Source organism: Archocentrus centrarchus, chromosome 13, assembly GCF_007364275.1.
Source record: "Archocentrus centrarchus isolate MPI-CPG fArcCen1 chromosome 13, fArcCen1, whole genome shotgun sequence".
Lineage (NCBI taxonomy): Eukaryota > Metazoa > Chordata > Actinopteri > Cichliformes > Cichlidae > Archocentrus > Archocentrus centrarchus.
In genome coordinates this window covers 13355945-13427567 of record NC_044358.1, presented here as the reverse complement: position 1 = coordinate 13427567, position 71623 = coordinate 13355945, and the positions used below count along the sequence as shown (strand labels likewise).

The 71623-nt window shown below is 43.3% G+C and overlaps 3 protein-coding genes across 6 annotated transcripts; all 3 read right to left on the bottom strand.

The window, feature by feature from the left end:
* Positions 1 to 15949: 15949 nt before the first annotated feature.
* rnf168 (ring finger protein 168) lies at positions 15950 to 31977 on the bottom strand. Its single transcript, XM_030745493.1, has 8 exons — positions 31685 to 31977; positions 31115 to 31315; positions 22528 to 22726; positions 22075 to 22145; positions 17694 to 17849; positions 17053 to 17144; positions 16713 to 16782; positions 15950 to 16629 (listed from the first exon to the last, which is right to left on the bottom strand). Exons 2-8 carry the CDS (start codon positions 31268 to 31270, stop codon positions 16096 to 16098), a joined length of 1278 nt encoding a protein of 425 aa, XP_030601353.1. The 5' UTR covers positions 31271 to 31315; positions 31685 to 31977; the 3' UTR covers positions 15950 to 16095.
* Positions 31978 to 33973: 1996 nt separating this feature from the next.
* On the bottom strand, positions 33974 to 60097 carry LOC115791241 (oocyte zinc finger protein XlCOF6-like). Of its 2 annotated transcripts, none has more exons than XM_030745403.1 (6): positions 59796 to 60097; positions 58358 to 58544; positions 55520 to 55803; positions 55345 to 55414; positions 35998 to 36763; positions 33974 to 35325 (listed from the first exon to the last, which is right to left on the bottom strand). In XM_030745403.1, the coding sequence occupies exons 1-6, from the start codon at positions 59913 to 59915 to the stop codon at positions 34530 to 34532; spliced, it is 2223 nt and encodes a 740-aa protein (XP_030601263.1). In that variant the 5' UTR covers positions 59916 to 60097; the 3' UTR covers positions 33974 to 34529. The 2 variants fall into 2 exon arrangements, with proteins under 2 accessions (XP_030601263.1, XP_030601264.1); XM_030745404.1 differs by having other exon boundaries at positions 59811 to 60097.
* A 6766-nt stretch (positions 60098 to 66863) lies between these two features.
* Positions 66864 to 69423, bottom strand: LOC115790838 (piggyBac transposable element-derived protein 3-like). Of its 3 annotated transcripts, none has more exons than XM_030744804.1 (3): positions 69316 to 69386; positions 68034 to 68236; positions 66864 to 67906 (listed from the first exon to the last, which is right to left on the bottom strand). In XM_030744804.1, exons 2-3 carry the CDS (start codon positions 68209 to 68211, stop codon positions 66894 to 66896), a joined length of 1191 nt encoding a protein of 396 aa, XP_030600664.1. In that variant the 5' UTR covers positions 68212 to 68236; positions 69316 to 69386; the 3' UTR covers positions 66864 to 66893. The 3 variants fall into 3 exon arrangements, 2 of the variants coding, with proteins under 2 accessions (XP_030600664.1, XP_030600665.1); XM_030744805.1 differs by lacking the exon at positions 69316 to 69386 and adding an exon at positions 68615 to 68673; XR_004020818.1 differs by lacking the exon at positions 68034 to 68236 and having other exon boundaries at positions 69316 to 69423.
* Between the last annotated feature and the right edge of the window lie 2200 nt (positions 69424 to 71623).

The window sequence follows — 71623 nt, the reverse complement described above, 5'->3', positions numbered from 1 at the left end:
CACTAAGGCACCCGGGAGCCGACCGGATGCCAATATTTGAACCATTCAGCGGTTTTTCCACCGGGAATGCACTCAGTGCTCAGCCGAAATACGGGAAATACGGCCCCGCAAGCGAGCTGGTCTCGAACCAAGAACACGTGATACAAGCGGCAGAAGGGCGTGACTCTGCTATCTCAACGTAAAGTTTTCTAATGCTACCTCACTGCATGGTGCGTATTACATGAGATTTTCACGGCTGTGAATTAGGTTGGGCTCTAAGGCTGAACTTGCTGCTTTGTATCAGTTCATATCACAGATAAAAGGACACAAAGTGTGTACTTGTCGTCTTGCTCTAATCGCTGTCTGTGTTTCCCTCTGTGCTGCTCACAGATGCTGCAGTAGTTTGGTTTAGACCTTAAAATGTGTCTGCAGCACAAGAAAGGGGAGCGTGTTCTCCCATGTTTGTGCCGTTCAGCTTCCGTATCCAGACGAGGACCCGCCCACACTCATATGTAAAGGATCAGTTCACAAAGCGGTGGAAACACAGGCTCTTTCTTAAGTGCTTCGCCGGTTCATTGAAACCGACACCAGCACTGGTACAAGCACTGGCACCTCGGCGGTGGAAACATAGTATAACTGGGCCAAACACTCTTAACTTTGGGAACCACTGCACTATGTAATATGTCATTATCTGGATTACTCAAGCTACACAGACACAAAGTTTTCACAGATGTTTGCAAATGTTTGATTCAGAATTGAGCAGACTGAACATTTTAGTCCTAAAATCTGTTATTCTGGCTGCTTAGATTATTTTTTATCATTTCTAGACAAATAAAATGTTCTGAAGTCTCTTTAATGTCACAACGAAATGAAATAATCATGAAACCGAATTTATCCAATATGCACATTTCTTTCCTGAAAGTTACGTTAGTTTGCTAATATTTAATCAATTTAAAGACATCAACATTAATTATTTAACCTAAAAGTGAGAAAACTGTAATAAGAGAAATAAATGTGTTAATGTGAAGTTTAATGGTAATAGCTTATTGATTTTTTCAGTCTGTTCACGTGTAGAGCTGCACGAGTTATTTTAACCCTTAGGACAGTGATCCTCACTGTTTTTTTCAAAAGAGCCATATTGACTGATCAAACTCAAGGGGAGAGCCACAATATCACCCCAAGTCACTCAAATAAACTTTCTCTGCTCATCTTGTGAGCACCGTACGTTTTTACTCGAAACACCCATCACTGATGTGCTTGTCCCCTCTCCAACATCGTCATGTGGATTTTTGTTTTCTTCTTCAAATTCCTGGGACCTATTCCAGAAAGCAGATTTTGCTAATAACTCTGAGTTTGTTAACCCTAAAATGAGGGAAACTCGGGTTTTCAGTTCCTGAAAGAGCTAACTCCAACTCTCAGTCAGTTACCATGGTAACAGACTCTGTGACCCTAACCTGGCAGGTTTTATCCAGCAAACTCTGAGTATCTCTCTCTGACTCCGCCCCTCCTGCTCAGTGGCGGATCTAGGATTTTTCTGAATAAGGGGCCACAGTATTCATAGAGGGGCCAAGTATTTGTGGTAAATGTGGTGATATACGGACCAATAAAAATTAAAGCCATTACATTAAAGTTATGGTAAATCTTATCACCATGAGTTGTAAAAATTCAGTGAACTTATGTGCCATTTTACTGAATAACAATATCAGACATTTTATACATTACAGCATTAACTGTTGTTGCTCTCCCTAAATGATTTCTGACCTGATGAAACGGGACTGGAGGTGTCCTGCTCCTGACCAGCCTCTGGTCTGCTGTGTTCTGCTGCTCTCTCCCTCCTCTCACCCTGCTCATCTTCAGCTGCAGACTCACTCTTTTGCTCAAAAACTGCTGAATTCCCGCCTGAGACTGACCCTTTCTTTTCATATTCTTCTCTATCACTGCCAAACATTATAGTTATTAACACACAAATGCAAATTACAAAGAAGTACATGAATTAGTATTACATGAATTAGTGAAATGCTAACATTCATGTCCAAACACAAGTAGGGCCTCAGTTAACATTACTCTTAAATAACTTTGCTTCTTAATTTAATGTTTGTCAGACTTACGCTGTGTGACAGCTCTGAGTAAAAAGGAATTTATGACTTATCATTACCGACAAATTCCTCAAAATATACACTGGCATTGGTTGTTGGTTAAAAAACTTTCTCCGTGAGATCGTTCAAATCTTCTTTTTCTTCTGTAAGCTTTATTCATGCTGGACATTCCTATTTGGCTCATTAGCGCTAATGGTTTTTCGGCATGGAATTGCATCCACCTATAATTTGATCCTTGCTCTCGGACAAAGGACAGATGAGTGACAGGACAGGGGCACTTCAGGGGGCCAATCAGATTTCAGATGGGGCCAATGCCCCTGTGGCTCCGCCCCTAGAACCGCCCCTGCTCCTGCTGCACCTGAACCACCTGTCTGACACTCCCAGTCATTTCCTCCTTCATAAAGTTGCTGCAAAGCATTCAGAAGAGCGAATTCACCTGCAGACATTTATGTTTCTACAAGCACTGAAATCCCAGTTAGACGTTAGTTCGTTATTTTTGTAGTAACATGAAGCTTTTACAGTCGTTCACTCGTCAACAGGCTGTAAGGACGGAGACAGCGATGATGTCACGGATTTATAATGAGGCAGCAGTCAGACTGTCAGTCAGTTCCTCTGAAACATTTACTGTAGTTACTGCAGCATCACTGTTACATCACACTGATCTGGATGAAGCTGCTGACACAGAACACACTGTGGATGGAAAAATGTCCGGATCCTGGAGATGATGTGAATGAGTGAAGATGAGGCTGAAATATTTGAAGACTTGAAAACTGAACTTAATTGATTTAAAGTGACTTAAATGATGTCATTTTGAAGGTTACGTTGTCTGAAATTCAGAGTGTGAATTTCCACATATTTTCCACTGAAAATCACCAAAATCGCTGATCATAGGCTCTATAACGCATCCGCAAACTGTCCGAGTCCACCCGCGCAGCAAGAGGATCCAAATGGCTCAGGATCACAGATTCAGACGCGATCAGGTCCAGATCCAGTTCAGGCTCCAGTTTTTTTGCAGCTCATCCAGTCTAGATCTGTTTATAATGGCTTCATCTTCCCGACACGATCTGCATTCTTTAATTAAAATGCCTCATCCTCTCAAAATGTACTGAAATATTTAAAATGTATAAAGCTGAGACATTTGTCATAGCATGTTTGCCAGCTGTTCTGGAACGGGAAACTCACAGTTGCCGATCTCAGAGTTGATCAACTCAGAGTAGGTTTATAAACTCAGAGTTTGTTGAACATGCTTTCTGGAATAAGCCCCTGATCTTCACTATTTCTCACGTCTGTTTTTTGTCTGTGTTTGATTATAGATTGCTCCATTTTGCGCAGTGACTATATTGCGCTAGCTAGCTTGTAGATTTACTGCTGCCGTGTAGCGCTCTGCTGTCCCGGTGTGGCTGCGGCAGCGTGCTGTTGGAAACAGTGTCTATGTTGCCAGTTTCCACAGTATCCCCCATTTGGAACCAACTTTAATTGAGGCAAATGAGAAATAGAATGCAAGTGCGTGGAATGTAGAGTGCATTACATCTTTCTGTAGCGTGCTTTAAAAATGTATTGGTTCTGCAGTATTGCTGTAACCGGTCACGAGAGCCACCAGTAAAGCATGGCGAGCCGCATGTGGCTCGGGAGCCGCGCAATGAGTATCCCTGCCTTAGGAGATCCTTCAAAAAACTTACTTTCGTGATCTTTCGGACAAAAAGTGTCCCTTCCCAAAAACTGCTGTAAAAATATCATAAAGTAATATTTTTTTCCACTTTAAATGATCTAGTCTTTTAAAACTACTTCAGCCTGACACATACATACGAAATATCATATACTTTTTGAAAATTTTTAACCCTTTATAGGCCTGTATACTTACACAATGCCACTCAGTTTTTATGGACAAAAACAAAAAAGCTAAAATAATTTCCATAAAATGCATTTTGGGAGCATTTGATTATTATTTTTATTAGGCCCTGAGATGAGTCACTGATTGGCAGCAACATTCTTTTTCACTCATTTTTTGTTTTTCCACAGTTTCAGGTTTTGTACAAAACTTACACTCGTGATCTTTCAGACAAAATACGTCCTCTACCCAAAAACTGTTGTAAAAATATTATGAAGTAATATTTTTTCCACTTTAAATGATCCAGTCTGTTAGAACTACTTCAGCCTGAAATAAATACATCAAATATATATATATTTTGGGGTATTTTAACCCTTCAAAGGCCAGTATTCTTATATACCACCACTGCTTTTTTTTTTTTAATCAAAAATCCAAACTAAAATAATTTACATAAAATATATTTTACAGAGGACAGGAACATGTCAGTGCAAAGGTTAGCACTGTTGGCTCACACCAAGAAGGTAAGAAAGTCCTGGGTTCAAATCCACCTTTTGGCTGGGGCCTTACTGGGTGGAGTTTTCATGTTATCTACGTCTGCGTGGGTTCTCTTAGGGGACTCCAGCTTCCTACCACAGTCCAAAGACATGCAACTTGTAGGGTTAAGTCACTTGGTGATTCTAACTTGTCCATCATTGTGAATGGTTGTCTGTCTCTCTGTCTTGGCCCTGTGACAGACTGGTGACCTGTCCAGGGTGTACCCTGCCTCTCGCCCTATGGCAGCTGGGATAGGTTCTAGCCCCTCCGTGACACAGAATTGTGTAAGTGGAAGCAAATGAATGGAATATTTTGTAATGGCCGGTTACAACCAGGTGGTGGTGCATGGAAGGTGGGTGTGTGGAATAGGAAAGTAAAGAAGATTAAAAAGGTTATCAAGTTGTCTCGCATCCTGGCTGTTGTGTCCTTGAATACAAAAGAGTAGTATAGAGGAACAATACATGGTGTCAGAAGCGTACAGCCCACGACAGAGAGAGTCAAGTGGCGCAGACAACACTTTTGAACCGCTTCGGCGATGTGGAGAAGGAAAAAAGAGTGACGTGAAGCCGGAGAAAAAAAAGTGAGTCAGCGAAGGCTAACAACAAGCTCGCGGAAAGCTAACAGCAGGCAACATGGATCACATATTTACCATCACACCGCCAGGACCATTCAGCTTTGAGCCAAGCTCCTGGTCAGTGTGGATTAAGAGATTCGAACGCTTCAGACTTGCTTCCGGACTTAAGGAAAAGGATGGAGCTTACCAGGTGAATTCTCTCATCTACACCATGGGTGATAAAGCCGATGATATCCTGACCTCACTGCAGCTGGATGATGCAAAACTAAACGACTATGATGAGGTAAAAAAGGCATTTGATGGACACTTTATCGGAGTGCATAATGTCATTTATGAACGAGCTAAGTTTAATAAGCGATGTCAGGAAATCGGCGAATCAGCTGAGGACTTTATCACGGCAGTGCACAAGCTAGCTGAACATTGCAAATATGGCATTTTACGTGAAGAAATGATCCGAGACAGAATTGTTGTTGGCATACGTGATGCCAAATTGTCCGAAAAGCTACAGCTCAACCCAAATTTCGATTTGGCTACAGCCATAGCTCAAGTGAGGCAGCACGAAGAAGTAAAGAAGCAACAGGCAGTTCTGCGGTCACCAGGACAAGTAGACGCAGTATCTCGTAATAGAAAGAGACAGACCTACAGGAAAAAGTCAAATCAATACACAAGCCATTCTCAGCCTCAGCCAACTTTAACCAAGCCAAAGCAGTGTGGTAAGTGTGGCAAAACTCCAAAGCATTCATGGACTGAATGTCCAGCGATAGATGTTGAATGCAGAAAATGTCAAAAGAGGGGACATTTTGCAGCAGTTTGCAGATCAGCCCAAAAGCTGGAATCGATTGAGGATGAGGATGTGGCGGCATACCTGGGAACTATTAACCAGCCGCAGTCATCTACATGGACAGAAATACTGTGCATAAATGGCAGCCTGCTACGCTTTAAAGTGGACACAGGTGCGTCTGTGACTGCCATCCCAGAATCAGAATACACACAGGAGAAATATGGCCGTTACACACCACCAGCCAGACCTCTTTTGGGCCCAGCTGGTCAACCCCTGGATGTCAAAGGCCACATTCATGCTGTACTTCAGAGAGGAGACAGAAAGATAGAGGAGGAGGTGTTCATTGTCAAAGATTTAACCCTGCCTTTGTTGGGTCTCCCTGCTATCCGCAGACTTCAGTTGATTTCTCAGCTTCATAGCATCGAGGACGCAGAGTCACACTTTCGTTCAACATATCCAGATGTCTTCACAGGGCTAGGTAAGCTGAAAGGTGAATATAAAATCACACTTAAAGACAATGCAACGCCTTATGCCCTCTCTGCCCCACGATGTGTGGCCATTCCTCTCCGAGCTAAAGTTAAAGAGGAATTAGACCGGATGGAGAAAATGGGGGTCATAGCCCGTGTTGAAGAACCAACAGAATGGTGTGCGGGCATGGTCCCTATAGAGAAAACCTCCGGGAAAATACGCATTTGCGTTGACCTAACTCATCTGAATGAGAGTGTCGTCAGAGAAAGACACATCTTACCAGCTGTGGATGAGACACTGGCCAAGCTAGAAGGAGCCAGAGTCTTCACAAAGCTAGATGCTACATCAGGCTTCTGGCAGGTGCCACTCCATCATGACTCAATGCTGCTGACCACATTCATCACACCAGAGGGCCGCTATTACTTCAAGAGGCTCCCTTTTGGTATATCATCTGCCCCCGAACATTTTCAAAAGAGGATGTCTCAGCTGATAGATGGCATTGACGGAGTCCTGTGTCATGCTGATGATTTCCTCGTCACAGGGAAGGACCGAGCAGAGCACGATGACAGGCTGCACAGAGTGCTGCAGAAATTCAGAGAAGCTGGGCTCACTCTTAAAGAAAAATGCCAGTTTGCTCTGACTGAGATTCGTTTCCTCGGACATGTCATCAACTCGCAAGGCATCAGAGCAGACCCAGATAAAATAAAGGCAATCCTCGACATGCCAGAGCCAAAGGATGTGGCTGATGTCCGCCGTTTCATGGGCATGGTGAACTTCGTAGGCAAATTTTCACCCCGCCTGCCTGACCTGACAAAGCCCATCCGTGACCTGTTGAAAACAGAGAACAGCTGGAAGTGGGGTGCACCCCAACAGAAAGCATTCCTGGAGACAAAGAAAGAACTGGGCTCAGAGACTGTGTTAGCCCAGTACAGCCCATGTCATGAAACTATAGTGTCAGCAGACGCCTCCTCTTATGGTCTGGGAGGGGTCTTGACACAAAAACAGTCAACAGGGGAGTGGAGGCCTGTCGTCTATATCTCAAGAAGTTTAACCAAAGCTGAATCAAGATATGCCCAAATAGAAAAAGAGGCCTTAGCTACAACCTGGGCATGTGAACATTTGCATGACTATTTGAGTGGCCTGGACTTCACCATAAGAACTGATCACAAGCCACTCATAACACTCCTGAAATCCAGAGCATTGGATGATCTTCCACCGAGGATTGTCAGATTCAGACTCCGACTGCTCAGGTTCAATTTCAACATCATTTACGTTCCAGGTAAAAACCTGATAACAGCTGATGCTCTGTCCAGGGCTCCACTTCCAGCCACAGCCACAGAGGCAGAGCAGGACATGGAAAAAGAATGCAAGGCTTACCTGGACAGCATAGTTGCAAGCTTGCCAGCCACCCCGACGAGACTGGAACAGATTAAGAATGCACAAACCTCTGATGATGCCTGTAAACGTCTGAGTCGTTATATTGCAAATGGCTGGCCTGAACACAGAAGAGACGTGCATGAACTGCTGTTACCCTACTGGCCCGAAAGGTCAGTCCTGCATGAAGGAGGAGGGCTGCTCATGAAAGGTGAAAGACTCATCATACCTGAAAACATGAGGCCTGACATCCTGCAGAGACTTCACCAGGGACATCAAGGCATCAACAAATGCCTAGCTAGGGCAAGAGAATCAGTCTGGTGGCCAGGCATCACATGCGCTGTGAGACAGATGGTTGAGAGATGTGATATTTGTGCACGTGAAGCACAAATAACAGTTGAACCACTACTCATAACAGATCTTCCAAGCAGACCATGGCAGAGGGTCGCAGCAGATCTTTTTCAATGGCAAAACGGGAACTATTTAGTCATGATAGACTACTTCTCTCGTTATAGTGAAGTGTGTACCCTGCCGGCAGGCACATCTGCAAAACAGACTATTGCCAGATTTAAAGCTGTGTTTGCCAGGCATGGTTGCCCAGAAGTGTTAGTCACGGACAATGGCCCACAGTTTTCCTGTCACGAATTCTCTCAGTTTGCACAAGATTATGACTTTACTCATGTGACAAGCAGCCCCTGTTATCCCCGTAGCAATGGAGAGGCTGAAAGGGCTGTCAGGACAGTGAAGTCCCTCTTAGAAAGAGAGGGAGACTTCCACAAAGGTCTGCTGGCATACAGGGCCACTCCATTGGCACATGGGATTTCCCCAGCACAACTCCTCATGGGGAGGAGGATAAGAACACCAGTCCTAGTGTCACCAATGCAGCTTCAACCTCAGTGGCCCAATCTCAAAACATTCAGAGAAAAGGATGCTGCATTGAAACGGCAACAGCAGCAAACATACAACCAGAGACATCGCACTCAAAATCTACCACCGCTTCAGCCTGGACAGCAGGTGTGGATAAAACCTGCACGCACCAGAGGGACAATTGTGGGTTCTGCACCTACACCACGCTCATATGAGGTGGAGACCCCGGATGGAGGACGGCTGCGACGCAACCGTTCACATCTTAGAGAAGTGCCAGTACAGCCACCAGCAGGTGACATGACAATGACCAGGTCAGGGAGACTGTCAAAGGCCCCTGAAAGACTGGACCTGTGAACATTACACACACCTGCACATAGAGGGTTGGAAAGAAAAAGAATAACAATAAGAAAAAAAAGTGAAGCATCTGTTTGAAAACTCATGTTCAGTCAGGTTTGTTGAATCTAGTGAGAAGGTGGAGGGTCAAGAATGGCTGCAGTAAAGCATACGTTAATTTATAAGTTTTACAGTTTACACTTTCAAGTTTTGAGAGAGGATTTGAGTGATTTTCTGATGTTACAAAATAAATGACTGAAACTGCAATGTAGCCATACCACCAAATAGATTTAGATATGTTGAGGTTCTGCCAAAATAGTTAAACGTTCATCTAAAAGGGAGAGATGTAATGGCCGGTTACGGCCAGGTGGTGGTGCATGGAAGGTGGGTGTGTGGAATAGGAAAGTAAAGAAGATTAAAAAGGTTATCAAGTTGTCTCGCATCCTGGCTGTTGTGTCCTTGAATACAAAAGAGTAGTATAGAGGAACAATACATATTTGATTTTTATTAGGCCATGAGATGGGTAAATGATTGGGAGCAATATTTCTTTTCATGCATTTTTTTGTTTTTCTGCAGTGCCAGATTTAAAAAAATCATACTTGAGGTTCTGAGGACAATAAATGTCACCTTCTCAAAAACTGCTGTTAAAACAGAGCAAAAGGGAAAGAGGGTGAGAGACAGAGTGGGTGAGAGGGACGGAGAGGGTGGGAGATTGTGGTGCTGTTTACACGACACCGTTTTCATTTTGAAATGGTGTCGTTTTGATGCGTTTCGGCCTTGCGTTTACACGACAACGGAATGAAAATGATGTGTTTCGGAAACGGGGTCCAGAGTGGAGCGTTTCAGAAACGCACCGGCTTGCGTTCTCGTGTAAACACTTGAAACCGGGGTGATTTGAAAACGGGCGACTCGCACATGTGCACTATGGTTGCGACGGCCACAGTTTTTCGCGCACGTGCAAATTGATAAACAGTACTGCGGATTCACGAGTGCTTCTTATGCTTTTCTTGTGTTTTTACCGTTTTGTAATTCAGCGTTGTGTGTACCAGCGATCCAAACTCATTGTCAGTCCACACAAAACCTCTCACATTCGCCGTTTTGTAAGTAATGAACAATTTGCCGCACTACCTACTGTGTCACTCCACGCATGCGCGTCTTGTGTAAACAAACCTTGCAAAGAGAAAACCAATGCCAACTTGTGGCCTGGCATGGGAACTACGTTTTCATCGTTTCACATGTCATCGTGTAAACGCGGATCGTTTCTGAAACGCTATCGTGTAAACGGAAGGCTGAAACGCATCAAAACGACACCGTTTCCAGTGAAAACGGCTTCATGTAAACGGGGCCTGTATGTGTCTGTCTGAGTGTAGAGACCAGCTCAGGTAGAGCAGAGACTGCAAATGGACAGACTGTGGTGGTCTTTGCATGTCAAATTCCCATATTTGCATGTAAAAGTCATGCTGCTTCCTAATTCTACATTTACTGATGTAAACTGAGGGGCATGCAGCAGCAACTTGTAGATTTGAGTTGATTCATTTTTTGACCTGTAAACACCAGCCAAAATGAGCAGCCCCTGTAAGCCTGCAGTTCCTCTGTGTCTACATCTCGCCAGTCAGCAAGTAACCATCTCCCATGCAGATCTATCATGGCTACAATTTGCTGCAGGATTTCAGCGCAAACCTGGACATCAGGTCACTAATTTGGGCCTCAAGCTTCAAACTTAAAGTTTATAGGTCCCAGGATCAAGCCTCTGGCTGCTGGGACATAACAGAGTGAAACAATGGGAGATTGTGGGAGACCAAATCATTTTTTGAAGACCATTCTGGCATGGCTTCATCTATCTCGCCTCCACATCCATCTTCAGATGAGTCAGAATTGGACTCAAGTTGGTCTGTTTTGACCTTTGAGGGTCCTCCATGTCAACCTCAGAGTCCTTGAAGGAGAATGAGGAGCCAGAGTGCATGATCATTTCCAGAGCCCGCCATGTGCTGTAAAATCTTGTCCTCTCCAAAAGGGCAGCGCAGGTGCATAATCTACCTGAGCAAGAACCAAAACAAAGTCCAGTTTTGTTTTGGTTCTTGCTGCTGAGGCCTTTTTGAAGCACTGAAAGGTCCCTCATTGTTTTTTATTATTATTGAATTAGGTTTATAATGCAGAATGTGGCCTTCAAAGAGAAAAGACTTGAAGTTGAACATTACACACAAGCGTGCACTCACACGTGCACAGGCATGCCCGTGCACACACACACAATATTATCCATCAATAGTGACACACACTTATTTCACCTGCAAGAATCCCTTGCAGAAAACAGTAAAAAGTGTGAAATTTTTATGCATGCATTGAATGGTAAAAAGTAGCGCCACCTGGTGGACTAATATAAAAATCAAAACTTCAAAATCAGTAGTCCAAAATGAAATCTTAAAGTAAAAGAAACCATTAGTTGATGTGAAGACAAACGTGGGATCAAAAATGTAATTTTCAGTGGTTTTCAATGGCACATTTTTGTCCCAAAGATCAAATGAGTAAGTTTTTGAATTGCTACGCTATTTTAGGTTAATTTAAAAACAAGTTGACAGTTCTAAAATTTGTTAAAAATGATTACCCTCTGGCAAATTTGAGTTATGTTCAATCAGCACAGACAAAATGGCAGGCAAATAAAAAAATGAAAAAACACAAAATGACCCTCCTAAGGGTTAGCAGCATCCACACGCGCACACACAGAACTGCACATCAGTAACAAACAGTTTGGGTTTCTTTATCCCAATTAAACCTTAATGTTTACCAACATTTCATCTGAATGAAAGATTTTCAGTGTGCATTGTTTACACCTGCTAACAAATTCTAAATGTAAATATTTATTTACATTTATTTATTTTTATCCAAAAATTAGATCAGCATACTCCAAAGAATGTAAGTAAGAAAGTACAGGTTTCATATTCTATACACTTTAAACAAAGCAGATAATTGATTAAAAACTCCTGATAGATATTATTGTTGCTGTTGATAATGATAATGATACTACTACTAATAATAGTATTAAACTGATTTATCTATTATCTGGGTTAGGGTAAGGTGCTTACACCATCTGAATTCTGAGTGAGCAGCTTATTTAATTCACTAACTAATAATATATTTATCATTTAACTACTTCAGAAAACTAATCAAACTTTTTGATCATGTATGAGTTAGTTTAGATCAACCTAGTTAGCTGCAAACTGAATAAAAATCAATTTAGATCTCATGGTGCAGTTACTGTTTGCAGTATGTCAAAAATATTAAACCTGTTTACAAATATAATTTCTAAGTTTACAGGTTATTTATTATGTGTAAAATAATTTTTATCTTTAAACACGAAGACCTCATAGTAAACATCTGAGTAACAGTCATGTTTCTATTAATAAAAATAGAAGTCGACTCACCGTGAAGACTCACCGACAATCTGCTTTAGACTCTGTCTAACAACACAGATTTATCAGCACATACACCAGGACACGCCTCCTGCTGCAACTCAGACAGGAAGTACACAAATGTCTGTGTAGATTCTCAGTCATCCAGGTCATAGTAGTCTCTGGAGCTTGAAAAAAGGCGACTGGACTTCTTTTTGTTTCTTGAAGATGTTTCACCTCTCATCCGAAAGGCTTCTTCAGTTCTCAACCAAATGGTGGAGAGACCCAGGTATTTAAACCCCTGTGGGCGTAGTCCCTTGGAGGTGGTTATGACCCTCTACTGTTCATGTGCGTAAACACATGTGCCAAGGTGTGAAGGGAGGCGTGGGCCATGCCTCCCTTCACACCTTCACCCTTCACACACACGTGTGTGAAGGTTTCACACATGTGTGTGTAGGGAAGTACACAAATGGAAATGCCAACTAATGCTTAACAGGACTGGGTCAGCATCAGCACAACTAAACCCAGAAAAAACTGAATCAAACCAGGATAAAAACAACCAAACAGGGACAAAAACAGAACCATATTTGGATGTAAAAAATAGCACAGAACTGGGATAAAAATAGAACTGGGAAAAAACACAGAACCAGCTCATGACAAAAATAGAACCAAACTGAGAAGAAAACAAAACCAAACTGGGACAGAAAATCAACTAAACTGGGCCAAAAAGAGAACCAGACCAGGCAAAAAGCAGAACCAAACAGGGCAAACTCTGATCTTTTTTTTTTTCCCTAGCCTCCTAAGTGGATTTTAGTTCATCTGTGTAATAAAATGTGTCTGGGCAGATTCTTATTGGGCAGTTCTGTCAGCACTGATCATAATTGGTCAGCAGAATGGATTAAAAGTTAAAGATGAACATGATTAGTTTTAGATTAGATGTAGGCCTTGAAAACTTTTTTGTTGGATGTACCTGCTGATGAAATCAGTGAATTATTTGGAGGTTTTGGTCTATTTGTAGACCGATGTGGGTTTGCAGCTCCAAAACCTGGACAGAGAGACCATTAACATGGAGGTCAGAGGTCTTGGAAGTTTCAGAGGAGATCGAATCACTGGCTGCTCAGACCACAGCGTTTCTATCACATCCTGTTTTTCTCTATAACCAGCCGTCTTATTTTAGTTCGTGTGACTCACTGTGTTGGTACGGAGGACAGCAGAGACTCATGGGAAACCTGTCTGTTGATGACCACTGCCTCCACAAGATGACAAGCTCTCTGCAGCTGACCAGTTCTCAGAGCCTAAAATGAACCATAACTCTGTTCATACTTCCTGTTTCTACATGAAATTGTCCTTCATAGAGTGTCTGTCAGAGTCACGACTGCATGAGCAACTGTTAATATGAGCAAGTGACTAAAAAAGACACAATGAGACAACAGTTTCTGTCCCACCCACCTGTCAAAGAGGCCACACCCCTAATAATGTAAACCTTAAGCCTTAATGCAATTCAAACAGGTGAGATTTAAAAACATTCTCCTCTGACATTTTAACATGGGAGTCTGTGCGGACTGACCAGTGGACTGTGGAACAAACATTTGTCCACAGCAGTGTCTCCTTTGTAGTTTTGGGGTTACAGTCGAAATGAACTGGTCAGCTGAGATTGTCGTGTTGAAGCAGGTCAAAGCGTTCTCATCCATCAGTCCTGATGTGGTTAGGTTTCACGTTTTCTCAGCATGAAGCTCATGAAGTCACAGTGGAAACCATGACTCCTCGAGGAAGGTGGTTTGATTTGTTGAGCTTCAGACGTCGATCAGTTACCGGGTCATATGACTGCAGGAAAACCACAGGAAGCCATGTGGTGATGAAACTTCCTGTCACAGCGTTCAGTGACCCGCTTTCTGACCGAGTCGGGACATGGAGCTGTTCAGTGGTTTGAATCAGGTCTCTGACCAACTGAGTGTATCCTGTGTTCCTCACTCTGAGGTCATATGACGGTTAGTCAACTCCAACCAGAAAAATACCTTTAGTCAAAATGTTTTTAAAAATGCTGAAATGTGGGAGACCCCAATGAAGAGTTGCTTTATATTGGTCTGTCTTTCCTGCCAATCAGAAGACAGCGCCTTAGCTTTAAATGTCTATTAAGGTTTGCTGGATTCTTCGTTCTTCTACTTAAAGAGCAAATGTAGGATCAGCCACAGTCCATCCTCTTCTTAAACATGAAATAAACACTAACGTGTCTCTCAGCTTGCCGTTTTGCAGCCTTTTAAGTATAAAGTATTGACCTCTGAATTGGTTTAAATGTTATTTTAGTAATGTTTTAAATATTGTATTGGAGCCTTTTAGCTTCAGTCTTACACACACACACACCTGCTGATTGTGAATTGACCTTTCAGCCTGCTGTATGGGCAGATCTAGATAAACATGAACTGCTTTCAACACTCAGCTTATCGGAGCTTTACTTTACTCTGGGACCTGTATGATGTCATAAAGAGGCTCCATGCATCTTCAAACTTTCTGTCTGTGAGAGGCAACCAATCAGGTGTGTTAAAGGGGGAGGAACTTGTTTCAGGCAGACAATAGAGTGAGTGTATGATAAAGATTATTTTGAGCTGTGAATCATGCACAGCTGCCGAAATAAAAAGATGGAGGTGAATAAAAACATCTCCCTCCACGTATACACCAAGCATTACTATAATTTCCTTCACTCCAAGCTAGCCTGAGCTGAAAATGACCATCTGCAATGCTGTGTGTGCATGGACCTGTGGAGTTGATCATAATGGAGCTGATAGATTGAAACAGGAAGCAGGGAACAGACTGTGATCTTACAGACATTTGCACTTATCACAGCCTGTTAGCATCACTGAGCTCATCAATAGACCAATCAGCTGCTGAGGGCACGCCATGGTGTTAACACACTAATCTTAGCCAAACATCACATGTACATGCCTTCTTCTGCTCTCCAGTGTTACAATGTAAACAATGTGAACTCTGACCCAGTGAGTGTTGACTGTTTATTTCATACAACAAAACCCAAAACAACAAAAACAAAAAAACCCCACCACACACACAGACGTTGTGTGTATGACAGCGTCTATAGCCCCTCCCACCCTATGGAGTATCACACGCTAAAGTCCACCTAAATATGAATGCTGTGTTCATGTGACCGTGGGATAAAGACTCTCACATTCAAAGCACAACAAAAATATAAACCAGATGTAGCATCACATGATCACATGACCCACTGTAGTCAGTGTGAATCTGTATCCCACAATGCCTCAGGACAAATATTTTCATCATGTGACAAACGTGACATCATTAATAGTGCCAAGGCCAAAAGATGCAGAGCGAGCCATCACATGCCATCTGAATGCGTCTTCAACAGGTTTAATACAAACAGGACGTGGACTGAGCTCTGGACAGTCAGAGAGGGCAGGGCCAGAGATATGACAATCACTCAGTTTCACCTGACAAACAGGTAAAAAAATAACCTAATGGCACCAGTGACAAAGTTGTGAGTTCTCGTCAGTGTTTCCACCAATGAGAACGAAGCAGCGACAGAAAGTTGTTCGTCAGCAGCAACATTTCAAAGTAAAACACCGCACCTGGTGGGCGTCCAGTGTCACTCAGAAGTATGTGGTCCGCTGCATGTCCGCCTTCATCAGGACAATAAATCACAGGTGACAGAGGCGTGACCACATACTTTTGGTCAAAGTTTTTAAAGTAAAAATGGATTTCTGTCCGTCTGCTCACTTTATTCATGTTTCTGTGGGAAAGAAGAAGGAGGAGGAGACTCAGCTGCTGAGGGTGGAGAACATCTCAGTTAGAAGGGTCTGTTTACACCCCCTCCCTGAGGAGGAGGAGGAGGAGGGCTTCAGAGTGTTCTAAGATGGAGAGGAGGATACAGAGGTCTTGGAGGACGAGGAAGATGGGGTGGTGCAGGTCTTTGGCACTCTTCTGGAGTCTTTTCCCATTGTGATGGGGGTGTGGGCCTCCTCCTTGGCTCCTTGGAGCTGGCGGAGTTGATAAGCGTCGGCGGAGCCTTTGCGTCTGTCAGTGGCTTGCTGTCTCTCCTCCTGGTCGAGCTGCTTTTGCAGGAGCAGAGCAAGCCTCCGATCCTCCTCCTCCTGCCTCCGCCTGTCCTGTAACTCCCACTCAGCCACCTCCTGCAGGGTGGAGGAGGAGCAGAGAAGATGACAGCCTCTCTTGGTGCTTGTCTCCTCCTCCACCTCTGTGGCCTCCAGCTCTGAGCTCTTCCTCTTGGCCGATGAAGATCCTCCGTGTCTGATCACCTGATGCCCCAGTTGACGTTCCTCCCCGTCCTCATGTGGGTGGAGTGCTATCTGATGTTCATAATAATCCAGTCGAGGCAGTGGGCGCTCCACTGGTAGCTCCACCTCTGAAAGGAGGATGTTCTCCTGAAACAGGGAGTCACAGATGTGATGTCACTGCCATTGTTCACCTCCACTTCCTGTTCACTCTACATAAAGTCCAGACTCACCTTGTTGATCACACGGCTAGAAGCAGAGCTAAAGGTGGACCTGGGAGGAGCCATACGGGGACAAAGGAACCTGAAACACACAAACAGACTGAGCAGCTTTCAGAGACATCATGTCAAACTGTGATCATGTGACTGCAGGTCTCCCAGGTAAAGTTTAACAGAGGGTGATAAAAACAGTGACAGACTAAACTATTGATCAGGGTTATTGATTCTCAAAGTTAAAGGGGACAAAGCTAATCTCCTCTCTGGGCTCCAGATTTCTGATGTTTATAAAGGCACACAATAACCAGAGTCTTCCTCAGTGGAGTGACCTTCATCTCTTAAAAGTCAGTTGACTCACTTCTCAATGTGTCCCACGGAGACCTCCTTCTTCTTCTTCACTGATGTCACATCAACATGATGGAGGTTTTCCTCAGAGACGGGAGCAGAGTTCTGGAGGAGAAGGAAGAGGAGTACAGAGTCTATGTTATTAGTAACACAGAAGAAGAGAACAGGGAGCAAGAGATGACTTAAAAGAAGGTAAGACTCCTCAGAGAAACCGTATGTTTCAGCTGATATTATCGATTAGCGAGCAGTGATGTTTAAATCTTTAACACTGAGTGCATCATCGCTGACAGGTTTGGTGGTGGAAGAGACAAAGGAGTAGATTTGTGGGCTTCCTGCAACAGCGTGAGTGAAATTATCATAACTGCATGTTGGAAGTGAAGCGCAATTTCTCAGCTTTCAGAAAACGTTTGGATTTTTCTGCAGAACAAACTGTTGCGTAATTACGGCAATGCAAACGTGTCGCGATGATATGCTCAATGTTAAAGGATTAATGTCCCTGATATTGATAATACTCAAATGTTGGAGATTTTCTAAGAGACAGAAAAAAATAAAAAAATTGAAAAATTAACAGTGAAATAAACTAATTTATGATGTCAATCCATACAGGTATCTATAAACCCCTCCCACTGAAAAGTCTATGGACCAATCACTGACCAACTGGTCACTGAGCAGTCTGGCCAGCCGTTCGTCTTCCTCTGTCCTCTTGCTCTCCTCCTGCAGCAGCTGCTCTTCCTCAGCAAGTAGTCTCTGGATGTACTCCTCACTGGCCCTCCTCTGCTCCTCCTCCAGCACTTGCTTCTCCTCAGTCAGCTGGCAACAGGACAGACACACCTGAGATTTACCTGAAGGACCAACCTGTGTTTATCAGATCTGATGAAGAGTGATGATGTCTGACCCTCACACAGACAGTCCAAACAGCAATCCTCTTCAGGTCATGACATCATAGCATTAGCAGGTATCAAACATACTTTAACCAAATTCCAGTTTTTTTCCAGGACTTTAGGACTATAAACTGCTGGCCTGTACATGAGAATAAAGTCCAGGCCAGCAGTTCCTACAGTGACTGACAGCAGACCTGAGCCGTGAGTGAATCAAGGTATAAAAAATATGAAGGCAGCCTGTTTCATCTCTGTGAGCTACAGCTCCCTGACTCACAGCACACAGAGGAACACTGAGGTCAGACTTTGCCTTCAGGACACCATCAGCTCAATCTGACATCTACACCTGTACCTTCATTTCCTCTGTACCATCATATTTTAATCATCCTGGAATCTCAGCTTCTCTCACACTTAATGTAGGAAAACCTGGACTTGGACTCATGTTTACACAAACACATCTAGACCACTAGAGGGCACTGTAGTCTGGGGGCTGATAGCTTTATAACAGACCAACACTCAGAGCACCCTCACAGACAGGTAAGCACACCTTTAAAAACATTATGACCACACCCACCTGAGGATGAACTCACAGGTGTGTTTCATTATACACTTAGCTCCTTTAACACTGAGGTTGCTGCACATAGAGGGCAGTTACACATCAGGAGCAACACCTCATTATTCCAGTGGCACACATTTCACCTGAGCTGCACACATTCAGGAGTGAGTGTGTGCGTGTGTTACTGTGTGTGGGTGTTACATTATTGTGTGTGCATGCTACATTATTGTGCGCATATATGTGTGTGTGTGTGTGTGTGTGTGTGTGTGTACGTTACATTATTGTCTGTGCGTGCACGTATGCGCAAGGTTATTCTCATTAACGAAAACAAACAAAATAACGAAACCTGAAATAGAAAAATCACTTTTGTTAATTGAAATAAATAAAAAGTATAATTAAAAGGAAAAAACAATAACTAACTAAAACTGTAATGTGTGTTTATCAAACTACCTAAAATGAACTGAAATCGTAGATAAACTGCACTTTGTTTTTGTGTTAGTGAGTTTATTTAAAAGCCTTGTGGACTGATATGAAATCACTTATTCCACTTTAGCAGTTTAAGCTGGGAGCGCCATCTGGCACCTCACTGTGTGTGTGTGTGTGTGTGTGTGTGTGTGTGTGTGTGTCTGCTTACTGCACGACTCTGCAAAATAATGGCAGCAGTATTTCTTTCTTTGAGTACAATAGTGAGACAGACAGAAGTGTGTGTCATGTTGTGGATGATGGCAAAATGTGCAGAACACTTCTTAAGGAGAAAAACCACCAACCTCAAAGTCCACCTGAGAACCGCACAAGACGGCTACAGAAACCACTCTGAACCTATGCCGTGACCTACAAACTAACCTCTCGAGAAATGTAACTACACATCGGGTCCACCATAGACGCCGCATTGATCGGGACGGCCCATTGCTGTGATACGTCCGCCATACTGGATGTGGCAGATCTGCACTGTACCATACCATACCACTTTATTTATAAAACACTTTTAAAAACAACAGAGCTGACCAAATTGCTGTACAACAACATCACACTGTAACCTAATACAAGTAAATGGACTGAACTGTATAAAGCGCCTTTCTTCAAAGTTCTTTAAGTTAATGCATCTCATTCACAGATTCACACATGCACTAATATATACTGAAAAAACTGATAGGCACCAAAAATAATGTAACTTTCTCTGATAATTATAAATGTTAAATACTCCTCATATGTCAGGATACAGGCATAAAACCAGCGTATGTATTTCTAATGTTTTTATGTGTTAGTAATGCTGTTACTGTAATGTCTAAAATAACCAGATGCACCTTTATGTTTATGTTTGCCACATCCAATATGGTGGCGATGTTGATGTATGATTTAGCGCTCAATGCACTGTCTATGTATATATGTCTGTGGGGTCCACGCAGCCTGGAACGATTGTGATTGGCTTGTTCACCACTGCCGTGGCCTCCTGTGAATTTCCAGCTACTTTTCACCCCAGTTTTGGAATTAATCAGTGAGAGAATAACAATCAGGAATAATATTCAAAGCATCAACATAAGGACTCACAGATTCCTGGAGGGAGATTGCTGAAACTATCAGAATGGACTTGAAGAAATGAACAAAGTGGAAAAAAATGACAAAAAACTATTGGGACAATTATGTTTACAGCCAAAAAATAAAAAACTTGACCACAAACAGTGAGGACTCAGGAGGGGAAAAAGTCCCAGCATTTTTTGTTTTTGACAGCACCGCAGAGACTGGGACACGACCACACGGTAATAAACACACACAACAAACGTCGGCCACTCGTGTATGCAGCCCCCGGCCTAATAGTGAGTATATCTAACCAAGCAAGCATCTCTGAGTAGGTCCTCGGGCTCCAACAGACAACCAGCATCACGGCCATGCAGCAAGGTCACAACCATAATGGACCATTTTCAGACATACTAGTCAGTTAGCCTAATTGTTAAGGTTTTAATTGATACCTAGTGCTGGTAAATGTTTGTCCTAAATGTTATGCAGCCACCTGCCACCAGATGGAGCTGCATCCCCAATATCACACCGAAAAATACCATAACCCTGTTAATCTTGGCCTGATACTTTCATTAAGTCTAGTATTGTTAATTATTTTTGAAGTTTTTATATATATATATTTATATAAAAAATGTAACCTGAAGCGCACCTCTGGAGAAATACCCTTCTTTCCCTGCGTTTCCGGCTATTTCTTTCAAGTTTGTACAAAGAAACAAAAAACTAGAGGGACAAATGTGTTAGTACCTTTAAAAAAAAAAAAAAAAAAAAATTGACCACAGCAAAGAGTTGGACCCAGTAAGGAAAAAAAAACAAAACAAAACATTTTTTGTTTCTGTTGGCGACACCATATGCAAAACACCGGGACACGGCCGAAAGGTAATTAACACCCCCGCAATGCACCTGCACAGGTATAAACACGGCAACAACATCGGCTACTTACGTAGGTTACATCGTAGCTCTACAACGACCCAGCACTGAAGTCTGAATCAGGGGTAAGCTGGAAGGGAGGTCTGGGCTCCACTGCTCAGGATGCCGCCCCTGTGACCAGCCCCCGGATAACTGATGGATGGATGGATGGATGGATGGATGGATGTCTGTATTGTATTGCTTTGATGCGTGTCATGAATTGTAGAGCAACGAGCATTATTAATAATGTGCTGCACAATGCACAATTCATTTTTTGAATGTTACTTTATCATATTTAAATGATGCGTGAACATCATTTGCAGTAATGCGTTTTTATATATTTAACATTAGTTGATTTTAAGTTTTTTTCTTTGTTGTTTGGAGTGTAACTTGTTCATAATGCCCAGTGCTGTACAGTTAAGCAGCATTTAAATGGACTAGTTCTTATATAGCGCTTTTCTACTCAGATATGAGCACTCAAAGCGCTTATACAACACGTTTTTACATTTACCCATGCACACCCATTCATACAAGCACTTCCATGATTAATTAATTAAGCTAAGTGCTTTAATTATGTAACATTCACTCACATTCATACTCCGACAGAACGGTCGGAGAGCAACTTGGGGTTAAGTATCTTGCCCAAGGATACGTTGGCATGCAGCCAGCAGTAGCCAGGAATTGAACCACTGACCTTCCGATCAGTAGGTGACCTGCTCTACCTACTGAGCTACAGCCAATGAAAGTGTGATTCATTATAGAAGAACGCGATTAATGGTTTCAGATGCTTTTGTTTCGACAGTTTTTGACATTGTCCATTAAACAGGCATAAACATTAATTTGATGTCCGAGTGTTTCTCACTTTAGACTAGTCGGTTAGTTTAATTTTTTTTTCCTTGTCTAGTCGACTAATAAATTAGTCTCCAGGAACATCCCTACTAAAAATTAATTAAAATAACTGAATTAGAGGAAAAAAAGTTAAAATGAAATAAAACTAAACTATAATGTAAAATCCAAAACTATTATAACCCTACACGTGTGTTACTGTGTCTGCATGTGCTACTGTGTGCACGCGTTAATGTGTGCATGCATGTGTTTGTGTATGCTTTACTGTGTGTGTGTTACTGTGTATGTGTTACTGTCCATGTGCTGAATCAAGAGACCCTGAGGCTGAACTCACTTTAGTGATCTGGTCTTCATACTCCTGCCTCAGCTCTCCAGGCTCACTGACTCTGCGGAAACACACCAACGCTGCGCACGCCCAAACACACACACACACACACACACACACACACACACACACACACACACACACACACACACACACACACACACACACACACACACACACACACAGAGGTTAAAACCTCACACTGACCTGACACAGTTCATGAACAGTTCATAGTTAAGATAATGCTTCTTTATTGTGCCTCTGTTGAAAAATGCAGTGTTTGTTTCCCCTTTAAGACAGCTCTCTCTCTTTTGATTGGCTGCCCCTCACAAACAGCAGGTTTGAGCAGCAGACTTGTAGTTCTCAGGAATCAATGAGCATCACCTGCATGTTGAGGGTATTATGGGATGTTTCTGTGTTTGTGTATGTGATTTCATCTTGCTCACAGTGTCTGTGTGTTACCTGGATGTGGATCCTCGGCCTCATCCTGCCCGCTGAAGCGACGCTCACACTGCAGGGGGAAACAGGTCTGGATCCGCCTCCAGAGCTGATCATTCACAAGCGTGTTGGTCCTGCTGTGTAACCTGGCCCAGGTGGAGACTCTCTTTCTGCACACAGGGCAGCACAGTGTGGCTTTATCCACTGTTTCCAGGAAACACACCTGTACAGGTACACACACAGAGTCAGGATGCTGGCCACACACCTGCATAGGTACGCACAGAGAGGACTGAGAGATTTGAGCTTTTGTGAAAGATGTCAGACTTCAATTCAGTTCAAGTTTATTTATATAGCGCCAAATCATAACAAAGAGTCACCTCAAGGTGCTTTATATTGTAGGTAAAGACCCTACAATAATACATAGAAAACCCAACAATCAAAATGACCCCCTATGAGCAGCACTTGGTGACAGTGGGAAGGAAAAACTCCCTTTTAACAGGAAGAAACCTCCACCAGAACCAGGCTCATGGAGGGGCAGTCATCTGCTGTGACCGGTTGGGGCTGAGGGGAGAGAGACAGGACAAGACATGCTGTGGAAGCAAGACAGAGATTAATACACTGCTCAGAAAAATAAAGGGAACACTCAAATAACACATCCTAGATCTGAATGAATGAAATATTCTCATTGAATACTTTGTTCTGTACAAAGTTGAATGTGCTGACAACAAAAATAACACAAAAATCATCAACGGAAATCAAATTTATTAACCAATGGAGGCCTGGATTTTGAGTCACACCCAAAATTAAAGTGGAAAAACACACTACAGGCTGATCCAACTGTCATGTCCTTAAAACAAGTCAAAATGAGGCTCAGTATTGTGTGTGGCCTCCACGTGCCTGTACGACCTCCGTACAATGCCTGGGCATGCTCCTGATGAGGTGGCGGATGGTCTCCTGAGGGATCTCCTCCCAGACCTGGGCTAAATCATCCGCCAACTCTTGGACAGTCTGTGTGCAACGTGACGTTGGTGGATAGAGCCAGACATGATGTCCCAGATGTGCTCAATCGGGTTCAGGTCTGGGGAATGGGCGGGCCAGTCCATAGCTTCAATGCCTTCATCTTGCAGGAACTGCTGACACACTCCAGCCACATGAGGTCTAGCATTGTCCTGCATTAGGAGGAACCCAGGGCCAACCGCACCAGCATATGGTCTCACAAGGGGTCTGAGGATCTCATCTCGGTACCTAATGGCAGTCATGCTACCTCTGGCGAGCACATGGAGGGCTGTGCGGCCCTCCAAAGAAATGCCACCCCACACCATTACTGAGCCACTGCCAAACCGGTCATGCTGAAGGATGTTGCAGGCAGCAGATCGCTCTCCACGGCATCTCCAGACTCTGTCACGTCTGTCACATGTGCTCAGTGTGAACCTGCTTTCATCTGTGAAGAGCACAGGGTGCCAGTGGCCAATTTGCCAATCCTGGTGTTCTCTGGCAAATGCCAAGCGTCCTGCACGGTGTTGGGCTGTGAGCACAACCCCCATCTGTGGACATCGGGCCCTCATACCATCCTCATGGAGTCGGTTTCTAACCGTTTGTGCAGACACATGCACATTTGTGGCCTGCTGGAGGTCATTTTGCAGGGCTCTGGCAGTGCTCCTCCTGTTCCTCTTTGCACAAAGGTGGAGGTAGCGGTCCTGCTGCTGGGTTGTTGCCCTCCTAAGGCCTCCTCCACGTTTCCTGGTGTACTGGCCTGTCTCCTGGTAGCACCTCCAGCCTCTGGACACTACGCTGACAGACACAGCAAACCTTCTTGACACAGCTCGCATTGATGTGCCATCCTGGATGAGCTGCACTACCTGAGCCACTTGTGTGGGTTGTAGAGTCCGTCTCATGCTACCACGAGTGTGAAAGCACCACCAACATTCAAAAGTGACCAAAACATCAGCCAGACAGCATAGGTACGGAGAAGTGGTCTGTGGTCCCCACTTGCAGAACCACTCCTTTATTGAGTGTGTCTTGCTAAGTGCCAATAATTTCCACCTGTTGTCTATTCCATTTGCACAACAGCATGAGAAATTGATTGTCAATCGGTGTTGCTTCCTAAGTGGATAGTTTGATTTCACAGAAGTTTGATTTACCTCGAGTTATATTGTGTTGTTTAAGTGTTCCCTTTATTTATTTGAGCAGTGTAATAACTAGGGATGCGCCGATCCGATATTCAGTATCGGTCCGATACTGGCCTAAATTACTGGATCGGATATCGGAAAGAAATAAAAAAATGTAATCCGATACATTAAATAACGTTTCGCTCACATTAGCTGCATTACAGGGCTCGGTCGTCTTCTTCTTCTTGTGGGTTTGCGATTGACCAAACCAGCTTAGAGCTGCATTACCACCACCTACTGGAATGGAGTGGGGGATCAGGAGTTAGAAAACAACCCCCTCAGATCCTCCGTCGCTGCGACGGATTCCTTTTGACATCGCTGACATATTTTTCAGCCTTCACTGCTCCTCTGCCTTGTTTGTGTGTTGTGCTCGCTGTGCTGAGAATCAGCTGTTATTTTTTTCTCTACTTCAGCTCCCGGACATACTGCTAGCGAGCGCAGCTATTAGCACTGGTGACCGTCCGGTACCGGAAGAACCCCTTCCCCGTCAAAATATTTTTGATACTTTAATCCCTGATTTGTGACTAAATATAGACCTGCAGTAGAAACGTATTTAGGAGAATGCTTGTAAATATAAAGCATTACAAGATTGCGCTCACGCAGCCCCTAGTTTTTCACGCCAACACTGATGACGCAACAGCAGCAGTCAGCTGATTTACGTGCAGTCTGTCTGCACAAGCGGAAAGAGGCGGAGCCGGCGCGCTCAGATGGAGCAGAAGGAAATGTTTTTCTAGTGTCCAAAAAAAGCCTTTTTGTCCCTGTAACCTCCATTAAACCTTTACTGGGAAACAGCTGGTGGTCCTTCATCAACCACCTGATCAGTAAGTGAAGAAAAGAGAACTTTGTAGCTGCTCCATCCACCCTGTTTGTTTCAGATAGGGAAAAACTGCAGTACAGAAGTTAAAAGATGAACTGTTAATATGAAAAAAAGTATTTCTTATGCAGTTACTTGGGTAATCAATATAAATAGAATACACAATTGCTAAAATAATCGATAGTTGCAGCCCTACTGAAATTTGCAACATGCCATAAGCATCACCTTCTCGCACAGAAGCAACAGGATTCAGGTGATAGTTATTGTTGTAAGTAAAGTTTATTTATATAGCGTTTTTCACAGACAGAAAAGCGCTGTACAGTAATTAAAACACAATACCACCCCCCCCCCCCCCCCCCAGAAAACACTATGTTAAAAACATAATAACATTACCATATTAAAAGAAAAAGAATAAAAGTCAGAAACCAGAAAGCCTGGTTAAACAGAAAAGTTTTCAACTATTTTTTAAATGATGCCACAGAGTCAGCTAAATGGAGCTGGAGTGGTAAACAGTTCCAGAGCTTTGGTGCCACTGCCTAAAAAGCTCTGCCCTGGTCCTTAGTCTTGTATGTGGGACAACTAAAAGACTTTGATTTTGTTGTGTGAGAGACTGTTGACTTCTTTAAAAAAAAATTTTTTTTTTATGTTTTTAAATGCCTGGATCAATTTTAAATATCGGATTTATATCGGTATCGGCCGATATCCAAATGTAAAATATCGGTATCAGACATAAAAAAGTGGTATCGTGCCATCCCTAGTAATAACTAATGATTAAATGCAGAATGAAGTATAAACAGAGTGAGGTGAATGAAACAGGTGAAAGAAAAGAAACACTCATGGGAATCCCCCCCCAGGAGCCTTGGCCTATTGCAGCATAACTAATGGAGGGTTCAGGGTCACCTGATCCAGCCCTAACTATGATCAACTAGGGCTGCAAAGATTCATTGACATAATCGATGATGTCGACTACAAAAATTTGCCGACGTGGAATTTCATCATTGAAGCATCGTACTTTTAAACCCATCCATCTATTTTGTTCTGCTTATCGTGTGATTTTGTAATTGCAATACACTAAGGAAGATATGGGGGCAGTATTGCCTCCATTGTCTGCCAATAACAACAATACCAACGAAGAATAAAGTAACCTGAACAAAGATATTGGAACAGAGAGGAGGGTGGAGAAAATGAAAGAAAATGGAGACAGACTGCCAAAGGTGTGGGACCATTTGAGAGAAAACAAAATAAAGCTGAATGCAGACTGTGCAAAGCAGAGCTTTACTTCCACGGCAGTGTTTCTGTTAGTTTACCTGTCAGAAACAAGCTCTAATGGATGATGTTTGCTGAGTGCCACCATTTCAGTTATGTTAGCTAACCAGTGAAGGATAACAGGAACAGCTACACTGGCTCCTATTTTTTCCACATATTAATATCAGTGTTCATTCTGAATAGTAAACCTCTGTATGAACTAAATCATCTGTAAACTTTTCACCTCTTTGGAGAGAAAAAACTTTCTGATTTAATTTAAAGCTAAAATCAGCAAAAAACTATTTAAGCATAAAAATTCAAAAACAATAAATAATACAGCTTCATCAACTGCACCAAAGAATAAAACAATTAAATGTGGATTATTAAACATTAGGTCTCTCTCTTCCAAGTCCCTTTTAGTAAATGATTTAATAATTGATCAACATATAGATTTATTCTGCCTTACAGAAACCTGGTTACAGCAGGATGAATATGTTAGTTTAAATGAATCAACACCCCCGAGTCACAGTAACTGTCAGAATGCTCGAAGCACAGGTCGAGGAGGAGGAGTAGCTGCAATCTTCAATTCCAGCTTACTAATTAATCAAAGACCCAGACAAAGTTTTCATTCTTTTGAAAGCCTGACTCTTAGTCTTGTCCATCCTAATTGGGAAAATCAAAAAGCTGTTTTATTTGTTATTATCTATCGTCCACCTGGTCCCTACTCAGAGTTTCTGTCTGATTTCTCAGACTTTTTATCTGATTTAGTGCTCAGTTCAGATAAAATCATTATAGTGGGTGATTTTAACATCCATGTAGATGCTGAAAATGACAGCCTGAACACTGCAATTAATCTATTGTTAGATTCAATTGGCTTCTCTCAAAATGTAAAGGAGCCCACCCACCACTTTAATCATACTCTGGATCTTGTCCTGACATATGGCATAGAAACTGAAGACTTAACAGTATTCCCTGAAAGCCCCCTCCTGTCTGATCATTTCTTAGTAACATTTACATTTATTTTAATGGATTACACAGCAGTGGGGAATAAGTTTTATTACAGTAGAAGTCTTTCTGAAAGTGCTGTAACTAAGTTTAAGGATCTAATTCCTTCATTATTATGCTCTTCAGTGCCAACACAGTGCAGAGCAGCTACCTAAACTCTGCTCCCAGTGAGGTAGATTATCTCGTCAATAGTTTTACATCCTCACTGCGTACGACTTTGGATACTGTGGCTCTTCTGAAAAGGAAAGCCTCAAATCAGAAGTGCCTGACTCCGTGGTATAATTTGCAAACCCACAGCTTAAAGCAGATAACCTGAAAGCTGGAGAGGGAATGGCGTCTCACTAAATTAGAAGATGCTCATTTAGGAGAGATGCGTCACTGCTGAGATCACGCGAGAGCTGTGCGTAAGTAATATGGCGGTATAACAAACCGGTCAAACTCAGGTAAATCAAACCAATATATTTATACCAAAATAGAATTATTCCTAATACTAACCTCTGCCTATTAATTTTTTCAATATAACAAACTGGACGAGGAAACATTGAACAGCCTGGAGAGCTACGTCGACGAGTGTTTTGTCAACTTCGTGATGGGCAAACCACAAAAAAATCCCGCTACCACGGCCACACCAACATCTAAACGCACTCGCTCTGAGTGCTCAACAAGCACATCCACATTATCCCCAGAGAAAAGCTTCACTGATGTCCTGGACTCCATCGACAAGAAGCTAACTAGCCTAGATGCCCGACTTGCCTTGGTGGAGGTTCTCCACAAGGAATTCCAACAGCTCATTTAGCATGGAAAAAGAGTTTGTTGCTCTATAAAAAAGCCCTCCGTAAAGCTAGGACATCTTACTACTCATCATTAATTGAAGAAAATAAGAACAACCCCAGGTTTCTTTTCAGCACTGTAGCCAGGCTGACAAAGAGTCAGAGCTCTGTAGAGCCGAGTATTCCTTTCACTTTGACTAGTAGTGACTTCATGGATTTCTTTACAAATAAAATTTTAGACATTCGAGAAAAAATTATTCATAACCATCTAAAAGATTTATCTTCATGTTCGGCTGCTTTCAGCACTGCTGGTATTTGTTTAGACTCTTTCGCTCCAGTTGATCTTTCAGAGTTAACTTCAAACGTTATTTCCTCCAAACCAGCAACATGTTTGTTAGATCCCATTCCTACTAGACTGTTCAAAAAAGTCCTTCAGATGTCCTGCAGTCCTGCAGATGATCAGTTAGCTGTTTTACAACTACTCTTTCAAGAATCTTTGAGAGAAAAGGATGGTTGGAGATTGGCCTATAATTAGCTAAGACAGCTGGGTCAGTGATGGCTTTTTAAGTAGTGGTTTAATTACAGCCACCTTGAAGGCCTGTGGTGTATAGTATAGTCAACTAATAAAGACAGATTGATCATATTTAAGATTGAAGCATTAATTAATGGAAGGACTTTTTTGAGCAGTCTAGTAGGAATGGGATCTAATAGGCCTCTTTCCCACCAACAGGGTCCTGGAGCCCGTGCCGTAATTTGAACCGTTAGGCGGGTTTTCCACTGCCGAAACACTCGGTGCTCGGCCGAAAAACGGGTTCAATTCTGGCCCCGCAAACTAGCTGGTCTCGAAACACCAACGCGTGACGAAGGCGGCAGAAGGGCGTGACTCTGCCGTCTCAACATCAAGTTTTCTACCATATTACATGTGTATTACGTGAGAAAAGCGAAGCGATTTTCAGGGCTGTGAATTAGGTTGGGCTCTAAGGCTGAACTTGCTGCTTTGTATCAGTTCATATCACAGATAAAAGGACACAAAGTGCGTACTTGTCATCTTGCTCTAATCGCTGTCTGTGTTTCCCTCTGTGCTGCACACAGATGCTGCAGTAGTTTGGTTTGGACCGTAAAACATATTTGCAGCACAAAAACGGGGAGCGTGTTCTCCCACGTTTGTGCACTTCGGCTTCCGTGTCCAGACGAGGACCCGCCCACACTCATACGTAAAGGAGCAGTTCACAGAAACGCGGTGGGAACACGGGCCCATTCTTAAGCATTTCGCCGGTTCATTGGGAACAGCACAGGCACTGGCACGCAAACCGGTTCCTTGGTGGTGGGAAAGTAGCAACAGACATGTTGATGGTATGGAGGAAGTAACTATTGAGGTTAACTCAGAAAGCTCAATCAGAGAGAGTCTAAACAAATACCAGCAGTGCTGAAAGCAGCCGAACATGAAGATAAGTCTTTGAGATGGTTATAAATAATTTTTCTCTAATGGTTAAATTTTTATTTGTGAAGACATTCACAAAGTCACTACTAGTTAAAGGTAAAGGAATACTTGGCTCTACAGAGATCTGACTCTTTGTCAGCCTGGCTACGGTGCTGAAAACAAACCTGGGGTTGTTCTTATTTTCTTCAATTAATGATGAATAGTAAAATGTCCTAGCTTTATGGAGGGCTCTTCAGGAGGCGACACCTGTGACACCTTCTACTGTGAGGTTAGGCAGGTGAGAAGTTGTCAAACTAATGTGAGGTCAGAATGATTCTGCTGGAATCACAGTGAAGTTGAGTCAGACAAAACAGAGTTTCACGGTTAAGGTGAAGATGAGAAGAGCTCTGAGAACACGACAGCAGGAACTTCACTGTAACGTAAACAGCTTCAGGGCTCTGACATGAAGAACAGTGATCAGTGATTTGTGACAGAAGGAGAGCAACAAGCGTGAAAGGGAAGGTGTACAAGGTGGTAGTGAGACCTGCTGTGATGGATGGTTTGGACGTGTGCAGAGGAGGGAGAGTGGTTTTTTACTGTACAAAGGTTGCTGAAGATGGAGCTGGCAGGCAGGATGAGAAGAGGAAGACCTCAGAGGAGGTTCATAGCATGCAAAAATAATAATAAGTATTAAAATTCTACTGCACACAATTCCCAGTACCCCCCCCCCCCCTCTCTGAGCTTTTTAAAAATTATTCATTTTTAGCAGCTGAGTGAAGTTGTTGGTTCTGTTTATGCTCTCCTTTGTTTCCAAACTGAGGACAGATACACAATGTCTTTGTCTGTTTACGTGTGGGGTTGTTTCCTAAGAACTTCACACGGTTTGAATCTGTACCAAAGACAGTATACAATCTAGCCTTTCAGATCTGATTCTGTATTAATATCCACGTTTTTATTATGAACTGATCAAAAAATGTATCCTCCATGTTTCTTTTCTTCTTGAACTCTGCGTTCATCATGCTCTCCTTCTGACAAGAAAGGTCTTCACTCAGGAGGAACCATGTTATACGGGTCATGTATGTCCCCCACAGAACGACAACCAAGGAGCTGCTTCATTTACCTGAGCTGCACACTGAGAATGGACCACACACTCATTGGGTGTGTGTGTTACCTGGCAGATGTGTGTTACCTTGCAGAAGGTGTGGGTGCAGGGCAGTGTCACAGGCTCCATGAAGATCTCCAGGCAGACAGGACACAGGCAGTCCTCTCGGGACAGCGCTGCCTCTTGGGCCTGCTCTCCTCTGCCCAGCACCGAGTTCACCTCCGGGTCTGACACCGGAGACATCTTCCTCTTCCTCCTCTCTGACGTCACAGCTCAGCAGGGAGCAGCCTAAAACACATGAAAAGGAGCTCAGTGAGACCCATAGACAGGTAGAAAAAGGTCTGTGCACACTTGACCCCGCTGAATGGCTGCACCTCCTGTCTAAATAAATAAATACTAATCGACACTAAAATTACTATCAGATTAGTTACTCATTTTCAACAGTCTCTGCCTCCTCTAGCTCTCACACACCTTCAAACAGCCCATCCCCTCACTGACAGCTGGAGCCCGCTGCTGACCTTTGACCACCAGGGTCCGAGAGGCCGCTGCGGTCCATTTCTATCAGAGCACGTAACGGAGTCAAAGTTCAGCTAAATACTAACGCTAGCTCAGGTCTCCCTGTTCCACAGTTGAGCTGTCATGGTTACTTGGACTCACCTGAGCTGCTCACCGGGTCGTTTAGAGCTTCCTTTAGCTTCGGCTAATGTCCGAGCTAGCAGCTGTTTGTAGGTGGTTTAAACGGTGACAGAAACGGCGCCAAGCTTCATGTTTCACACCGAAAACGAACCATTTATCGGAGAAAAGCGGCCTTACAGAGACTGTCTGAGTTTACCGACGTTAAACCAACTTTACTGACGCAAACAGGCAAGCACTAGACACCCGCGCGAACGGACTGTTGGCCCAGTGCGCATGCGCGTCAGACCAAAACCGTTATTCTTCGTGGATTGAAGGACCGTAACCCAATTTTCACGAAGCGCCCCCTGCTGTTTGGTGCTCTACAAGATCATAGGTGTACTGCAGTTAAAGTACGTAAACCATACATATATTGCAGTAAAAATACAAAAGCCTGTCTGGTCTGTCAAGACAACCTGCTTAAGTTCAAACTGAGCATCAGAATGGTGAAGAAAGGACTCTGAACGTGCCATGGTTGTTGGTCTGAGTGTTTCAGAGATCTGATGTGCTGAGATCTTCCTCACAGCATCTCTGGATTTTACAGAGAAGCTCTGAAACAGGAAAAACCCAGTGAGTCGCAGCTTTCTGGGAGAAAATGCCTTAACCATTGAATACAACCAAGGTCTGTAGAAGAGTATCTGTGAACCTTGTAGCTGATGGGCTACAAAAGCAGAAGAGCACACTGGGTGTCACTGCTGTCAGCTGAAAATGGGAAACTTGAGGCTGCAGGTCACAGACTCACCAACCTGGACAACAGGAGACTGTCTTCTATTGTCTGATGAATCTCAATTTCTGCTACAAGATTCAGATGGTAGGGTCAGAATTTAATGTTAATATGAAAGCATGGATCCATCCTGCCTTGAATCAACAGTTCAGGTTACTGGTGGTGTAATAATGTGGGGGATATTTTTTTGGCACACTTTGGGGTCCTTAGTACCAATTGAGCATCATTTAAACTTTACAGCCTACCTGAATGTTGTTGCTGACCATGCCCTTCCTTTTATGACCACAGTGTACCATCTTCTGATGGCTGCTTCCAGCAGGACAAAGCTCAGATCATCTCAGACGGGTTTCTTGAACATGACAGTGCGTTAACTGCACTCAGATGGCCTCCAGTCACAGATCTCAGTCCAGCAGAGCACCTTTGGGATGTGGTGGAACAGGAGAGTTTCATCATGGATGCAGCCGACACATCTGCAACAACGTGGACCAAAATCTCTGAGGAACGTTTCCAGCAGCTTGTGAAGAATTAAGGTAGTTCTGAAGGCAAAAGGAGGTCCAACTGGCTAGTAGCCAGGTGTACCTAATAAAGTGTCTGATGAATGTGCTTTTTTCTGCAATCTAGGCAAATATTTTCTTCAGGTAACTGCTCACCATCATGTCTGCGTAAGCACTATAGCATCAGATGTGATTTATGAAACAGATGAAAACACTTTCCCAAATCCCTCCAAAGACTTTAAGGTGTCTTCTTCAGTGTTCCCGTACCCTCTGATGTTTGTGATGTCTCTGTCGCCACATCCCTGCTAAACAGACCAAAATTAAAGCTTCACAGAGCTCAGACTCAGGGCCCTAAGACCAGAAACTATACCTTCTGATATCAGATTGCTAAATGGACATAAAGGTTTTCAGTTGTATTTACTGGCCTGTTTATACCGGAGTCTGTTATTGTTTAAGCAGTGACCTGACAGTTTATTCTCTTCCAGATAAAAAGGGCTCATAGTAAAGGTCTCATGTATTTTCAGTACCTGGGAGTACTCGGTGGACTAAGTGTAACTGAACATTTTTAAGTGCAGTCTCCAGAGACTGAACAGGTTCCAATTATATTTAATGTTCAAACATGTTCACATGTTGAAATTCAGCCATTAAATGATGCAGAGAAACATTTTGAAGTCTGAACCTCAAAATATTTTCCACTGAAAATCATCTAAATCAGTCCAACAGGTCCAAACTGATGTTTCTCCACATTTTTAGGTTTCTGTCGCCTGCATTTTGTTACAGCTCAATCATTCGATTTAAGAATCAAATGTAAAATCAGGTCAAATCCGAGCCTCATCATCTATTAATGAAAATTCAAGCTGGGTAAATGATGACTTATTAAATAAACTCCTTTTTTTTTTTTAACCCTAACCCTTTTTGCTTAACTCACTCTGAGCAGGCTTTATGGAACTGCAAACCTGCTCTGCGTGAAGTCTCAGAGGATGGGGGCTACATCTCCAATAAAAACCCATCAGTCACAGAAGGATGAGTTTATTTAACAAACAAAAATAAAACAGCTAAAACAGCAAAACCAAATTTTATTAAAGCAGCACCTGCTTCTCTTCTTCTGTCACTGAAAATGAACCCGTGGTCTGATTCTGGCAGGTGAACTTATATAAATCAGACTTTTCTTGCAATGAGACACCAGGTTAAAACCCCATCTTGCTTTCAGCTCAGGCTGGAGATGGTTTCAGTCACACTTTCCTTTAATTTCACAGATTTTGACCCAGAGGTTTGAGCTGTGTGCTTGGTTGTCAGTCCAGAGACAGGCGAGGGTGTCTGGTGGTGTTTTTGCAAAGAAATCAAATTCTACATCACCATTTTCTAAACTTTAAAAAGAAGCACTCTGAAGGAACAGACCAGCCAATCAGTAAAGGCTTCAGGATGTGGAAGGATACACCGGCAGGAAATAGTTTTCCCTAAACACAAACTCATGTTTGCTTTTTAGTTTGTGTGGAAATTGTACACAAAATAAAACACGATGTGCTGGACAACATCGTGGAGGACGGAGTCAGCTGTTCCTAGAAATCGTCCTCCGCCTCCTTCTGAGTTTTGCTGACGGCCTGTTCCCGTGTCACTGTGCTGTGAACTCATGCGTCCACTGGAATATGTCCGCCTGTTTTCTGTGCTTGCTGGCAGATTCAAGCAAGTCTCGCTCGCTGTCTCCACAGCGGTGTTTCTTGAGCTGGCGTGAGTCGGAGAAGCCCTGCCCACAGCGCTCGCACGAGTACAGCTTGATGCCCGTGTGGATCTGCATGTGAGACTTCAGCTGGTTGGACTGCCGGAACTTCCGGCTGCACACGCCGCACTCGTATGGCTTCTCGCCAGTGTGTACCAGCAGGTGGCGGTGATAGTTCTGCGGCGTCCTGAACTCTTTGCCGCACTGCTCACAGCGGTGAGGTTTGACACCCGTGTGCAGTAGTTCATGCTGCTTCAGCTGTGATGCCAGCAGGAAGCCTTTATGGCAGACGGTGCAGACATGTGGCCGGTCGCCGCTGTGTTGCCTCAGGTGGTAAAGGTACAGGTGACGCAGGTGGAAGGCTTTCCCGCATGTGTCACAGGTAAAATCTTTGTTCTGGGCGTGACTCTTCTCATGCGTCCGTAGCGAGCTGCTGCTGCTGAAACTCTTTGGACAGACTTTACAGCTGAACGGTTTGACTCCGGTCGACCGGCATCTGCCCACCTCTCCCCCGGACTTCCCCCGATCGCTGCCGCCGCTGTGAACCAGGTGCTGGTGTTTCTGCAACTGGCAGTTGTAGAAAAATGTCTTTCCGCACAGGTCACACATGAATGGCTTTGCCATGCCGTGAACCAGCATGTGGGTCTTCAGAGCCCAGGTCCCCGTGAAGCCCTCGCCACACTGATCACACCTGAGGAAGGACAGGTGAGGAGTCAAAGGTTAAAGAAATGATGTTAAGGACACAAATCAGTGTGTAGTGACTCAAAGCCATTTGAGGAAAATCACAATGGCATCACTGTGTTTAATCAAACCCACAGGTGGCTGAACACAAACTCTGATTCCAGCAGTCTGCTCTCCTCTGCATTTCACACAGGCTCAGCTGATGCTTCGGTATGACTCAGTTATAGCCCATACTAGTATTTATTCTATACTGAGAGTTTCTTTTCATTCACCTCTTTTTACACCCAACTCTGCATTTACTCATTAATTATTATTAATCTCTGTCTCTCTCCCCTCAGCCCCAACCGGTTTCAGCAGATGACCCCCCCTCCCTGAGCCTGGTTCTGCTGGAGGTTTCTTCCTGTTAAAGGGAGTTTTTCCTTCCCACTGTCGCCAAGTGCTGCTCATAGGGGGTCGTTTTGATTGTTGGGTTTTCTGTGTAATTATTGTAGAGTCTTAACCTCACAATATAATGCACTTTGAGGTGACTGTTGTGATTTGCCACTATATAAATAAAACTGAATTGAATCTCTTGAGCCAATAAAAAGCAGAGATTCCTGTCAAATAATGAAACACAGACTCACTGCAGGCCGATACTGATGATGGCCCAGAGCGATCAATCATACTGATTGGGACATCATACCTGAAGGGCTTCTCTCCACTGTGCAGCCTTAGGTGTCTCTGGAAGTTGTACTTGAGGCCAAAGCTCAGGCCGCAGGTGGGACAGGTGAATGGTTTTTCTCCTGAGTGGACAACGCGGTGCTGCAGCAGGCCCATCCTGCACTTGAACGCCTTGTCACACTCGCTGCACTTATATGGGCGTTCCTCCGAGTGCGACCTCTTGTGGACACGCAGGTTGCTGGCAGTGGAGAAGCTCTTGGTGCAGGTCTGGCAGGAGTACGGCCGGGCGCCAGTGTGCACTGTCTGGTGCTCTCGGAGACTCTTCTTGCGAGTGAAGCTTTTCCCACAGACGTCGCACATGAAGGGCTTGATCTTGGCGTGTGACACCTCGTGGTATCGCAGTGCGCTGCTGGAGGTGAAGGTGCGGTCACAGGCATAGCACTTGAGTGGCGTTTTCTCGAGTCGGTGGGAGGCCTGGTGTGCTCTGAGCTGGCGTGGCAGCCTGAACTTCCTGTCACACTGGTCGCAATGCAGCAGCTTGTCGGGGTCACTCTGCTGTGCTTCATGTAGGCGGTGGGCGAGCTGGTGGCGCTGCAGCGTCTGCGCCTTGTAGAAACCTTTATCGCAGGAGCTGCAGGGGAATGGCTTCAGGTGGCATGCAGCATGTTTCAGCAGCTGGTGCTTCTGATGGAAACCCTTGTTACAGAGCTCACAGAAGAACCTCTTTTCCTTGTACTGTTCCCTCCTCCGCCGCCTCTCCTGCTCCTTCTGCTGCTCCTTGCTTACACCTGCACATGAAGTCAGAAAGGAAGTCAGAGAAGCTGCCACAGGTTCAATATGGTAAATGGTAAATGGACTAGTTCTTATATAGCGCTTTTCTACTCAATCAGAGCACTCAAAGCGCTTATACAACCTGTTTTGCATTCACCCATGCACTCCCATTCATACAAGCACTTCCATCATTAATTAAGCTAAGTGCTTTTTTAATTAACTAGCATTCACACGCATTCATACTCCGACAGAATGGTCGGAGAGCAACTTAGGGTTAAGTATCTTGCCCAATGATACATTGGCATGTAGCCTGGAGTAGCCAGGATTTGAACCGCTGACCTTCCGATCAGTAGGTGACCTGCTCTACCTACTGAGCTACAGCCACCCTCTGTGCTTCTGCGGAAACCAAAAGTGATTAACAGACCTGAACAGAAATGACAGAAATAACAAACATATGATGTTCTGAGGGAAGATTCTTATGAAGGACCTCCCCACATTCAAGGTCTTGAATAATCAGGCCCCATCTTATCTCAAAGACCTTATAGTTCCATATCACCCCAACAGAGCACTTCTCTCTCAGACTGCTGGCTTACTTGTGGTTCCTAGGATACTTAAGAGTAGTATGGGAGGCAGAGCCTTCAGCTTTCAGGCCCCTCTTCTGTGGAACCAGCTCCCAGTTTGGATTCAGGAGACAGACACCCTCTCTATTTTTAAGCGTAGGCTTAAAACTTTCCTTTATGATCAAGCTTATAGTTAGGGCTGGATCAGGTGACCCTGAACCCTCCCTTGGTTGCTATAGAGCATTACAGTATAAAGCAACCTTGAACCTACTGCTGTGATTTGGCACTATATAAATAAAACTGAATGCTGGTGGGTAGCGCGAATTCTGACATCATCAGGTTGAAATGCATCAATTTACACAGAATAATGTATACTGAATGAGGACCCAGCCTCTGACTCCATTACCCATCAACCCACTGTACCACCTGATTTGGGGTGGCCACAAGAGCAGCGCTGTGGATTATCACATTTAATGCCATGAACACATATGACCCCGCAGTTCAGTTTTACAGCACCAGCAGGTTTTACAGAGATAGTCTGTCAACAACATTAGAGGGTAAATGCCAGCAGCTCAGGAGGTAATCACTGTATGTGCGGTGGGAATCAAACTCAGGACCTGAACTGATTTTTCAGCTTATTTTAGTGTTTTCTGAGAATCTGAGCTTCAGAATTAACTTTCTGTTTTCAAACACAAAAGAAGTTGTGTCCACACAGGAAGTGAAGTCGGTCGCTAGTCAAGATTTCAGGCTCCGGTTGTTTAGGAAACATTCTAATGTATCTACCACAACTCTGATAGATTAATACGTGGGATCCTTGTTCTCACTAGGCGTTGCCACGGTCTCTGGTTGTCATCAGGGTTTATACAGGAATCCTAGAGTTCAATTTACTACCTTTTACTACCTATTTTTACTACCTCTAAAATATTTTTACTACCAGCATGAAATCGAGCAGCAGCCTTTTTTGGGGTAGCAGTGGATTCACAGCACTAAGCCGTGTAAGATGATCGCCCATCTCTCACCAAAGACAAAACTTTATCGCACTTAGCCACAGTTACACCTTCAAGTTTGTCTTGACTAAGACCTCATACACATTAATATTCCAAACACATTTCAAAAAGTGGCACAGTGGGTAGGCGCTCGCCTTGCAGCTGGCAGGTTGCCGGTTTGAGTCGCTGTCCCTGCGCTGCGTTGTGTCCTTGGGCAAGACACTTAAACCACATTGCCTCACGGTAGCGCCGGTCTCTGGCTGCATGACCGCAGATGCCCGTCTCTGGATGAGTGATCTGGAATAATCATTTCATTTTGTGCCTTGTGTGCACAATGACAATGAGTTGAATCTATCTAAATTTGTTTTTTTAAGAATATAAACAAAATGCAATGAAATTCAAGTTTCACAAGCCGATGATTTATTTTCCAATAGAATATTTTCCAATAGAATATTGGAATACTGGTTTGCTGCTGAGGTGTGACGGCAACACTTGTTCTCTTAGCTGACCTTGAGGTTGCAGTTGCAGTGCTTTGTGTAGCACCAAAAAACAAAATAGGGATCTGCTCCCCGCGTGCGAATCCGCTGCTGGTGAACGGTGGATGCTCGGTGTGATTTGATCGCCGTTTCAGGTCAAATTTATATTTTTTCCGCACACTTTACAAAATGCCTCTTGATCATTCCCCATGACCGGCTTAACCCTCTGAGGTCTGGGGTATATTTGGCCATTTTTGACTAATTTTGTTTTTAGCTTCATAGTTGACCTTAAAAACTGTTTACCTTGCCTTGTTTGGTATCATTTTTTTTTTCAACATGACCTCATGTGTGTGACTGTATAGTTATTCTTTCATTTTGACATACGGTATTAACACATTGGACTTATAATCACATAAAAACATAAAATCAGAGTAGAAAAAGTTAAAAATTTTTTACTGTAAAAATCACAAACACGCTTAACGAATTATTTTTACAATTAAAATGCAAATATAAGTTGTAAAATTTTCAAAACTTGTGTAAAAATATAGTAAATAATAAAGTTAAATACAACTATTCACATTAAAATGCAGGAAAGGCCTCAGGTGTTTGTGTGTACAACTATTGGCAGAGCAATCAGGACTCACATTAAGATGCTACACAAATTATTTATCCATCCATTCTCTTCCGCCTATCCAGGGCCGGGTCGCGGGGGCAGGAGCCTAAGCAAAGAAGCCCAGGCTTCCCTCTCCCCAGCCACCTCCTCCAGCTCATCCGGAGGGACCCCAAGGCGTTCCCAGGCCAGCCGAGAGATATAATCCCTCCAGCATGTCCTGGGTCTACCACGGGGCCTCTTCCCGGTGGGACATGCCCGGAACACCTCACCTAAGAGGCGGCCAGGAGGCATCCTAATCAGATGCCCGAGCCACCTCAACTGGCTCCCTTCGATGTGGAGGAGCAGCGGCTCTACTCTGAGCCCCTCCCGGATGGTCGCACTCTTCACCTTATCTCTAAGGGAGAGGCCAGCCACCCTTCGAAGGAAACTCATTTCCTTCGATCTTATTCTTTCGGTCACTACACAAAGCTCGTGGCCATAGGTGAGGGTAGGAACGTAGATCGACCAGTAAATCGAGAGCTTCGCTTTTACACTAAGCTCTCTCTTCACCACGACAGACCGGTGCAGCGTCCGCATCACTGCAGAGGCAGCCCCGATTCGTCTGTCGATCTCCCGCTCCCTTCTCCCATCACTCGTGAACAAAACCCCGAGATATTTGAACTCCTCCACATGGGGTAAGAACTCGTTCCTGAGCCGGAGAGAGCACTCCACCTTTTTCCGGCTGAGGACCCTGGCCTCAGACTTAGAGGTGCTGATTCTCATACCGGCCGCTTCACACTCGGCTGCGAACCCTACAGGAGGGCGGGCCCATGTAACCTCTTCGGGCTGCGCCCGGCCGAGCACCACGGGCTAATGCCCGGCCACCAGACGCTCTCCCTCAAGCTCCCTCCCCAGGCCTGGCTCCAGGGTGGGGCCCCAGTAACCCTATCCCGGGCAGGGTAAACTGTTCCCTCGTTGTTGCAAACATAGGGGTCTTCTGAACCGCTCTTTGTCTGGACCCTCACCCAGGACCAGTTTGCAATGGGAGACCCTACCAGGGGGACAAGCCCCCGGACAACATAGCTCCTGGGATCACTGGGGCACACAAACCCCTCCACCACGATAAGGTGGCGATTCATGGAAAAAACAGTTTCTGTCCTCCACAAGACTGAGGGGCCCATCACAGGCAAAACTTGCCAGTAATGTTGTCTCTTTTACTACTTTTTCACCTGTTCCTCAGCAGCCAAATGCACCCAAATGCATCGTGTTACCGCATAATTTTCTGATTGGTTGATAGGGTTCATTTTTCCACCAATAGGAAGGGGGTTGTTGGGAGTTGTTTTGTTTCGTTTTTATTAGCAAGCACTTCCCGTTAGCGAAACTCACATTTTCGCCATTTATTTCTGCACAATACGTGCATCGAAGGTGAGGACAATACAGGAAAACGCATGGCATAAATTATTGGGCATAACTCTGGTTTTACTTGGCCTATTTACGTAATTTAAAAACTGCTACATAGTTTTAAGTCTGCACTTTCGATTCATGGCAACAGCGTCCCGATGCGACGTCATCTAAAATCGGCAATGTCATTTTGACGTGCCAGCACATCCGTGCACTCCAGAGGGCTACGCCAGTCTTTGAATGCCAGGTCATTGAGCCAAAGTTGTGAAAACTACATTTTCCCATGACGAGGTGCAAAATGGGGGAGGATCCAAGATGGCGGAATGAGCGGTTGCATTTTGCAGGCTCTGATATATATGGTTTTCTTTTAGTCCTTGAATCTTCATTTTTGTGCATTTTGCCGCATAAAGTGAGTTGTTTGACTGCTTCTTAAAGGTTTGCCGACCTTTTTGTAAAGAAACAAGAGTTTCTAAAGTTCTTTTTGTCAAGTTCCTGAATACAGTTGATAGTAATGGAGGACCACGACTACGACATGGCTGACCACTTCGGTGCTGGGGATGACGGAGTCAGCGAGGCTACAGACATTGAGACAGATGAGCAGATGTCCAAGGCTGATAAGATCAACCAGGTACACACTCCAATTAAACCTCCTCACCCCAAAAAGCACAAGAAAGATAACCGAAACCCTCACGGAGATTGTACTGGCGAGACGATTCTGCAGGCGGTGAACTCACTGACTGCGAAAATGGATACCCAGACTGAACTTTTGCTAAAGTTTGAAAAAAGAATTGAGGAGAACACTGTTGCAATTATTGAGAACAGGCAAAACATTGAAGCTCTACAGGGAAAAATCAGCAAACTTGAAGAGGAAAACAAACTACTTAAGGATTCTGTGACTGAGCAAGCTCGTTATAAAAGGAGATGGAACCTGAGGATTAATGGTCTGGCTCAAAAAGACGGAGAAGATGTATGAGAGGTTGTCATTGGCATTTTGACCCGAGTGGTGCCCGTCTCGGTGGAGCAGCTGACTGTTTATCATTCTACCTCACCTGACAAGTCTATGGTAAAATGCACCTTACCCTGATTGTATAAAGGACAAAAACTGTCATTCCTGCGCATCTTTTGGCTCTGTGTTCTAAATATAAACATTTCAGGTATATTATCTTTTATTTCTTTAAATGCTAGGGAGCTTAAAAACAATGTGAAGCGCAAAGCGGTTTTTCCTTTTTTGCAAGGAACAAAAGGCTAACTCTGTTTTGTTTTTTTTTTACAAGAAACCCATTCTGTGGAAGACGATGTTAATTTTTGTAAGTTACAATAGGGGGATTCAATTTTTGTTAGTCATGGTACATCCCACTCAGCTGGTGTCATGATTTTGTTTAATAGATTTCCTGGTAAAGTTATTGATCATACAAGTCCGCGACGCCCTGAGGTCCCGCACCGTTGCCTACAACTCCGGCCTCGCCTCTGGGAACATGGAGGACTACAAGGTTGCATCATACAACGTCCGCAGAGCGGTGAAAGAGGCAAAACATCGCTACGGCCGCAGACTGGAACAGCAACTACAACAGTCTGACCCCAGGGGACTGTGGCAGGGACTACGCACCATCACGGACTACAAAGCACCACACACACACCCGGTGAGTGCCGACGCTTCTCTGGCTGATGAACTCAACATCTTCTTTGCGCGCTTTGAGTCGGGAAGCCGACAGCCCGCTGCGCTCCCGGCCGGAGGGGCGGAGACACTCACTGTGACGGAGCGCGACGTGAGGAGGGCGTTTAGACGTGTAAACACTAGGAAAGCGGCTGGACCAGACGGTATTAGTGGACGTGTCCTTAAGACCTGCGCTGACCAGCTGGCACCTGTGTTTACAGTGATATTCAACCTCTCACTGAAACTGTGTGTGATTCCCACCTGCTTTAAAAAGTCCATCATAGTCCCTGTCCCAAAGAAACCACACCCCAGCAGCCCCAATGACTTCAGGCCCATAGCGCTCACCTCTGTGGTGATGAAGTGTTTTGAGAGACTCATCAAGACATTCATCACCTACTCACTGCCCACCACCCTCGACCCACTACAGTTTGCATACCGGCCAGACAGATCCACAGACGACGCCATATCCCTCCTCCACAAGACCCTTTCACACATAGACACTGGTAAGGGGAACTATGTGAGAGTGCTGTTTGTAGATTACAGCTCAGCATTCAACACCATAGTTCCCTCCAGGCTGGTCTCTAAGCTGCTGGACCTGGGCCTGGGCCCATCCCTGTGCAGGTGGGTTCACAGCTTCCTGACCAGCAGACCACAGGTGGTACGAGTGGGTCACCTCACCTCATCCTCCCTCACCCTCAACACTGGATCCCCCCAAGGCTGTGTGCTCAGCCCTCTGCTGTACTCACTGTACACCCATGACTGCGAGGCCACGTCAGAGTCCAACGTCATCATCAAGTTTGCTGACGACACTGCTGTTGTGGGACTAATCTCTCACAATGAGGAGACAGCCTACAGGAGAGAGGTCTCCCGCCTGGAGAACTGGTGCCAGGAGAACCACCTCCTGCTCAACGTCAGCAAAACAAAGGAACTGATCGTGGACTTCAGCAGGAAGCAGCAGAGGGACTACCATCCACTTGTCATCAGTGGTGCTGAGGTGGAAAGAGTGGACACCTTCAAATACCTGGGAGTGACCATCTCACAGGACCTGTCCTGGACTCATCACATAAACATCACTGTGAAGAAGGCCAGACAGCGTCTCTACCTCCTCAGGCGGCTGAGAGACTTCAAGCTCCCACTCAAGGTGCTCAGGAACTTTTACACCTGCACCATCGAGAGCATCATGCGTGGGAGCATCACCACCTGGATGGGAAACTGCACCAAGCAGGACTTCATGGCCCTAAAAAGGGTGGTTCGTTCACGGACCATCAGAACCACCCTCCCCAACCTGCAGGACATTTATACCAAGCAGTGCAGGCTGAGGGCCATGAAGATCCTAAAACAGCCCAGCCACCCTGGACACTCTCTCTTCTCCCTGCTCCCATCAGGCCGGCGTTACCGCTGCCTGAGGGCTAAGACTGAAAGGTTGAAGAGTTTTTACCCACAAGCCATCCGTCTGCTCAACTCTGAGCCCTAACTGGACCATTATTGCACAGTGTAAATATTATAATTTAAAAAGTGTGTATAGTGTATAGTATATAGAGTATAGTGTGAATTACTTTTTTTTTTATTTTTATTCTTCTTATTTATATGTGTGTGTATATAAGGTTGCAGGTACAAAATACATTTCACTGTGCATTGTACTGTGTATAACTGTGCATGTGACAAATAAACACTATCTTATCTTATCTATCTTAAGTGACATAAATGGGCACTGGTTGATTGTAATAACAGAAATTAATGATGAAAACTTTATTTTAGTGTGTGTTTATGGCTACAATGAAAGGGGGAAAAACAAGATGGTGATTTCTGACTTATGCAAACATTACAGATAGTATGCATGCTTATTCAACTGACAAAATTATAGTTGGTGGTGATTTTAATTTGTACCTGATCTTTGGTTAGACAGAAATCCACCTAAGGTTAAATATCACAAGTATGATGACCTGCTTGCCCAGTTAATGAATAGTGCCAATTTGATTGATTACACTGGGCAACAATTTTTTACTTTTTGAATGTTGTCTAGATTTCTACAACTGATTTAGGGTATTTTTGCACTGCTGAATCAGGAAATGGCATCCGTTTTTCTCCATCAGGTTAGGTTTTTGTGTTAAGTTGATTTGAAAACAAATCAGATCTTGTGACAAAATCGATTACATTTTTGTGGCATTATCAGCTGATTTTTGTCAACACATATCATCCTAAATATGTTTTTAAGAGAAAAAAATGTTTTTACAACAACATATATTGATTACCTGATAGAAACATTGATTACTGTAAACTGAATGGTGGGCAATGATAAAGGTAAGTACACGTAAATTGCATGTTGCTTCACCATTGTTCAAACTTCAGGGCTTGAACTTCTATTTCTTCGAACTCCTGGAATGCCCAGCGGCAGGGACTCCATCTCTTTCATGTCCTGATGGAATCTCTCCCCGTTCTCGTCACTCATTGAACCCAGGTTCTCAGGAAACCGGTCCATATGTGAAAATAGGTAGTGCATCTTGACGCTCATGTTGCAGTCCAGGTTTCTGAAAGCAGTCAGCATGTTGTTGACAAGTTCTGCATAGTTTCTGGCCTTATTGTTGCCAAGAAAGTTCTTCACTACCAGAACAAATGCCTTCCACGCTTCCAGTTCCACTTCGTTCATTGAGTTTTCGAACTCTGGATCTCTGATGAGCTGACGGATCTGAGGATTGTCAAAGATGCCAGCTTTCAACTTCTCCATGGTCAATCCTGGAAAAGCCTGGCACAAGTAAGTGAAACAGTCACCATCCTTGTCCAGAGCCTTGGTGAACTGCTTCATTAAGCCGAGCTTGATGTGCAGTGGTATTCTGTCTCTGTCCACCAGAGGGTCGTTGATGACGTTCCTTTCTTTGCAAGGCACCAATTCCTCCCGCACAGGCCAGTCCTTCTTCGTGTAATGCTGAGCACGGTCCCTACTATCCCACATGCACAGAAAACATGGGTACTTGGTGAAGCCAGACTGTTGTCCCAACAAAAAGTTCACCATCTTCAGGTCAACACAAAAAAACCACTTATGCTGATCATAACAATTTTCTCCAGCACATATTTCACCGCTTCATACTTCTCCTTCAGTGTAGTTGAGTGAGCGATGGGTACAGAGGCAAACTTTCCTATACACTTCGTGGGGCGGCTTCCCCATTAACTTTAGTTTTGATCCACCAACTTTATGCTTTGCCGCACCAATTTTTGGAAGACTTTGAGGTTTTATGACTTCAAACTGATCCCTTTTTAAACATAATCACCCAGAACTATCGGACCTGAATAGTTCTTGTCATTAAAGAAGAAGAAGAAGAAAGAAAGAAAGAGCTTTATTTGTCACATACATATACATGCAGTGAGATTCATTCTCTGCATTTAACCCATCACACACATGGAGTATGTAGTACACACAGCACAGCATGGAGCAGGGGGCAGCCAAAGGGCGCCCGGGGAGCAACCTGGAGGGGTGGGCTTGCTCAGGGACCCACAGTGATGCCAGCCCGAGGATCATTTCCAAAGTAATCATTTCCAATCAAAACAATTATTCGACATCGCATTTTACCCCACCAACTTCTTCTAAAATGCTCCACACATGCGTACATGTGAACAAAAACGTAAAAAACGACATGTGGCCATAGCTCAAAAACTTGACCTGATTGAGCAAAACCAATGTGATTTTTGGATTCAGTGCATCAGAATCGTCCTAAATCAGCTGAAAAAACACAGACAACAAATTTGTTGTTGACCAGTGTTATTGGAGGGTTAAAAATCCTGGATCTCTACGTTTTTCCTGGTTTCATGCCTCTGGTAATGGTGTAAGCTCTAGAATAGACTACTGGCTCATATCTGCTTCCTTGGTAAACTTTATTAACAAGTGTGATATCTCTGCTTCACCTTTAACAGATCATTGTGTTATATCTGTATTCTTTTTACTCTCAAGGCATAATTCTGGTCCCTCTCATATCTGGAAATTTAATAATACCTTATTGGAGAATTCTGAATTTTGCAAAGATATTAGACAATTGATTGTGGATATTGATGCCTTGGAAATGTCATCTGTATGTAAATGGGAATGGCTGAAGTTTAGGATACGAGAAACAGCAATTCATACAAGTAAAAAACTGTCTAAGTTTAAAAAACAAAGACAACTTGATATTGTCACCAATATTAGTAATCTCTGTGGAAAAACTGATTTGTCACCTGAAGGAATGTGTTGAATTAAGTAAGTTGCAGAATGAACTGGATACCCTATACCTTGAAAAAGCCAAAGGAGCCTTTGTACGCTCCCGAGCCCACTGGATTGAAGAAGGGGAGAAAAATACAACTTATTTTTTTAACCTTGAAAAACATAGACAGCTAAAAAAGAAAATTACTAAATTAAACATAAATGGATCTGTTTCTGAAGACGATAATCAAATCAATAAAGGAATACATCGCTTTTACTGCAACCTATATAAATCTAACTATTCAAAAACAGACTGCTCCAAATTTTTAAATGATATAAGGGAATTTAATAGAATAATTGATATAGACTTTAAACAATTCATGGAAAATCAAATTACAATTGAGGAGATAGACATGGCTATTTTGAAGATGTCCACAGGAAAGTCGCCTGGTTTGGATGGGTTAACGACTGAATTTTACAGGTTTTTTGGAAAGATATTAGAGAGATGCTATTCAAAGCCTTTTTAGAATGTATCCAAACAGGTAATCTTTCTAATACAATGAAGCAAGGCATTATTACCTTAATTCCAAAACCAAATAAAGATCTAACATCTTTGGACAACTGGAGACCCATCACTTTGCTCTGCACTGATTATAGACTATTAGCTTGTGTTTTTGCTGAGCGTCTGAATAGTGGACTAAAAGACATAATTGATGAATGTCAATCAGCCTTTGTTAAAGGAAGAAGCATACAAAATCATATAAGATTGATTCTTGACATGTTAGATTACCGCGATTTTATTGACAGTGATTGCCTTATACTGTTCTTAGATTTCTACAAGGCATTTGATACTATTGAACATGCCTTTTTATTAGATGCTCTAAAATTTTTGGGTTTCGGAGATTATTTTTGTAGACTAATTGAGATGTTTTACAGTGATATTTATAGTTCAGTCGCCTTAAACCCAGGACTTAACTCTAGATTTAAGATCAAACGAGGCATTCGCCAGGGTTGCCCTATTTCCCCAAAATTCATCTTCACTACTCAATTGTTAGCCCTAAAAATTTATAATAGTCCGGAGTTACAAGGAATAAACATTTTTGATACAGAATTTAAGATTAGCCAGTTTGCGGACGACACAGCTTTGTTTCTTAAAAACTATTCAATGGTTGAAAAAGCCCTCAATGTAATCTCAACATTTTCCAAGGCTTCAGGGTTAGGACTTATCAAAAAATGTGAGATTTTACCCATTCATAACTGTACACATAAAAACATTTCATCAGTTAGGGTGGAAACATCTCAGAATGCCTAATAAAAATTTTTAAAAATCTTAGCCGTTGGTTGACAAGGGATTTGACTATTTTTGGGAGAAGTTTATTAGTTAAAGCAGATGGCATTTCCAGGGTTATTTATCAGTGCAATTTAGGGCTGCACGTTATTGGAAATTAGTGCGATATGCGATATGGAGGTCTAGTATTGCGATAACGATATTGTCGCGATATTTTTTCTTTTTACCTAAAAATGCAATATACATGACCAATAAGAAAAAAAAAATCTATAAAATGTATACCAACAACAAATATGCATTTCAAATGTTGCATTTATTTAACATATAAACAAACATGTTCACGTTTGTTTGTTTTTCATTTAAATGTTATAGTACATTAGGGCTATATGTCTTGAGAGTAATTTTTTATCTTTAACACTTACCAATTGCCAGATGCAGGCGATGGCCAAAGCACTGCACTCTGAACCAGTTGTTGACCTCAGCAGCCTTCACCACGTTCGCTCCGTTATCTGTTGTGATGGCCACTTGTTTGTGTTTGGGCAAGTTCCAGTTGTTCAAAACATCCCGCAGGGCAGCAGCAATGTTTTCACCAGTGTGTGTCTCGGGGAAGTATGCTACTTATAGGCAGCGTGTAATGAGCTCAAATTTGCATGTCAAAAAGTGCACGGTAAAACTCATGTATGGCTCAGTGGTTCGACTGGACCACAAGTCAGTAGTGCTAGCATAAAAATCCACTTCACTGAGCTCTGCTTTCTCATAAGGAGCGGCAGAAGCGAAACTATCATTTATGTTAGTTTGTGAACTTGCCTTTCGTTTGCTTGACTTTACCGGAGTAGGCTGTGGGTTTTTAGATGTTAAATATACGTTGTAAAGTTCCTTGTGGTTGTATTGAAGGAGGTTTGTCGTGTTTCCTCTTGACATAGCCACGATTTTTCGGCATGACTTGCAAAGAACTTGTGTCTGTGACTCGTCCTGTGTGGAAAAACCGTAGTCGTCCCAAATGCTCTCTGTTTTCGTCTCGACTCGTCTCTTCAATTCCCGCCATGCTTGTTTTCCTTCTGTGTGTGTACGTGCTCCCTGCGCCGCTGAGAGCATGTGCTCGCTCTGGCCAATAGCGACGCGGCACCTTCACATTTAAGGTCGCGCGGGATTGGTCAAAGTGCGGACATAAAGAAAGACGTGATTTATACATTAAATAATTAGAAATTATCGCGCATTTTTTTAGATATGCCTATCGCACGTGCCAATATCGCGATGACGATATTTTTTCGATATATCGTGCAGCCCTAGTGCAATTCTATGTATATATCACCTCAAAATATGAGAAAAGCTAACTCCATTATTTTTCATTTTTTGTGGAAAAATAAAACACATTATATTAAAAGATCTCAGTTAGTTAAAAAATATGAGAAGGATGGTATTAATGCATTAGACTTTGAGGCCATGGTTGGTGCATCTAGGATCAAATGGCTTAAAACATTTATTCTGCAGCAAAATTCATTGTGGTTTCATATTCCAAATTCTCTTTTTAAGCAACTTGGAGGAATTGAATTTCTTCTAAAATGTGATTTTGAGATTAGTAAAATCCCAGTCAAGCTATCTAACTATCATAAACAAACTCTCCACTTCTGGAAAATGATATTTCAGCATAACTTTTCACCCCACGGATCCATTTTATGGAATAATAGGACAATTACTGTTGGTAGGAAATCATTGTTTAGGAAAGACTGGCATGAAAAAGGAGTGATCTTTGTAAACGATATGTTAGATTGTTGTGGAGAGCCAATAGACTACTTGTCTTTTGTTAGGAAATTTAATCTTGATTGCCATTGCAAAGATTTTGAAAAGGTGTGTAAAGTGATTCCTTTAGCATTGATTCAGTTAATCCAAAATGTTATTAGGTATTCAAAAGTGACTCGATGCCCACATTAAAGATAAATGAATGTACCCTAGTTAACTTTAAATGTAATAAGAAGGTTATTAATGATGGTATAAGACAAAAGATTTATTTTGACTATAATAGAGGTTCCTTCAAGATGCATCCTATGGCAAATGAAAAAAAACAGGATTTTTGCTCATTCCAAGTTTGTTAAATGGCCTATAGCCCCTAAAGTGAAAGAAACCCATTTTAAAATAATTAATAAAATATATCCTGTATCTATGTTTCTTGAAAGAAGATTTAAATTTGATGGTGATTTATGTGTTTTTTGTAAATCAGCAGATGAATCTCTTGAACATTTGTTTTTTTTATGTGAATATTCACAGAGTTTTTGGACAGACAATGGGAACTGGATTAATCTCAAACTTAATGTTCCTTCATTCGATGTTAATTCCATTTTATTTTATGTGGAAAACTTAAATCCAGCCTTCTTTGATGCTATAAATATAATTGTTCTTTTAGCCAAATACCACATTCACTGTAATAAATGGAAAGGTAATAAGCCCTCCTTTTCCTGTTTCATGAACGAATTTAAATTATATTATTCATCGTTATGTAAGATTAAAAAATGGAAAACTGCTAGAATCATCTCACAACAGATAGACCAGAAAATTTTCGTCTAAGTCTGTGTTTGTTTGGTTCTGTTCCTCACTTTTATTATTCAATTCATTATTATTGCATACCCCCTAGCTTGTTATGCTCTACGAGAGTTTGTATTCTGAAGTTGTTTTATACTGTTATTGTATTGTTTTTGAACTCTGTTTAATAAAAAAAGAAAAAGGTGCAAAATGACTCCGTGCATGCGCACAGCAGATCGGACAGTGGAACCACTCGTCTATCAACGTCAGCTCAGGTCCTGCTGAGTAGTTATACATTGCTCAAAAAAATAAAGGGAACACTTAAACAACACAATATAACTCCAAGTAAATCAAACTTCTGTAAAAACAAACTGTTCACTTAGGAAGCAACACTGATTGACAATCAATTTCTCATGCTGTTGTGCAAATGGAATAGACAACAGGTGGAAATTATTGGCACTTAGCAAGACACACTCAATAAAGGAGTGGTTCTGCAAGTGGGGACCACAGACCACTTCTCCGTACCTATGCTGTCTGGCTGATGTTTTGGTCACTTTTGAATGTTGGTGGTGCTTTCACACTCGTGGTAGCATGAGACGGACTCTACAACCCACACAAGTGGCTCAGGTAGTGCAGCTCATCCAGGATGGCACATCAATGCGAGCTGTGTCAAGAAGGTTTGCTGTGTCTGTCAGCGTAGTGTCCAGAGGCTGGAGGTGCTACCAGGAGACAGGCCAGTACACCAGGAAACGTGGAGGAGGCCTTAGGAGGGCAACAACCCAGCAGCAGGACTGCTACCTCTGCCTTTGTGCAAGTAGGAACAGGAGGAGCACTGCCAGAGCCCTGCAAAATGACCTCCAGCAGGCCACAAATGTGCATGTGTCTGCACAAACGGTTAGAAACCGACTCCATGAGGATGGTATGAGGGCCCGATGTCCACAGATGGGGGTTGTGCTCACAGCCCAACACCGTGCAGGACGCTTGGCATTTGCCAGAGAACACCAGGATTGGCAAATTGGCCACTGGCACCCTGTGCTCTTCACAGATGAAAGCAGGTTCACACTGAGCACATGTGACAGACGTGACAGAGTCTGGAGATGCCGTGGACAGCGATCTGCTGCCTGCAACATCCTTCAGCATGACCGGTTTGGCAGTGGCTCAGTAATGGTGTGGGGTGGCATTTCTTTGGAGGGCCGCACAGCCCTCCATGTGCTCGCCAGAGGTAGCATGACTGCCATTAGGTACCGAGATGAGATCCTCAGACCCCTTGTGAGACCATATGCTGGTGCGGTTGGCCCTGGGTTCCTCCTAATGCAGGACAATGCTAGACCTCATGTGGCTGGAGTGTGTCAGCAGTTCCTGCAAGATGAAGGCATTGAAGCTATGGACTGGCCCGCCCATTCCCCAGACCTGAACCCGATTGAGCACATCTGGGACATCATGTCTGGCTCTATCCACCAACGTCACGTTGCAAACAGACTGTCCAAGAGTTGGCGGATGATTTAGCCCAGGTCTGGGAGGAGATCCCTCAGGAGACCATCCGCCGCCTCATCAGGAGCATGCCCAGGCATTGTACGGAGGTCGTACAGGCACGTGGAGGCCACACACAATACTGAGCCTCATTTTGACTTGTTTTAAGGACATGACAGTTGGATCAGCCTGTAGTGTGTTTTTCCACTTTAATTTTGGGTGTGACTCAAAATCCAGGCCTCCATTGGTTAATAAATTTGATTTCCATTGATGATTTTTGTGTGATTTTGTCGTCAGCACATTCAACTTTGAGCAGTGAATTTCTATACAGATCTTATAGTTAAACGAACTTAAAACAAAAAGTCTGCATCAATGGAAACATCAAAATATATTGAAGGGGTGATGAAAAATTTACTATTCAATTCAATTCAATTTTATTTATATAGCGCCAAATCACAACAAACTGTCGCCTCAAGGCGCTTTGTATTGTGGGTAAAGACCCTACAATAATACAGAAAAAACCCAACAGTCAAAACGACCCCCTATGAGCAAGCACTTGGCGACAGTGGAAAGGAAAAACTCCCTTTTAACAGGAAGAAACCTCCAGCAGAACCAGGCTCAGGGAGGGGCAGTCATCTGCCGCGACCGGTTGGGCTGAGGGGAGAGAAAGACATGCTGTGGAAGAGAGCCAGAGATTAATATCAATTAATGATTAAATGCAGAGTGGAGTATAAACAAAGTAAATAAGGTGAATGAGAAACAGTGCATTATGTGAACCCCCCAGCAGACTAGGCCTATAGCAGCATAACTAAGGGATGGTTCAGGGTCACCTGATCCAGCCCTAACTATAAGCTTTATCATAAAGGAAAGTTTTAAGCCTAATCTTAAAAATAGAGAGGGTGTCTGTCTCCCGAATCCAAGCTGGAAGCTGGTTCCACAGAAGAGGCGCCTGAAAGCTGAAGGCTCTGCCTCCCATTCTACTCTTAAGTATCCTAGGAACCACAAGTAAGCCAGCAGTCTGAGAGCGAAGTGCTCTGTTGGGGTGATATGGTACTATGAGGTCTTTGAGATAAGATGGTGCCTGATTATTCAAGACCTTGTAGGTGAGGAGAAGAATTTTAAATTCTATTCTAGATTTAACAGGGAGCCAATGAAGAGAAGCCAATATGGGAGAAATATGCTCTCTCTTTCTAGTCCCTGTCAGTACTCTAGCTGCAGCATTTTGGATCAGCTGAAGGCTTTTCAGGAAGCTTTTAGGACAGCCTGATAATAATGAATTACAGTAATCCAGCCTAGAAGTAATAAATGCATGAATGAGCTTTTCAGCATCACTCTGAGAAAGGATGTTTCTAATTTTAGAAATATTGCGCAAATGCAAAAAAGCGGTCCTACATATTTGTTTAATATGTGCATTGAAGGACATATCCTGGTCAAAAATGACTCCAAGATTTCTCACAGTGTTACTGGAGGCCAAAGTAATGCCATCCAGAGTAAGTATCTGGTTAGACACCATGTTTCTAACCAAGTCAAATTCTGTTTACTACCTTTTACTAGCCTTAATTTGACCTAATTTAATTTACTACCTTTTACTACCCCGCGTAAACCCTGGTCATGTCGCTGCTAGTCACTTTCTGTGTGGACATCCCTTAAAAATTGTGGCGATGGATGGACAGCAGGTTGTACAGGTGTGAATCAGAGCTCACCTGACCGGTGATAAATGTTTCAGTGAGAACCAAGTCTCAGCTATCTCAGGTAAATAAAATCATGTTAAAATAACCAAACACAAACAGGAAGTAACAAAGCGAGGAACTTATAGGTACACCTGTAAGGCCAATACAGCTCCACCTGTGTGACATCACTCATGTATCAATCCGAAAACACCTGATTCTCACCAAGGTTATAATAGTTATTGTAGGGTCTTTACCTACAATACAAAGTGCCATGAGGCGACTGTTTGTTGTGATTTGGTGCTATATAAATAAAATTGAACTGAATAGTTTGGGATTTTATATCTCTAATTCAGTTTTAATTAGTTTTTAGAGTGGTTTTGCTAATTTTTATTAGTTTTATTTTTTGTTTAATGCTTAGTTTTAGTGTTTTTCACACCTTGTCAGTTCCAAGATTCAAAGTGCAACAAATGTATCAGTGCATCCTTCTGCTTCCTGTGTTATCAACTAGTCCATTATTGTTGTCACCTTTCTGCATGGCTGTGATGCTGCTCTATCAGAGTTGCTCAGAGATCTAGCTTGGTTACATACTCACCAATTAGACCTCTGCGCTGGGTCTTTGCGGGGCCTATGTACACAACCGACGGCATTTATTCTTGTGTGAGCTGCATTATGTGTGTTAATGACTTTGGGGTCATGTGCTGGTGTTTTAAAATGCTGGGACTTTTTCCCCTCCTTGGTTCTTCCTCTTTGTGGTCAGTTTTTTTTTCACTTTGTTCATTCCCTTAAGTCCACTCTGATAGTTTCAGCAATCTCCCTCTAGGAATTTTATGACATTTGTGAGTTCTTATAGTGATGCTTTGATTATTATTCCTGATTGTTATTCTCTCACTGATAAATTTAAAAACTTCTGTGAAAAGTAGCTGGAAATGCACAAGAGGACTCAACTGTGCTGAACAAGCCAATCACAGTCGTTCCAGGCTGCATGGACCTGACCTGTAGTTACATTTCTCAAGAGGTGCACATCAGATTACGTCGTAGTGACCTACGACGTAATCTGTAGCCGGTTCTGTAGCTCTGAACCGGCTACAGAAAAGGTTCAGAGCGGTTTCTGTAGCTGCCTTGTGCGCTTCTCAGGTGGACTTTGTTTTTTTTCCCCTTAAGAAGTGTTCCACACTTTTCGGCATCATCCACAACACGACACTCGGTTCAAACTGTCTCGCTATCTGATGCTTTCTCCCAACTTTTACTGCTGCCATTATTGTGCAGACTGGCGTGTGTGGCACACAGAGTGAGATGCCAGATGGCGCTCCCAGCTAATGGGCTTGATACACAGCGACAAATGGGCCGCATCGCCACTGGGGTGAAACCAAACACATGGGACGCGATAGCGATGGCAGCTTTGCGAATCGCCCTCGTACGTCACTCGTCTCCAAGAAATGTGATTGTTATGAAACTGGAGGGATTTAGACATTTTCAAAGCAGCCCGTGTCAGACACGGCAATAAAGATGAGAAGTCAGAAGATTTTAGGAAATGAATGGAGAGCGAGCGACGTCGCTCCCCGTGTGTGGAGCCACTAAAACTGCTAGAGTGGAAAATGTGATTTCATATCAGTCCACAAGGCTTTTAAGTAAACTGACAAACATGAAAACAAAGTGCAGTTTATCTACAATTTCAGTTCATTTTAGGTAGTTTTGTAAACCCACATTACAGTTTCAGTTAGTTATCGTTTTTTCCTTTTAATTATACTTTTTATTTATTTCAGTTAACAAAAAAGTTTTTTCAATTTCAGTTTACGATAATAACCTTGATTCTCACCTGTCGTAGACTCGGGGACCTCCTGGTCATCACGTTTCTGTCCCACAGGTTCAGACTTCGTCTCTGTTACCTGAAAAACATGTCGAGAGCCAAACATGAGACGAGAGCACTAATCACCAGGGGAACTGACATGTTTATCTGATAAAATCAACCAACCAAATGGGTCATCACTCACAGCATCACAGGCCTCTTCGCGTGTTTCGTCATCTGGAAGCTCAGCAGCTGGCTGATCATCACAATCAGGAAGTGATGTCACGTCTGAGGGCTGGATCACATCATGTGATGCCTGAGGATCTGCAGAGAAGTGTGTCATATCTAAAACACCCACCGTGCCCTCCTGCAGTGTGGTCAGACTGCTCTGGCCTGTGATTGGTGCGTGCACCGGTGGGCTGAGGATGACCACAGCCAGAGAAGCGGTGGCAGCAGCTGATTGGTCATCCAGAGACAGGGCAGGTCCATCTGCAGGAGAAACCAAATGTGTTTCCTGTGAGAATTTAATTCAGGTTTTTGAGCTGAATGTCAACATCTAGTTGACAACAATCCAAGATGGGTGTGGCAGGGATTACAGCACCTAACAAATTATAAGGGGAGCTCAGCAGAGATGGTAAATGCCAATTCCCCACTGGTGGAAAAATTAAATCACTTTTTCACCTGCTTTGAGATGGGGAGGTCTCAGTCTGATCTTCCAGCTTTCCAGCCCTCCAACACCCATGTGCTCGAGTTGCAGGAGCATCAGTTGAGAAGGGTATTGAAAGCTGTAAATCCACATAAAGTGGCAGGACCAGCCGGGGTATTGGGCAAGGTATTGAAGGCTTGTGGTGACCAGCTGTCTGGAATCCTCACAGGGATGTTTAACATCTCTCTGAAACAGGCTACTGTTCCATCCTGCTTGAAAGCAGCCGCCATTATTCCCATGCCCAAGAAAGCACCCATAAGCAGCCTCAATGACTACAGACCGGTGGCATTGACCTCTGTGGTCATGAAATGCTTTGAGAGGCTTGCCCTTCACCACCTCAAGTCTTGCCTCCCCCAGAACTTTGACCAGTATCAGTTTGCTTATAAGGCAAACAGGTTAACAGCTGACGCCATCACCACTGTCATACATGCTGCTGCCAGCCACACAGAGAAAAAAGGGAATTACATCAGGATTCTTTTTGTTGATTTTAGCTTGGCATTTAACACCATTCGCTGAGCATTCTTATCAAGACTTGGGGTTCCCATCCCTCACCTGTGATTGGATCTACAGCTTCCTGACAGACCACCCATAGACAGTGAGAGTGGGGACCTCCAGACCCTCCACCTGAACGCTCAGCACCAGCTCCCCCCAGGGCTGTGTGTTAAGCCCCTTCCACTATGCTCTATACACAAACAACTGTGGCCCTCACCACCAATCAAATATCATAGTTAAATCTGCAGATGATATAACGGTGGTGGGTCTTATCTCTGATGGCAATGAGACGGCATACAGGGAAGAGGTTCAGAGCCTGGTAGCCTGGTGTTCGGCAAACAAACTTGTGCTGAACACCAGCAAAACCAAGGAAATGGTGATGGACTGGAGGAAGAAGAGAGTGGACCATGCCCCTCTGCAGATAGATGGTGTTTGTGTGGAGAGAGTCCCCTATTTCAAGTTTCTTCAGGTACTGACAATCTAACTTGGTTTACCAACATGTCAGCGGTGGTCGCCAAGGCTCAGCAGAGGCTATACTTCTTAAGACTATTAAAAAAGTGAAACCTGGAAGTAAACCTGCTGCAGACTTTCTATCGCTCCACAGTAGAAAGTGTGCTGGGATACTGCATCACAGTGTGGTATGCTGGCTGTTCAGTAAGGGACAGAAAGGCCCTGCAGAGCATTGTTAAAACTGCAGAGAAAATAATTGGCTGTCTCCTGCCCTCTCTAGATGACATGGCGAACTCCCAGGGGTTAAATAGGGCTAGGAAGATCCTGGGCAATCCATCTCACCCCAGTCAAGTTCTCTTCAACCTCCTGCCCTCTGGCAGAAGAAACAGGGCCCTGAACAGCTGGACAAATTGGCTTAGAGACACTCTCTTTCCTCAGGCTTCTTCTGAATAATGACGCTCTGGATACTAGAATGTGTAAATAAGTGCAAATGTGGAGTGGAATGGGGGATAAACGGAGTGTGTATTTTTGAGGGTGGCTTGATGGTCAGGGTGTACGTCTAGAGCAGGCATACTCATTGCGTGGCTCCCGAGCCACATGCGGCTCGCCATGCTTTATTGGTGGCTCTCGTGACAGGTTGCAACAATACGCCAGCACAGCCAATACATTCTTAAAGCATGCTACAGAAACATATAATGTGCTCTACATTCCAAGCACTTGCATTCTATTTTGCCTCAATTAAAGTTGGTTCCAAATGAGGGATACTGTGGAATCTGGCAACACAGGCACTGTTTCCAACAGCACGCTGCCACAGCCACACTGAGACGGCAGAGTGCGCTGCACAGCAGCAGTGATTCTACAAGGTAGCTAGCGCAATATATTCAGCACGCAAAATGGAGCGATTTATAATCAAACACAGACAGAGAAAAACGGAGAAAGCGGCTGACCCATGCCCATCTTGAATGCCTCACTGTGGTTGCAATAACAAATTACAAATACAACATGAAGAAAGTCAAGGACATGCACCACAGCTTCCGCTCATCTCAGTACTAAGGCAAATTTTGTTTAAACAGAAAGTGTTGGCTGTGTTTCTTTTTTGTTCATAGGTGGGTTGTTTTTTTTTTTTTTTTTTTTTTCCTTTATTTGAGTGACTTGGGGTGATATTGTGGCTCCCCCCTTGGCTTTGATCTGTCAATATGGCTCTTTTGAAAAATATAGTGAGGATCAATGGTCTAGAGGAATGAGTGTGAATCTGTGGAAGTATTTTAAGATAATAGAGACTGCATACACAATTTCGTTGTCTCATTGCTGCACAAGGACAATAAAGGATATTCTGATTCTGAATAACCTTGCCACTCTGCCATTGACCTTTGACCTTTGACCCTTTGGTCTCACCTGCCAGGTTGAACTTAGGTGATGGTTTAACCATCCTTGAAGCAGTGGGCGAGCTTTCAAGGTGTCTCAATTTTTCCCTCAGATCTTTGTTTTCCACCTCGATGCTCGTGTACAGCTCTCTGAAGACTCTGCAGATTTTACGGACTGCCTCTCTGGCCACGCCCCCCAGCACGGTGGACAGGTGAGCCTGCAGTGTGGACATGTGGGTTAAATAACAGGCTCGCACAGGTGAAACAGGTAAAACTTCTGGACTCAACACCTGAGTGTAAATGATTTCTGATTTACACAACCTACAAATCAGTGTTACATATGAAGACAAGATCACAGCCCCCACCCGCATCTACCTGAGGAGTTCACCCTATACCACAACATACTGAGTCCTTGCATAGGGCGTAACTATGAAGCACTGAGCCAGAAAATCATTCACTGGAATTAAAATATATTCACCTCCCGGTGTATTTGCAACAGTGCACCATTTTTAATCACCATTTTATTATCATCATCATCATCATCATGAGGCTCTACTCATTGGTATCATTTTGTGTGGAAGAAGAGTCACATGGCCTGCAAAACACCCAGTTTTGTGTGAGTACACACAGAGCCTGAAGCAGAGAGCTGATGACCACTGTTGTGATACCCGTTATCTCTGATTGGGTTTCAGGTTTATCGAGCCAGCTGACAGAGAAAGCCTGGCTTTGTTGATCTTCATTCATGGTCACATCCTTCTGGGACCCGCTTTCACACAGCATTAAGTTTGTCAGGAGATCCTGGTCAGGTGATGAACTGGCTTTGTCCCTGTGGCTCCAAATTAGAGCCTTGTGAGTAGATCACCAACAGAACTTTCTGCTCCCATCGCGGACTTTTGTGATTGCCCTTTCATTACATTTGCCCCTCTTAGTCTGACTGATGAAGTCGGCCCTTGTAGGAAACACACCTTAAAGCTGGAACACTGTATTCATCCTCACTAACCTTCGTTCATATCATCATTCAAATTAAAAGCCTCTGGAATCTCACTGATCAGAAACACATTTCATAATCAGGCTTTTATCGTGAAACATGAATTGTTTGCACCTTTGAGGAAGGCTGTCAACAATGCTGACGTCATGAGGTCTGAACCTGTCGGAAAATCAGTGCTGATGAAGATGAGGCTGCGCAGGTCTGTTCAGAGACAGCCTTTGATCATGTGATTGGTTACAGCTGACCTACTATGCACGGACACCACACCTGTACCCGCACACACCTGAGATCACAAACACCGCGAACTGCACTGTTTCCGACGCAGTTGCAAACATTTGGGTTAAAGTTTAAACACCTGCTTCCAAGGGTGGGGTCGGGGACAACACGTGAGGAAGGCGGGCTACTTCACCTGACCGTTTATTGTTCGAAGCCGGAAGTGACTGCGGATTTTGCTCTCACACAAACGTCATTCGAAATTCACCTGAGCGCTCCCCACCTGGTCGTGCTCCGCCCCCTCCCGTCCCAGCTCCTGTACGGCGCTCCTCACCGCCACCTCCATGATTAGCTCCGCCTGCGAGCAGAACGTCCTCATCGCCGCCATGTTGTCTTCGTCCCGCTGCGGGTGGCAGCGGCCCCGCTCCAGTACGCGCGCACACACGTTACCTGGACCAGAGAGCCCTGAGGTACTGAGGATGGCCCGGGTCAGAGGGTCAGAGGATCAGAGAAACTCTCCGCGGGATGGTTCCCTGCTCTCTCTGCAGCCAACATGGCGGCCTGACGCAATGTTTACTTCCGGGTCAGGGGTGGATTCTTGTTCTCGGTTCTACCCAGCGCCATCTGGTATTACCGCCACCTGCTGGCTTGAAGGTGAGGCGCCCCACAAAGTAACTGAGCGAAGCTGGAACCAGTTTAGCAGATTCAGTGGTTCTCGGTTGAATGTTTGGAAGTGGAAGGTAGTAGCGCTTCAGAATAACTTCCCAAATAACTGCTCAGCTGTGTTTCAACATGTCTGCAGGGTGACACTTGCTTCTTGAAGGAGTTTAAACTTATCTACCTAGAAATATCATTTATAATTTAGTCTTCTGCAGCGTATTTACACCTGAAGCACTTTGAAAGCCAGTGTTGTAGTCAAGACCACCTAACCCGAGACTGAGACAAGACCAAGACCAGAGTGTATCAAGACCAAGACTTTTAGGGTCCAAAACCAAGTCGAGACCAAGACCAGTGCGCCACGCTACACAAAACAATAAAATGTGAAACATGATCAAAATCACTTCTCAAATTGATCTGAAAGATCCACATTCCCATAAAAACACCTAGATATTAAACACTCAGAGCTGAAATAAATGTAGCCATCTTTATTTAATACTCCTGGGTGACTTCATTTATCATTTATCACAGAATGTAAAACAATTATTCATAGTTCATCACAATAGTCTTTACTTTTCTCTGCCTTTCATAAACAATACATAAAGTTTTATTGTTTTTAAACCAACAACAGTCTTTGTAAAAATGGGTGCTATTTCAAAACCACATAGCTAAATGTGTAAAACTGAAAAAATGGCAAACATTCGACAGTAAGCACTAAAGCCACAAGTTTATCTCTTATACAGATTAAAGCTTCAGTATGTAACTTTTATAAACAATCTGTTTTTTAAATATTAGTTAAAACTGTCAACTTGTCATGACAGTATGAGACAGATAATATGTAAAAAAAAAATAAATAAAAAAAAAGAAATTGGAGCTCCTCCACCTCCTCCCTGAACCGCTCCCCGGTCAAAAAACAACCAATCAGAGTCTTAGCACCAGTATTAATTTTGACAGCAAATTTTGATTTAGTTTTAGTCACAGTCTTTTGATGAAAATGTAATTTAGTTTTGGTCATAATTTAGTCATCTGAATAGTTTTAGTTTTAGTCGATGAATTATCATAAGAATATAGTCGACTAAATCTACAGTCGATTTAGTCGACTAAAATATAAAGGGTGTGAAATGTAAATGTTTTTTCTTCAGTTCCCTTGAATTAGTCATTATACACACACAAAATTAAACATTTATTAAAAGTTATGGAATATTATTAATAATATTAACATTAGCGTTTCACCTGCTTCCCACACACCTGATCATTAACACCACCTTACTGAGCTAATACGAGCGTTTTACAGCAGGACGCTCTGAAAGGTACAGGGCAGTGTTCAGGACTAAGATTAGGAAAGGCTAATCCACCGCGGTGTGGAGATTTTCTCTAAACACAAACGCTAAACTGGGAAAAACACTTTACCCTGCATGACATTAAAACGCTGACCTCTGCATGGAGATCTGGGTGACTGGTTTGCAGATGTTGTTTAAGATCTGTTGTGTTTTTACCCGAGATAGTCGCCCCACATGGTTTACACATCGTTTTATTTGTCATGGCATCAAAGAACAAATGTGTCCATTGAAAGAATTAAATAACAAGAGTGTGTGCTGCTTAAGCCTTTAGGTTTCTGCGTGTTCGTTTATCGAACATGAATGACACAAACAAATGGAATAAGTAGTCCAATTATTAAATTTAATAAAACCATTTCAAACAGTTTACAGATATCTGGACCAGACTGCATGCCCTGCCCATGTGAGATGGCATGAAGGCCATCTCACATGGGCATGGCATGCAGTAATGGCTTCGCCTCTTTGCGCTTGCCGCCGGTGTGCAGACAGACTGCACGTAAAACAGCTGCTGTGGTGTTTTTGTTGAAAACTGGGGGCTGTATGAGCTTCATGCTGTAATGCTTTTTATTCACAAGCATCCTCCAAATTAAATTTCTACTGCAGGTCTATTTTTAGTCGCTAATCAGGGATTAAAGCATAAAAAACATTTTGATGGAGCCCCTCTACTGAAGGGGGGTGGAGAGGGGTTCCTTCCTCACTGAATGATCACTAGTGCTAATGGCACCCCTGCTAGCAAACTGTGGTTATAGCGATCAGTTCTGGTGGCTACAGCTGATGTAAAGAAAAAATAACAGCTGACATTCTCTGCACAACACATACGCGTGCGTGCGCACACGCACTCTCACAGCACAGAGCACTGGGTGGAAAAACTTGTCAGCCGTGATCCACTCGTGTTAAAGGGTCGTTTTGTTGGAATCTGTAGCAGCGACAGAGAACTTTAATGCCGCTAATGTGATGAAATGCTTCGCTTACATGGAGACACCTGAGCTGCAGAGTTAAAACAAACCATAGAAGCAACAAATTTGTGTCGAGGATTTTTAATAATCAAATTGAGTAACTCGTAGAATCGTTGCAACCCTAAAATTTGCATTAAATTTTCAATTTGTGTATCAAAATACATAAAGGTTGTTATTTACCTTTCATGCTGGGATTTTTTTGTTGAATTGGAAGCCTGAAATTTTCATTTAATCTTCATTTTTCCTCTTTCTTCTCCTCGCTTCATGGCGGTTGTCATTTCTGTTTGTGTAGCCCATGAAATCAAGCGCATGTACGACGTGGAGAAATCAAAGGTGCACATTGTGAATGAAACTGCCTGTGCTCTGTGGTAAATTGCAGTGAAATGACACAGGCACAAGTGGCAATAATAGTAGCGACCTAGCCGGGGTACGCTCCTGGGAGAAGGCAGATGTATCACAAGGGGTTGCACTTTCCCTGGGTCTAAAACTCAATAAAAAGGAAGCTGGCAGTGTTGTAGGGAGGTGCCAGTTTCCGGTGGATGGCTAGGTGGTTGTTTGGCTCCACGTGCTTTGTGCATGCGATTGTGGTAGGTGTGGGAGCCATATTATTTTTCTTTCCTGATCTTTTACTCTGTTGTACTGCCAGGTGTGGGCGTGGTTACATTTGATTTGTGGGTGGCACCTTGGGTGTGGTGGTGGTACTAATTTGAGTGCTTGCAGGTGTACAGCAGAGCTGGATCTTGTGCGGGGTGAGTGTGAGTGATTAACTTTTCTGTTGACTGTTTAACACCTTTGTTGGAAATGCCATTGCACGGTGATATGAAATGCAATCAACAAAAGTAAGTGTTTGCTTTCTTAGACTGTGAGACTGAGCAATAAAGTCTGTAGTAAATGATAGGAAAGAACGCGTCTTCAGTATACATTCACGTCTTAGCCTGCAGCGGCGTTTGGTAAAAGGTTGAATAATATACGCTGCAATAGTAGGTTTGGAGAATTGTTTTAATTATTTTAAACTGTGTGTGTGTATGCTGATGTGTTGCGTATATTTTTATAACAGGGCTGCACAATTTTAGAACAACAAAGATTTAAGTGGGATTGCCTGGGCATGGGGTCCGACGCCACAGAGCCACATTCGATGCTTTGTAGGATTTACCGTGACAGGGTGTGGGCGTATTGGACACTATAGGTATTAGGGATGGCACGATACCACTTTTTTAGGTCCGATACCGATACAAATCTGATCTTTTAAAAAAAAAAAAACAAAACAAAAAACAATTAATTTCAAATGCCTGGATACATTTTTACATACGTCAACAGTCTCACATACAAAAAAATCAATCTTTTATCCGTACTGCAGTTTTTCCCTGTGTGAAACAAAGAATGGCTGGAGCAGCTACAAAGTTCTCTTTTCTTCACTTACTGATCAAGTGGTTGATGAAGGACCTCCAGCTGTTTCCCAGTAAAGGTTTAATGGTGCTTACAGGGAGAAAAGCTTTCTTCTGCTCCATCTGAGCTCACCTACTCCGTCTCTTTGCGCTTGTGCAGACAGACTGCAGGTAAATCAGTTGACTGCTGCTGTTGCGTCAATAGTGTTAATGTTGAAAAACTGGGGGCTGCATGAGCGTAATCTTGTAATGCTTTATAATTCACAAGCATTCTCCTAAATACGTTTCAAGAAGTTTATTGTCATGTACACCGCAAAACACTGTGGTTATGCTGAGCAATGAAATTCTTACTTGCGACTGCTTTACAAACAATTGAAATAAGCAACTAAGTTAAAATAAAATTTAAGAACTAGTATATTAGGAAAGTAAAAGTAGAAAATAAAAATAAATAAATAATAAAGCAAGTGCAATATATACAGATGAAAGAAAGGCAGGTAATCACAGTTTGGTAATCAGTCAGTGGTTCAGTAGCCTGATGGCCTGTGGATAGAAACTGTTTTAGTCTGGTTGTTCTTGCTTTTACACTCCTGTAACGTCTGCCAGACGGCAGGAGTGTGAACAGTGTGTGCTGTGGGTGGGTTTCTACTGCAGGTCTATATTTAGTCACTAATCAAGGATTAAAGTATCAAATATTTTGACGGGGAAGGGGTCCTTCTGGTACCGGACAATCACTAGCTCGCTAGCAGTATGTCCGGGAGCTGAAGTAGCTGAAATTCTCAGCACAGCGAGCACAACACACGAACACGCAGAGAGCGGTGGAGGCATGGAAAAACATGTCAACGATCATCCACTCAGTGTCAAAGGGAATCCGTCGCAGTAACGGAGAATTGAGGGGTTTATTTCCTGATCCCCACTCCATTCCAGTAGATGGCGGTAATGCAGCTTTAAGATGGTTTGGTCAACCGCAAACCCACAAGAAGAAAACGATGGAGACCTGTAATCCAGCTAATGTGGGTCGGATCGGATCGGATTGCATTTTATATTTCTTTCCGATATCCGATCCAGTAATTTAGGCCAGGATCGACTTTTTAACTTTATGGAACAGGGGCTGACACCCACACACCCACAGACACCCACACACCCATACACCCACACAAACCCATACACACACACACAGGCACAACAATGTAAACAAACTATGTAACTTAATGTCTTTCTGTCTTTCTTATTTGTGGAATGCACAGAAGCAGTTTTTGGTCTTAGTTAGGCACAGGTGAACGTCACATTTTGTGCACTTAATGCTTGTGTGGCCCATGTACTTTGGAAATTTGCAGCATTGCCGCACACTGTCAATTTGCAGCCAGTGACCCACTCCATCAGCACGGACATCTTGTGTGGGAATAGCCTTAGTTGGTCCCCTGCGCTGCTTTTTCTGGAATTCTCGCTCCATGTCCGATGACAGCCGCCCCCTCTTTTTGGCCGTCAGATCTTTGCCTTGCATGCAGAGGGCCTGTGCAATGGAAAGCCCCCCCCCCCCCCCCCCCCCCCCACACACACACACACACAATAGCGATTGCCGCACTACTACACTTGGGGGGGTAATGAGCGACTGCTGTGTGGTGTATGTAGCTTTCTGCCATGGTCTGACAGACAGACTTTAACAGAAGGTCCCCCCACCATCACAGGCACACTCAGAATTTCTTTTAAATTTCCATCCATCCATCCATTCGCTTCCGCTTATCCTGGTCAGGGTCGCGGGGGGGCTGGAGCCTATCCCAGCTGTCATAGGGCGAGAGGCAGGGTACACCCTGAACAGGTCGCCAGCCTGTCACAGGGCCTTCTTTTAAATTTTTATTTGAAAAAACATGGAAGAAACTGAAATATTACACAGCTTCTGCTTACCTTTATCTTTGCTTGTTTCTCCTCTTCTTTTCTCTTTTTCCTAAACTGTGCACCTGATGGCTTTGACCTTTTCCTTTCCATCTGCCACAATTCGCCACCACCACCGCCCATCCCCAGGGTTGTCAGATCTGACTGACAGTTGCCAGCCCAACACAACAAAACCTCCACTGAAACTCATGTTAATAGCACCAGGTGTGATATATATTTAAATATACAAGCTTTGGGTAACTTGTTAAAATTTTGGCTGCTTTTCACCATATTGGTAGGTTTTTAGGAAGTTTTTATTGTAAAATTATATATCTATATAATTTTATAATTATATAGAAATATCTATATAATATTCCACCCCAATGTGTTCACAAGCTGCCCAATCTGGCAACACTGCGCCATCCACCAACATTTGTCCAAACTGTCTAGATTCGTATTTGTGTTATTTTTTTTATCAGGATTCGGGTTCACACAAATACTGTGATTTAATGACCATATTTACAGTATTATAAATGAAATTGGCTTTGTGTTCTATCAGTTGTGTGCATCTAATTTTATTAGACGCACAGATTCATTCTGTGGAACATGGGAGGAAAAAAAAAAAAAAAGTCAGTTTTGCATATCTCGCAAAAGTTTTGCGAGATCCTGAGTTACTTTTGCGAGATCTCGCAAAACTTTTCAATATTAGGACATACACTTCGCGTTAATCTTGATATGGCAGTGTCCGTGAGGATGAAAGGTTTGGCGAGAGACTGCCAGCAAAAGTCGCCTTTATTTATAATTCAGCGGTTACTGTTGGCTGTAACCAGGCCCAAACTGTACAGGCATGAATGAATGAACCCGGCTGACAGTCTCACTCTCACGCCATCACTGCTTCACTCGACTCGCACCCCAGGCTGAGAGGAGAAGGGGGCGGGGCAGCGCTGTGTGTGTGACGATCGAGTGAAGCAGTGACAGCGAGACAGAGAGAGAATCCCCCGCCTGCCCTTTTTCTTCTGTTACAACCTGTCTGACCATGGCAGAAAGCTACATGCAATACACAGCAAGCAGAGGGCGCCCATTATCCCACAAGTGGAGCAGTGCGGTAGGCGTTGCTGCGGCGATCGCAATGCGTTGGGGGGAGGGGGGCGGTCATGCCGCCCTAGATGAAATGCCGCCCTGGGCGGCTGCCCATGTCGCCCATATCAGAAACCGCCACTGGCTCCTCAAATGTCCCTTTTCCCTTCTTTTTGAGTGTTTCATCTTTGCTGAAACTGCAGTCTCGCAGGCGATTTTGCCAAACAGTGCCGAGGGCTGGTATCCCTCTCTTTGCAAGAGCTACAAACAAATCGAGCGAGAAAAACCAGTTATCAAAGTACAGCAGGTGGTTGACAGAGCCTTCAATAACTTGTGCAAGTTTTAGCACAACATTCCTGCTTGCCCCAACGTCTTGTGAACCCGGTGGAGGATTAGATTTCCCTGCATAAACATCAAATGAGTGTACCAGGCCTTTTGTGTCACACAAAACAAAGATTTTGTAGCCCCATTTGTACGGCTTTTTCAGGATGTACTGTTTTAGAACAGATCTGCCTTTGAATGGCACCATTTGTTCGTCAATTGACATCATCTGTTCTTGAGGCAGAGCTTGGAATTTGGGGAGCAGGGAATCAATTAATGGCCTAATTTTGAACAGCCTGTCACTGTTGTTGGGTGCCGTGTTGTCACTGAAATGAATGCAATGCTTAATTTCTTCCCACCTGTCACGGGGCATCATATCGGCCACCTGGTCGACACGACATGCATTAGACCAGTAGATTCTAGAGCAAGGCAAGCGGATAACACTCATGTATAAAACAGTTCCAATAAACTGCTCCAATTCCTTCTGGTCTAATTTCAAGGCATGATTTGGATTTTCTTGTGTGCTGTACAGATTAATCTGATTCACAATTAGAGTTAAGAGTTCAGTATCAAAAAACTGTCTGAAATATTCAATAGGCAGTCTTGAGACATTGTCTGGGAGAGCACCTTGCCACATGGGCACATTTTTTGCAGAGCTCTGAGTCTGTTTCACAGTCTTCCACGCCACTTTTTCTTTGTTTGGTCTCTTTTGCTTCTGTCTTGCTGCTTGGCCACTGGTGGTGACAACCTCCTCCTCACTGCTGCTCCCATCACCATCTGCAGGGATCAAAATTAGAAATGTGAAAATGTATGAAACGAAATTCAGCATTTTCAATCAAAAATCTACCAGCCAACATCAAAATTTATCAACATTTGTCTGGTGCTGGTGCTAATCCTGGTTCACCTGGCTTAGGAACATTTTCTTCTTCACTGCTGCTCATGTCACTCTCACTGCTGCTCTCATCATAACCTGGCTTGGGTAAATATTCCTCATCGCTGCCTGCACTGTCACAGAGACAACTATCATCACTGTCATCTGGGGGGGGGTCTGATGTGAAGCTGCGCACATACGTGCTTCCCATAAAACATGGAAGTATTCATTGAGCTCTAGATAAATAAAGAAGAAGAAACAGCCTTTATTGTCCCACAGAGGGGAAATTTGGGTGTAACAGCAGCCGCAGTTATTATAAATATAAATAAGAATATAATAATTTACACTATTAAGAAAAGAGAATATATATATATATATATATATATATATATATATATATATATATATATATATATATATATATATAAATAAATAAAATCAACAAACAAGATTAACCTTAATACTACTAATAATAACACTATATACAATGTACATGATGTGCCTGTGTGTTGAACCTTAACAGGCCGGACTATTTACAGTATATTATATATTATCCTACATTGTGTAGGCTATTGTGGTTTTTGTTGGGAGCAGTGATGGTTATAAAGTCTTACAGCTGCTGGGAGGAAGGATCTGCGGTAACGCTCCTTTGTGCATTTAGGATGCAGCAGTCTGTCACTGAAGGAGCTCTCCAGCTCAGCAACAGTTTCATGCATGGGATGGGAGACCTTGTCCATCAGTGATGTTATTTTGGTCAGAGTCCTTCTGTCTCCCACCACCTGCACTGAGTCGAGAGGACATCCTAGGACAGAGCTGGCTTTCCTGATGAGCTTGTCTATCCTCTTCCTCTCAGCTGTAGACAAGCTGCTGCTCCAACATACTGCTGCATAGAAGATGGCTGATGCCACCACAGAGTCATAGAAGGTCTTCAGGAGTGTCCCCTGCACTCCAAAAGACCTCAGCCTTCTCAGCAGGTAGAGTCTGCTCTGACCCTTCCTGTAGAGCGCATCAGTGTTATGAGTCCAGTCCAGTTTATTGTTTATTGTAAATAGCAAGTCTAAACCAAGTTTAAACCAGATCTAGACTGGATCTGGACCAGTTGTGGACCTGGTCTAAACCTGGTCTATACTGGGTCTAAACACTAAACCAGGTCTAACCTGAAAAGCGTTTCTCTATATAGTGCTAGTTAGCGGTTAGCCTTATGGCCTACTGTCGCATAACTTCAAAAACACTTGTCACAAATATTTCACATCATTATGTCGAGTGTATAAGACCACAATAAGCAGGTGAGTATTTTTATCTTAGCACAACTTACCTTATATACACCCCAGGATCAAATTTTCCAGCCTCCTACCGATAGCTAGGAGTAACAGAGTAATCCTCGTGCGTAAACAGGAAATAAGTCCGCCACTTTGCGATCCCAGTAGAAACAAGTGCTTGTCAAAGGTTCCTAGGTCCGTAGCGAATATGCACTAAAGGGCATTGGGGGAATACAGGCGCTATCTTGGCTGGTTGATTGAATCAAACGGTTAGTCGCATATTTGCAACAACAGGCGTTAAGGGGAAAATTTCAATATTTCTGCTATTACTGGATAAAAATGAGTAACAAGATTTTTAGTAAAGAATGCAGATCGTGTTGGGAAAATGATTCCATTATTAATGGATCCGGACTGGATGAGCTGGAAAATGACTGGAGCCTGAACTGGATCTGGGCCTTATCTGGTCTGAATCCGTGATCCTGATCCATTTGGATCCTCCTGCTGTGAAGGTGGACTCAGACACGGTTTGCTGATCCGTTATAGAGCCGATGATCTCCGATTTAGGTGATCCTCAGTGGAAAATATGTCGAGATTCACACTCTGAATTTCAGACACCATAACTTCTAAAGTTTTGACATCATTTAAGTCACTTTAAATACATTTAGTTCAGTTTTCAAGCCTCATCTTCACTTAAATATTCACATCATCTTTTGATCCAGACATTTTTCCATCCAAAGTGTGTTCTGCATCTAAAGCTTCATCCAGATCAGTGTGACGTAACAGTGATGCTACAGTAACTACAGTAAATGTTTTAGAGGAACTGACTGACAGTCTGACAGCTGCAGCTGCGCTCATTATAAATCTGTGAAATCATCGCTGTCTCCGTCCTTACAGCCTGTTGACGAGTGAACGACTGTAAAAGCTTCATGTTACATACAAAAATAACGAACTGTCTAACTGGGATTTCAGTGCTAGGAACATAAATTAATTTATTAATTAATCAAAGACCCAGACAAAGTTTTCATTCTTTTGAAAGCCTGACTCTTAGTCTTGTCCATCCTAATTGGGAAAATCAAAAACATGTTTTATTTGTTATTATCTATCGTCCACCTGGTCCTTACTCAGTTTCTGTCTGATTTCTCAGACTTTTTATCTGATTTAGTGCTCAGTTCAGATAAAATAATTATAGTGGGTGATTTCAACATCCATGTAGATGCTGAGAATGACAGCCTCAACACTGCATTTAATCTATTGTTAGATTCAATTGGCTTCTCTCAAAATGTAAAGGAGCCCACCCACCACTTTAATCATACTCTGGATCTTGTCCTGACATATGGCATAGAAACTGAAGACTTAACAGTATTCCCTGAAAGCCCCCTCCTGTCTGATCATTTCTTAGTAACATTTACATTTACTTTAATGGATTACACAGCAGTGGGGAATAAGTTTTATTACAGTAGAAGTCTTTCTGAAAGTGCTGTAACTAAGTTTAAGGATCTAATTCCTTCATTGTTATGCTCTTCAGTGCCATGTGCCAACACAGTGCAGAGCAGCTACCTAAACTCTGCTCCCAGTGAGGTCGATTATCTCGTCAATAGTTTTACATCATCACTGCGTATAACTTTGGATACTGTGGCTCCTCTGAAAAGGAAAGCTTCAAATCAGAAGTGCCTGACTCTGTGGTATAATTCACAAACGCACAGCTTAAAGCAGATAACCCGAAAGCTGGAGAGGGAATGGCGTCTCACTAAATTTAGAAGATGCTCATTTAGCCTGGAAAAAGAGTTTGTTGCTCTATAAAAAAGCCCTCCATAAAGCTAGGACATCTTACTACTCATCATTAATTGAAGAAAATAAGAACAACCCCAGGTTTCTTTTCAGCACTGTAGCCAGGCTGACAAAGAGTCAGCGCTCTGTAGAGCCGAGTATTCCTTTCACGTTAACTAGTAGTGACTTCATGGATTTCTTTACAAATAAAATTTTAGACATTCGAGAAAAAATTATTCATAACCATCTCAAAGATTATTCTTCATGTCCGGCTGCTTTCAGCACTGCTGGTATTTGTTTAGACTCTTTTGCTCCAGTTGATCTTTCAGAGTTAACTTCAATAGTTACTTCCTCCAAACCAGCAACATGTTTATTAGATCCCATTCCTACTAGACTGTTCACAGAAGTCTTTCCAATTATTGATGCTTCAATCTTAAAAATGATCAATCAGTCTTTATTAGTTGGCTATGTACCACAGACCTTCAAGGTGGCTGTAATTAAACCTCTACTTAAAAAGCCATCACTGACCCAGCTGTCTTAGCTAATTATAGGCCAATCTCCAACCTTCCTTTTCTCTCAAAGAGTCTTGAAAGAGTA

Excerpts from the sequence above, each read along its gene's own strand:
- rnf168 (XM_030745493.1), bottom strand. The coding sequence starts at position 31,270 with ATGTCTCCGGTGTCAGACCCGGAGGTGAACTCGGTGCTGGGCAGAGGA. Across the intron at positions 22,727-31,114 it reads GCACCCACACCTTCTGCAAG|GTGTGTTTCCTGGAAACAGT; the intron begins GTAACACACATC and ends GTACCTGTACAG. Across the intron at positions 16,630-16,712 it reads CTAGCCGTGTGATCAACAAG|GAGAACATCCTCCTTTCAGA; the intron begins GTGAGTCTGGAC and ends TCCCTGTTTCAG.
- LOC115791241 (XM_030745403.1), bottom strand. The coding sequence starts at position 59,915 with ATGGCGGCGATGAGGACGTTCTGCTCGCAGGCGGAGCTAATCATGGAG. Across the intron at positions 58,545-59,795 it reads ACCAGGTGGGGAGCGCTCAG|GCTCACCTGTCCACCGTGCT; the intron begins GTGAATTTCGAA and ends TCCACACTGCAG. Across the intron at positions 55,415-55,519 it reads GCGAAGAGGCCTGTGATGCT|GTAACAGAGACGAAGTCTGA; the intron begins GTGAGTGATGAC and ends CATGTTTTTCAG.
- LOC115790838 (XM_030744804.1), bottom strand. The coding sequence starts at position 68,211 with ATGGGAAGCACGTATGTGCGCAGCTTCACATCAGACCCCCCCCCAGAT. Across the intron at positions 67,907-68,033 it reads AGAAAATGTTCCTAAGCCAG|ATGGTGATGGGAGCAGCAGT; the intron begins GTGAACCAGGAT and ends TGATCCCTGCAG.